Here is a 72,089-nt window from a genome sequence, read left to right as displayed (position 1 = left end):
TCAAACCTTATTTGGTAATAAGTAATGGGGAGAGGTTGAAAGTATAAAACATTGTGAAAAACGGCTCCCTCTGAAGTAACGTAGTTTTCGGGAAAGTAATTTTCCACAAAGTTTATATTGAGACCCCAATTAGCTTTTGAGGTCTCGAAATCAAGCTTCTTGGTGTGACAGGAGTCTTTTATCCTTGCATTACTTTCTCGCAACGCTGACGACCAATTGAGCTCAAATTTTCACAGGTTTGTTATTGTATGCATAATGTTGAGATACACGCTGTGAGAAGACTGGCCTTTGACAATACAGGGTCCAGTGTCGTTAAACACAGCCCCATTACATGTATACATGTACATGTACTTAACTCACTAAAAGTAACTTGTGCAAGAAAAAAAAACTTGATTTTTGTATCAAATTAACATGTACTCGCATGCAATGTCCATAAATATTGTTTTAGCAATTTTGGCAGTAAACAAAAAATGTTATTAATTATAATTTATACACACAGTTCTTCTACTTAAAGGGCTTGGGTACTTTCTGTAGGACACAAAACACAATTACCACAGATTTACACTAACTTACTAACACTGTTGAAGATATGTTGGTGGAAAACTTCCCTTAAAATTTAACTCGCTGAGGTGCTGTACGAGTAATTTTTGAGAAATGAGTCGAACAATGTAGGCCTTACGGTACTGGTTTTTAAATACTTGTAAGTACGTTGTCCATGTACATGTACATGCTAAAAAAAAAATTGCCATTTCTAAAAAAACTACAGCACCTACATTGTAGCCTAGCTTTCTACTGTTCTACCATTTTTATCTTCAAACTGTTTAGGTTTTATTTAAATCTGTGGAAATTGTGTTTTGTGACCTACGTACCCAAACCAAACCCTTTATTGTATACTGTTAATATTTGGCACTTTGCTTTTCCTTTTTTTTTCCAATCCTCTGCGATGTGTAATTTTATCTACATACCCTGCTTACGGATGTCAGTTGTAAGTCTACTCTAGTGAGGGCAATACTTCCTGAGTAAGATGGACCTTCAGATGATCAACCAACTTGTTTCTGTCTGTGCTTTGAAAACCACACTCCTGGCAGCAAAAGGTCACCCTGTTACCCTTCCCCTCTGACCCCTGACCGCATGTGGTCGAGGTGGTTTGCGATGACGTACCTTGTTGTGGGATATGCTCTTCCAGATTTAGGACAGTGCTGCACTCTAAAGTCTGTTGGTCCGCATCTTCGTCCTGGTCATCCTTGTAGCTGTAGTTTGGATCACTGGCGTGACGCCACATGTGAGACTTGAGAGACGGGAGATAGTTACAGGTGTAGAGGCAAAATTTACACTTGTACTGCTCAGGAAGCTCGGACGGAAGACAATCGGGGCGCCAGTCTGGCTGGTTATGCATCCTCATATGCGAACGCAGGCTCTGTGGATAGGCACCCATGAAGCTACACAAGTCGCACTTGTAGGGCCTCTCAGTGGCATGGAACTTCATGTGGTTCTTGATTCCATTCTTGGCGCTGGATTTGTAAGAACAGAGAGTGCATTTGTAGAATTTGGCCCTAGAGTGGGAGTCCCTCACGTGGTTTTGAAGACCTTGGGCTGTATCTGAAGAGAAGCTGCACTCTTTGCAGTATCGCCTCTTACGCATACCACAGCTCAGCGAATGCAGCAGTAATGTGTTTGTATTACCAAACTTCTCCTGGCAGTGTGTACAATTTACCAGTGTCCTCTCACTGTGGACTGCTTTTTGGTGCTCGATAAACTCAACCTGGCCTGAGAAGGTCGCGTCACACATGTCGCATTTATACTCCTTCACCACTCTGTGGGACTCCCTGTGCGATTGTAAGTCGCTCTTGCAAAAGAAGAAGGCAGGGCATTCTGGGCAGCTGTATGATTCATTGTAATGCTCCTGAATGTGGCACTTGAGGCTTTCCAAAGACTCAACGCAATCCTTGCAGAGGGGGCAGCGGAAGGAGCTGTGCACCAAGTGAGTCTGTAAATGCTGCTTCAAGGAGGGATAGTCTCCATACGTCTTGGTACACAACTTACACTGGAAAGGCTCAGGGCTGTCTTCAATGACACTCATGAAGAACTTCATAACACTGTCTTCCTCGGAGTCTGGATGACATGAAGCAACATTTTCTGATGAATCGTCTTGCACACTGGGACAGTTTTGCTGACTGTCAGAATCTGCGTGCTCTAACAAGCAGACCCTCTTTGTTCCTTTGGGACATTCATGTCCGAAACTCTGTTTCCTCTTAACGGTGCTATCAGAAACTTTAAGGGTTTGTTGATCTTGAATTGACTCACTCTGTTTTAGGATTGGATGTCCAGCCTCAGAGCATTTTGTTGCATTCTCTCCCTCAACCTTAACAACCTCTCCAGGTATGTCTACTTCTTTGTTGCATTCTTGCTGAGAATCTATCTTCTGCTGTAATTTATTTACAGTCAAACTTAAATTTGATCCCTGAGATAAAACTGACACCTTCTCCGAGACTCTTTTGTGGCCAGGACTATTAGTGTAAGACACTGTGTTTATGCTTCCTGCATAAAGTTCCGGACGAGTTAATGCCATCATGCTGCAAGCAGCATCAACATGTTCTCTAAGTGCTAGTGGACTTTTACTGCCGTCACTAAATGAAGAAGTTGTTCCAGACTCCTGTTGACTTCCTGATTTGTTTCCAAAACTTTTAGAGTTTTTGTCATTTACTTGATAAATTTCTGAAGCATAAGATGACTTGTGGAAAGAAAATGAAATAGGCATCTTCATAGAACTATGGGCAGGGATGAATGCATCTTCATAAATCTCTGATATTTGTTTTGGGCTATTTTCCGGATATTGTTCTGTGATTGCCTCAACATTGGCAGCTGGTTCAGGAATTGGAATGTCTGGATCAATGAAAAGCACCTGAGGATCATGCTGCGACACCTGGCGTTTTTCTTGACTATCTTCAGATACACAAGGGTCTGCGGTATCATCGGAAGTCGAACCTGAGCTGTCTAGTTGTTGTACTGTCTCAGCACAGTTACTGTGGCAAGACGTTAGTTGAGTTTCACCTACACATGCTGGGTTGGAACTTACTTCGATGCTGGCCAAATCTTTGGTGAATACGTCGCACTTGGATGATGTTTTCCCAGCTGAGTTCTCACATTTCTTATGGGAGAGGAAATCTGTTATCAGTGGTAGAGAAGATGGTGGGATGTTGATTCCAACACAGCGACAGCTTGATGTCTCCCTTTGTCCCGTCATCAAAGAAATGCCACACCCACAGGAAGGTCTTGATGTTTCCCTAGCGCAACTTTCCTCATTTCGTTGTGTATGGTCTTCACCGTGGACCATGGAACAGCTTTCAATCTCCTTAGGAAGACGTTTTGATTCTAAGGGGGTTTCAGTCAAGCATGGTTTGGTCAAACTCTGATGTAGAGAATCGTTCTCATCCACAATAGGGTAAGAGCATCCAGTCTCTCCTGCATGGCGCCAGGCATGGGCTTTGAGGGTGGCCAGCCTGTCACAAAGATACCCACAAAGCAGACACTTGAAGATATATGACTGTTCACTGACAGTTGTCTGTGACGGCAGAACTTTGGCAGGGTCTGGAGTCGCGGTACTGCAATGGTTGGATGCTGTTAGAGGTCCTGGCATGGGGACCACTTCTTTGGGGTTCTTGTTGGGTGTTCTGCTGCTAGTGTGAAGGTCAGCTGGGACGTGTTCCCACATGTGATTCCGAAGAGCGTCTTCACACCGACATGAGAAGCCGCACTCAGAGCACTTGAGAAGTAGCTCATTCACCCTATTGTGATTTTTCATATGTCTCTGGAGGATGGTGAGCTTGCCTGTTACGAAGGGGCAGCTGCTGCACTTGTAGACATGAGTGGCGTTGTGAACACTTGCATGTGAGACTATGCGTGATTGGACGGTGGTGAAGAAATCACAGAGTTTACATTTGAAGATCTTGGCATCCTTGTGTTCGGAGAGATGGTAGAGCAGATTGACGTAGCTGTCGGCGATATGGCTACACAGCTCACAGTTTATTTTTGCTGGTTGCTGGGAAGAGCATCCCACATCTGTCTCCGCCTCAACATCCCTTGGTAGAATCGTTCTTGCCTGTTTTGATTTCTCACAACAATTACAAAGTGGCTTCTCTTTGCTAATTTGCTGCTTCTCGTTCAGAGTGAAAAGACAGGGACAGTTCCGACACTTGTGAAGTGAATCGGCTCGCTCAGGGGACCCTGCACGTCTCACATTGCAGCAGCTATTTGATAAGGAACTCCTTCTGGACCTCTTCTTATTGCTGTCATTCACTAGCTCAGTCAGTTTCTGAATAACAACCGACAGGACGTCATCTTTACTGGGTGTGGCATCAGGGGCTTGACTTTGTTTCGGTAGAGATTCTTGCTTGCCGTGTCTGAAGTCATCTTTGCAGGTTGGGCTCTCTGAGTTAAACGTTACCTTCAAACAATGAGAATCCAGAGGTGTCGATGATTTGTCGCCTAAAGAAAAAAAGAAATATCCAATATAATTAATATATACAAAAACTTTGAAAAACTTGCTCTCATGCAAAATTCATGTTAGTTACAGCAGCAATTGCATCCAGACTGATTGCATCTTAGTAATATCAAGTTCACACAGAACTACGACCTTACAGAGATCATGCCAATCACCCCGATCTCAAAAAATTATCAAGTCAGGGTATGATTTCGGTCAAAATCCAGCAGTTTGGCAAATTGAAGACTCCGCCCAACTTTACTGCTTCTATGTTAAAAGTGTTTCTGACTCACTGCCACGAAGATTACTGATGATTGCACCAAGACCAATACAGACCAAGTATTTCTACTTTGAAATGGTTGCCAATGGTGCTGCATTTTTATTACGACCACAGAGGTCTCACCAAGATTCTACCGCACTGCTTGTACGATAATGCCGTTTCCAATACAACTTTTCCCTGCTTATTGTTGGCCACGACAAAATAAACGTGGGGAGAGCTTGCAGCTCCCCGACCTTCGTAGGAGATCTCACCCCGACCTAACCACACTAATGGAGATCCTCCCACGTTTGGCCCACGATTGGTCACACTCCTGGCCACTTCTCCATCGGAATAGAATAGCGTGTAAAGAACAAACAACATGAAATAATTTTTTGTCTCAATGATCATGAGATGAAAATTATTTTGGCATGTAAAAACGTAATTTATCATGACATTATTTTACCCATTTCTCAAAAAAATACAGCACTTCAGCAACTAATATTTCAAGGTACAGTATGCTTACTACTATCATAATCTTCAAACGGTGTAAGTTAAATGTAAAACATAGTTTTACTTGTTTCTTAAAAACTGCAGCACCCCAGTAAGTAAAATATGTAAGGCAAACTTTCAACTATCATTATCTTTAAACTGTGTAAGTTTAATGTTAATCTGTGCACATTGTGTTTTGTGTTAGAAAAAAGACCTTAATATAGACACTTTAACGACAGTGTTTGTTATGCCTCTTTAAAAAATTGTTTGATGTGATACAAAAAAGGTTGTTATACATTTATACCTCGGGTAACAAATTGTGAAGTTTGATTGGTTGAGAACCAATCACGTGCCATGCAACAAATACGCATGTACCACGGCTGCCGTCACGGCGGGTAACATGAGTGATGTGAACCGGTGTACATCAACTTGATCGTTCCCACCATTGGTCGATTTCCAGCGCTTAGTATGAAACTGTGCGGTTTCGAGGGAACAGCAAGAATGGTTTCTTATTTGAACAACAGTTTGTCTGCTTATTAAACTATGCATACATTGCCGTTATAATGCTTGAAGATGACAACATAACTCTGAGAAGAGGAATAATCATGTTACCAAGGTATAACAAAACAATTGTTGCACGCTGTGGGGGGTCCATGGGTTTTGTACACCCTCGGGGGGAAAATGGCACCCTCGGTGTTATTATCCCCCTCGGGTGTACAAAACACCATGGACCCCATCACAGTGTGCAACAATTGTATAATGTTCCATGGCTAAGGATGCGCTCTACACATAACGCAAAGCACAGAGGGCAACATGAGTTTTGTTTAATGGTGTTCATTTCCATGATTTATCCCACCGTTGGTAAATTTCCAGGGCTTTGTACAAAACGACCCTGGGTTCGAGGGAACAGTGAGGGATTGTTTCTAAAAGTATTTGAACAACTGTTCATCTGCTTTTAATACCACTGCATACTCCATTGTAAATGTTTGAAGATGACAACCGAACTTTCAGAAGAGGAACAATAATTGTGACCAAGGTATAACAACACAATTGTTGCAGGCTGCGGCGGGGGTCCATGGGTTTTGTACCCTCGGGGGCCAATGGCACCCCCTCAGGTGACTGTACAAAACACCGTGGACCCCGTCACAGCGTGGAACAATTACATTTAAAGTTGCCCTGAAGGCCCGGTCACACAGGCCCCGATAACAAGAACGAAAACGATAACGATAAAAATGCACGCCCTCGATTGGTTGATGAGCATGGGCGTATTCTGCGCAGAGCAATTCAACCAATCGCGAGTGTGCATTTTTATCGTTCTCGTTTTCGTTCTCGTTATCGGGGCCTGTGTGACCGGCCTTTAGACTTGAAAACACACATCAGAGATTTGACTTATAATATACATGCATACCTTTAGAAGACACTTTGTGAATGCCTTCAGCGCTGCCAGGGCTTTGGGTGCAGACTGTCTGTGTGGCTCCAACTCTCCCCACATCTTCATCTGTGAGCTCAGGCAGCACTCCCTCAACAATGACTGACAAGGAGGGGACTGAAGATGCTTCCATGATGCTAAAGGAAGACTGATGAATGGTTCCGAGGCTCCTTCATGGCTGTATGTATAGGTAGGCAAATAACATTCAAAAGACTTAAAGCCATTGGACCCTTTAGGTTCAGAAAAAAAAAAAAAAAGTTCACAGATTTACAAATTACTTACAGGGTTTACAGAAGGCAATGGTGAAAGACTTCTCTTGAAATATTATTCCATGAAATGCTTTACTTTTTGAGAAAACAGCAAAACAATATAAATTCTCGTTTACGAGAATTACGGATTTATTTTAACACATGTCATGAGACGGCGAAACGCGCGGAAACAACAAGGGTGGGTTTTTCCGTTGTTTTCTCCCGACACCGATGACCGATTGAGCCTAAATTTTCACAGGTTTGTTATTTTATAAGTTGGGATACACGAAGTGTGGGCCTTGGACAATACAGTTTACCGAAAGTGTCCAATGGCTTTAAAGGCAGTGGACACTATTGGTAATTACTCAAAATAATTATTAGCATAAAAACCAGGGTTCGACCTTAACGCAGGTCCGTTGGCCAAATGCCAGTAGAAATCGCGGCGGACCAGCTGAAACACCTTGCCAACTGGTCCGGCTGACCAGTCAAAAATATCGGCAGCGGTACTACAGAACTATGACAATTTTTAAACTATTTTCAGGCTCGAATAAAATGTAAAAACATTCACTCAAGGTTTGGATAAAATATAATAAAAATTACTCGAAGTGCCGCTGAACGCTGGCAAACTTCCGACGATCGCGCATACACAGCGCAAAATCCCATCATGCAACGCAAAGGCTTATAGTCTTCGTATTAGTTCACGTGTGGCAGAAAGTGTAAGAAATACTGAACGCTAGAGGGCGTTTCAGAATATTCGATAGCGTGGGAATAGACGCCCTCTATTGGTGAAAGTACGCAATAGCTTACAAAACTAGCTTCAATCGCCTTGACAGAAGACCACAAAGCAAAACACATTCTGTCAGCAGCATGGTCGGTCAACGGAGCAGATTTCCGTGTGGGAATAAGAGTCTAGCGTGTTTACGAAAAACGAGCGAGACGGTGAGGCTTCATTCAACAAAAATTACCAAGTTAGGATACTCTGGATGAGCAAAAAGGAGTATTTAATTGTGTTTAGTAAAGTTCTTCCGTCCTGATTTTGGGTAATTTTGTTGTTATTTGGGGCTTGTTTTTTTTTGCGGGCGATTGGTGGGCGATCTAGTTTATCCATGGTTTTATTGGTCACATATAATGCACGGTTGTTTGGGTTTTTTTGCGGGTTGATTTCAAGAAAGACTTGGGTTCTAGAATGCAATCATGTGTTAAACAAAGGCGCAGTTGTTTTTGCTGCTTTTAAAAACGTTTTTTAAATGAAAATTTTGTTCACAAAACAGACGCCGGCACCGACCATTCCATACACATAATTGAAAAAAATACCGTCAAACTCGTATGCTTCTTCATGGACTTTTTTGATGTCTACTTTTTGTTGGGGGTTTTTCTGGACGAAAGTGGGAAGATTTTGGGAACTTCGGTACGATGTATTATGTTTATGAATACTTATTAAAACTACAATAATAGGCAATGTTTATACATGATAAAATAACTTGAGCGATCGCACGTAACCCTCCCCCACAGTAGATTTGAAGGCAGTACATAAAAAGTTAATGATATTTTAACAGTCGGTTTTAAAGTGTTTTTTGGGGTGTTTTTATAGTAAAAACACTATTTTTTTTTCTTCATAAAAAAGTTCTTCTTACTTAGGAATACTTTTATGATGAGTGCTTACAATAAACCGTGGACTAAAAAAAAAATACCTAAATAAAGATCATTTTGCTCTGACAAATAATTTGACCTGTTTTTAAATTAATTTTAATAACGCTATTGTTATTACATTTTTAAAGAAAAAATACTCTCAAATTAATTATCCTTTACGAACACAATAACTTGGTACACATAAATAAAGTATGGCTTCCAGTGCAGTTAAGTTGACGTTGCAAATCATGTTGAATTTTGAAATAGCGACGATCGAAAATCGAGCAGTTGGTATACAACAGAATACTATTAGTTTTAAAAAAAATAGCATAAAAAATTGACGGACCAGTCAAAAACCTGGCGGACCAGTGAAAAATCAAGCCAACTGGTCCTGCTGGCCAGTTGAAAAAAAAGTTAAGGGCAACCCCTGAAAACCTTTCTTGGTGACGAGTAATGGGGAGAGGTTGATGGTATAAAACATTGTGAGAAAAACAACAGAAAACCATTGTCTGGATTTTGGGCCATCGGGAAACTTGTCCTGATTTTAGGCCAGCACTATAAAAGTTAAAAGGCTTTAAACTGCAGAGTAGACAAAACATTCACAGAAACATAGGCAACAATTCTTATATATGTAACAATGTGTTGTGTATCCTCATTTTCAAGATATTTTTGTAGCATTCCTTAGAGTAATTCCACAAGCACGATGCGCCCGCATCAACTGCCAAATTATTTACTTGTTGCACAAATACACACACACAATTTACATCTTGTCGGAAAACCATGTGTGACTATTCTTGTCTCAAGGTGTTGGCTTGTAATACAGCTTTTAGTAAAAGCACCCTCTATTGGTGCAAGGGAACAATGATATTGAAGTACATGTACTAATGGACACGCATTAAACAAAAACATTAACAACAACGACTCCAATGAAAGACCAACGCAGACAATTTAATTGGATCTAGCCCCCAACTCACATGTTAACCCAATTAAAAGGAACGTGATTGATCTACATCTATTCAGCTACTTGTCAACTAACTCGGGTATAAAAAATAATAATAAAAATAAAAGAAACAGGAAAAAAGCGTAGCTTGCAAGAAAAACGCGCAATTGGAAAATGAAATTGGGAAATCCACTTTCAAGAGGAGATTTCACAGGCCTGTAATTGTTGCGATAACCCTCCTCCCGACGGTCGCCAGGCCAGAAGGTTACGAGATTCTCTCAAGCAGCAAATGACAATCTGGTCCAACACGTATTATTTCGACAGCTTGTCACCAGATTTGCCCCATTTTTACCACTTTCAAAAAATCATGACACAAATTCTAAGGGCGCAAACTTAATCCTCAAAGTCTAATGAACACTCAAAACACCATTGAGAAAATACCTACCAGATCCCGGAGCGAATTCCCTGGTTTATATTTTGAACATGTCGCATCGCTCTGCAAACGTTTTATTTACTGGTTGGACTAAACCATTTTGTGAAAGGGTGTTACAATACAAGGCAGTGCTGCAGTGCATGTGCGCTATATTATGAGTGAAAGGCGGGCAGCGTACGAACACCTCGCACGCACTTCCTGGTGTAGTCCCAACCAACAAATAAAACGTTTGCAAAGTGATGCAACAGGTTCAAAATATTAACCTGGGAATTCGCTCCGGATCTGGTAAAATTTTGTCCTTCTTTTCAAAAATATTTTCTCAATGATGGTTAAGTGTTCATATAAGACATTGAGGATTTAGTTCGTGCCCTTCTTAGTCATTAGAATTTGTGTCACGATTTCTGAAAGTGGGAAAAATTGGGCAAATCTGGTGACTAGCTGTCGAAATTATAGTATCGTCATTGTAAATTGTACGTGTTGGGACTGTTGTGTTTTTGGACCAGATTCAAATTGTCATTTCCCACTCGAGAGAATCTCGTTACCCTCTGGGTCTGGCCTGGCGGCCGTCGGGAGGAGGGTTACGTCAACTAACACAGTAACAGGCCCGACTACATTAGAAACAAATGTACATTTGGAAAAGTTTCCGTATGGCGCCACCACTTTTTCATTCGAAATAAAATAATATAGTATCTAATTTACCTGATTGATATATCCCTTTTTGTAAAAATGAGTGAAAAGGTGGTGGCGCCATACGGAAAGTTATCCGTACATTTTACGCACGTACATGTACACACATCATCATCATGTACGCGTCAGCCATCACGTACGTGTACACACTTTCTCAGCAACTGGTTTGGTTGGTAACGTAAGAACGTATGCTTCTTCGAATGACGATTTTGTTATTAAAATAGCACGAATGAAAACTCTACTAACACCAATTTTCGACGCTACAATTGATCACTAGTTAACATGGAATGTAACAACACCACACTCACCTGAAATGAACAGATCATAAGCCGTTTTTTAACGGAAAATACATCTCAGATTATACACGGATTCCTCCTGTTGTTGCGTATATAGCGGGCATGGCGGTTAGTTTGTGCTAAATTTGGGTATCGTGGTATCACGTGACACACATTTTGATCAGGTGGTATAGTCCGTAGCGTCACGTGATAGCATTAATAATGAGCTGAATTGAACTAGTTTAATGTGTGTGTGTGCTGCATGCTATTTCAGGGGCAGGGGGCACGGACGGTCTGGTCACACGAATTACGCAAGAAAGCTTATGAAATAATGTTTGCATAATTTATTTTAAAGATAAAGAAAGGAGCAAACAAAAATTATATTACCGATAGCTCACGCGCACACATTATTCGAATGCTTTGAACAGGGACCTACGTCCGTCCAAACATGCAGCAATTAATTTTGATATCGTTTGTGTAGGACACGCATCCAAAAATGGCCGTGTAACTGGAATTTGGCAGTGTTGTACACTATCAGTAAAGCCTCAAGTTTTTGACAAAGTTACCCTCAATAAATCTGTCAATTGCAAACAAGTGAAGGTTGAAAAAAAGTGGGAAACCATCATACAAAGAAAGAGGGACCCAAATTCATAATCAGCAGAAAATAACTGCTTGAAAAAAAATTCTGGCTAATTAGAGTGGTCTTCAGCAGTAAACTTAATTGTGATAACATGCTTATAAAATTGGGCCCGAGCGTTTGGTCTTCAATAATATAGAATGTCCCTGTAACGGCCAGTACCCGTATCCGATATTCCTTAAGAACACCAGTGACAGGACCTGTATGGTGTACGACCGATACGTTTTATTAAGAACAGAGATTTACAGATGGTATATTGTAGGCCTAAGTAAATGAGCAGACAAGAATACAGCGGGAAATTACTAGAAAATATTTAGCCAATCAAATCATTGGTGCAATTCATTTTAGTAGACGTTTCAGGGTGTTTTTTTTATTAAACAGGGTGAACAATGAAAATTATAAAAGAAGTGACCTTTTTTTAGTAGAGGTTTTTATTTTATTTTTATAAACAGGGTGAACAATGAAAACTATAAAGTTCGCCACACAACATGGTCATCTCGACAACTGTTAATATCAGGCAAAAAAAAAAAACAGTTGCCCGGACTTTTAAAAAAAGAGAGGCGGATGAGGGCCTTATTATTTATTATTTACTATTTTTTTCAAGATGACCGCTTAGTATTTCAAATCAAACAGGCCACCAATTCTTCAGTTTGAACCCATCGCAAACTTATGTTATACCTTGCATGGATGAGGATAACAATAAACAAAGATTTGCAGGTAGGCATTCAGTATTGTTTTATGAAACAGACGCGTCTAGACGGTTACAAGTGTTTGAGATCATCACGTTAGATTCGGGAAAAGCTCCTAGGCCAGTCTTTTTGTAAAGATGGATTTGAAAAAAAGAAAAAGAAAAAAGAAATCGAAAAATAACAAAATAATAGTAGAAAAAAAAGATGCAGCCCCAAAAAGGATGCGGGCGGGACGATCAACTGGAACTTGTTTTTATTTGGCCTGACAGTTCAGTTATCTGTGTCGGTTTTAAGTACTTTTTATGTGTGCCTTAAATCCACAGGACACTATTGGTAATTGTCAAAGACCAGTCTTCTCACTTAGTGTATCTCAAAAAATGCATAAATTAACAAACCTGGAAAATTTGAGCTCAATTTGTCATCGAAATTGGGAGATAATAATAAAAGAAAAAACACCCTTGTCACACGAAGTTGTGTGTGTTTAGAGACAAAACAAAGTTGCGTTCAGTTTTCCCAAAAGGTATCTATATTGAACATTTCTCCTACTTATCATTAATTATGCAGCTGCTGCGATGCTGTGAGAGTGCATACAGCTATGTGAGCGCGAACAGCGTTTTGATATTGCAGATTTACTTATTGGAGAAAAGACCGAGCAACAAACAAATGAACTCTAGAATGTCACCAACCAATATGGCGGACGATCTTAGCGAACAACACTGACTCCGTTGGTTGGTAAAATAAAAACATGTCTAGTTCTTCAGTTTTACGTCGCATGTAAGCAGCTGAACCATGGCTTCCAAGTTAAAGAAGATAGCTTGCGATGTGAGCATCGATGACCCGATAAGCTCAACCTCCGGTAGTGATAATGATCTAGGTAGCGAAGATATTGATCTGCAATTCAGTGGAAGATTGTCGTTTCGGAGTTCCGCCCTTGTCCGAGCAGCTGACAGTGATTTGTCCGCCGATGATGAGGATAGTGACTCGGTAGCTGAGTACAGGCGCGGACCCGCTGGTGGTGATGCTGCCCGTAAAGGTATTGCATGTTGATGTTATGTTATGTTATTATTTATGTTAAATAATTGTAAGCATGGTAAGGTTAGATTTTATAGAATAAATATTGTTTTAATAAAAGAAGATGCCTTGAGAAGATGCATGCAGTTGCACAGTTGCGTGATGATCAATCACGATGTTGGTTCTGTCAAACTCAAACATTGCATTATTATTATTATAATAAATGAGGTGAGAGTCGTATTAATTTGATATATTATTATATTAGTACAATAATATTATGTTATGGATAATCTTTCGGTCGTCGCCACCAATTTATCCACCGTTAATTAACTCCAAAACCACTGAATTTTTTTCTTACCTGAGAAGAAGGGTTACCGCATATATACATCCAGAAAAAAAAGAGAGAAAAATAACGTAACAGTTTGTGCAAAAAAAAAAAAAAAAAAAAAAAAAAAACAGGCCGGAAGTTGGTGGCGAGGTCGTAAAATTTTTCCTATGTTATTTAGTGATCGTAGCGTATGCACCCATTGTTCTTTTGACTTTGTTTACCTTGCCAAAATCTTACGATGTGACTAAATAGTGTAGGTATTGATATTTAGTTCGGCTGTATATTTTCCTAAAATCTATTTTATGCAGAATCTTATGAAAAACTTACAACATTTCCACTTCTTTGTGTACATCATGTGTCCTACAGTTGCACTTTGCCTCATAATCATGTGTCAGCTTTAAAATAACTGAACGTTGATCTATTTAAGTTACAAATATCATGATTGGTATGAAAAACAATGTTTATGACCAAATGTAAATCCATTAGTATTATTTTGTGATAAGTTTTACAATGTTATATGGAGGTTGTAATGTATCTTCTAAGGTCTGTCTACCTTGTTTTGTAAGACGGGCATTCCATCACTCACATGACTTACATGTACAGTATGCGATTATCGCATCATCGTCCAGCATCAAGTCAGTATACGCGTTAGTCTTGAAATCAAGTCGGTAGACTTGTCATCAAGTCTTTACACACGTGTAAACATAAAACATGGACATACATGTACCCACAAGAACATATACGTTTGTCCAAGATTTGTGTACTTACATGTAGTTTCTTTAGATTATAGTGCCGAGTGCTCTGGTAAACATAATGAGATACAAGTATGTGAGAAATTCACACCATTGGAATGAAGGATGGACCCCCCTCCTCCAACATACATCATCACAGACATTTTTATGTGTCTTGTGGCAATGTTACAGAATATTTAAAGGGGCACATGCACATCCATTGTTGGTTCCAAGTTTTCTTATAATTTGTTTGTTCATGAAATTATATAATTTTTTTGTTTTTTCAGATAATTAAAACTCTTTCTTACTTAATATGTGAACTAATTATTAGATTTAAAGGAACATTACAGATACAGAATTTGTGTTGCTAGCAAAAAAGTTGCTAGCAGTAGTGTAAGCATTTTATGTTATATCCACCATAAACTGACAAACCTGTAAAAGTACGAGATCAATCGGCTGTCTGGGTCATGAGAGAATAGTGAAAAACCGATTACAAATTTTGCATTGCATCGATGCCAAAACAAAAATAAATAAAACGCTCAGACTCCAGATGCGAAATTAGATTACTTATTTCTCATCAAATATGAAATTCCTTTAAGCACTTTATTTTTAAAAGACGTATGAAAATCGCACAGATAAAAAAGTATTAGCTAGGTATTTGTATGTAGGCCTATCCTATGCCTTGACTCTGGCACTTCCTTCCCCCCCCCCCACGCCTGAAAATGTTCAGTATTGCAGCTGCGCACAATTTTTTTTTACACGGCATCATTAGAAAAAGGTCAAGCCCACTTTGTCCTGTAGGCTTACATGTACTTCAGTACATGTAGGTTGATGTGATGTGTTGAAGCAATCGCACAACATCGGTAAACAGTATGGTCCAAAGGCTCACACTTCGTGTACATTATCACAACTTACATGTTTGTACAGTGTACTACATGTAAATAACAAACCCGTGAATATTTAGGCTCAATCTGTCATCGACATTGGGAGAAAATAACGGGAAAACCCACTCTTTTTTCCCGCACATTTCGCCGTGTCATGACACGAGTTTAAAACAAAATCCGTTTTTCTAGATGTACATGTATCAAGAATTGATAAAACATTAAACAATTTTGTTTTATGTTTTCTCAAAAAGTAAAGCATTTCATGGAATAACATTTCAAGGCAAGTCTTTCACCATCACCTTCTTTAAAACCTGTAAGTTATTTGTAAATCTGTGAACTTTAAATTTTTGTTTTGTTCAGAATGTGTCCAATTGCTCTAAAGGCAGAGGACACTATTGGTACATGTACATGTGCATGTAATTACTCAAAAAAATTATTAGCACAAAACCTTACTTGGTCATGAGTAATGGGGAGACATTGATGGTATAAAACATTGTGGGAAACGGCTCCCTCTGAAGTGCCATAGTTTTTGAGAAAGAAGTAATTTTTCCACTAATTTGATTTTGAGACCTTAGATTTAGAATTTGAGGTCTCGAAATCAACCATCTAAACGCACACAACTTCGTGTGACAAGGGTGTTTTTTCTTTCATTATTATCTCCCAACTTCGACGACCGATTGAGCTCAAATGTTTACAGGTTTGTTATTTTATGCAACTGTTGAAATACACAAGGTGAGAAGACTGGTCCACTGTCTGGAAAGCTGATTTGTATCTTTTTATATAAAGTGTTTCAATGTCGGTATTTTCTTAATTTGACAGAGAGAACAGGCAGTGTTCACAGTCTTCAAGTTGGCTCCATGGCCAACAAGTTCGTCCCTGGCAGGACAGTTTTTGAAGTTGTCTCTGCCAAAACAATGAAAGATGGCAGCAAGAAATTTGTTGTAAGTACATTTTGCTTTCTTAGAACATGGAGTCAGTACATGTACATAATGTGTTTCTATAAAGGCCGGTTGACACAAAAGTAGGCAGTAAACATAAAACTTTGACACAATGCACTGTTTTTGAAGCAAAAAGTTATAATAGATGACATCTACATGTATTAGGCCTATCATTAAGCACTGTTTACTCAGAAATTTTGAGTAAGTTTCGTAAAAAAGATCCGCGGCCAAATCACTAGGGTGGTATTTGAACCCATGACATTTACATTGCTTGAGCAGATGTTTTACCAATAGACCATCGAGCTACATCATCCTACATGTACATGTACATGTTGGCAGATGGCTTGAAAGCAGTTTGAATCCTTACGGGCATGCATTTTTTCAGCTTTTGTCCTCCTTTTCTTTTCAAAACAGTGCCATAGAAAACTGAAAAGCACTGCACAAAAGTTAAGTGTGATCGTCCATTTTCCTCTTTTTTGCAATCAGAAAGTTGCATGTCTGTTCATAGCAGCGGGTACTGCAACAATTTAGTTTGTCGTCTTTTGCAATGAGGATAAAGGGTACAAACCAAATTTTATTATTACACTAATGGTTTTTTCTTTTACATGGTTGACAGCTTTACACAGTCGCTGTACTAAGAACGATTAAAAGTGACACATCACAGGCTACTGTAGAGAGGAGATACTCTGATTTCCACAAGCTGAATTGCGAACTCCGAAAGAGATTCCCACAGATCATGGACAGCATTGAATTTCCTCGCAAGACCCTCACAGGAAACTTCAAGCACGATTTTATCGCAGAGCGAAGCCGCGCCTTTGAGGTCTTCCTGGCGACCGTCTACAAGTACGAGGAGATCCGACTGTCTGAGGAGTTCCAGGATTTCTTTTATAATCACGATCTGAGGATTGCTTACCGGTACATGTCACAAGGAGACTACCAAGAGGCTATCCCGTATCTTCAGAACACTCTTCATCTTCAGGAGAAGATGCTCGGCCTGAAACACCCAGACACGGCACGGACTCAGTGTGCGCTTATTGTTGCGTATACCTCCCTCGAAGGAGGAGAGGCGCATGTCCATGGTTATGCCGAGTCCGCTTGGGAAAGCATCGGTAGGGACGAGACTAATCCTTTTATCATCCCACTCTTGCAGATCTTAATCGGCTGCCGGTGGCGCCTCCAACAAGACAAGAGAGATTTGGAGAATCGGCTATCGCGATATGTCAAACAGGGTATGACCGGGCCCATTGATATGCCAACTCTAGAGGACCTCGTCATGCAGTGTCTTTCACACCTGTAGATGATGGGTTCTTAAAGGATTATTGCAGAACTGGTTTTTTGCTAACAAAACAGTTGCTGGCAGCGTAAGCCTGTAGTAGTTTGAGATTCGATCAGCCATCTGAGTCACAAGATAATAATATTAAAAAAAACAATTACTATTAAAGAAAACCAAATAAAACGCTCACTGGGCCATAAACTCCAAACGGGAAAGTAGTTTTTTTTTTTTTCTCATCCAACATGACATTTGAAACAGAATTATTTCAAGGGTTGTTTTCTACTAGCATCATCATTAGACCATGTAAACCTGTGATCTTAGACTACATGTAAGTTTTTTTCTTACCAATTATGTAACCTTCCTTCAAGTTTTTAAGTACTGAAAGTAGACATGTTCCAATGACAAGGAATTTCTTCTCATCAAAAATGTGCTCAATGTTTTAAAAGTTGGAACTTTCTAGTGCACACTCCACAAAACACCACAAGTGGTAGAATGTTTAGCAGGCAATACACAAAAGTCATCACAAACTGTGCTTGTTTTTTTAATGTGATTGTGTGGTTGAATTAATTTTAACTGTAAAATATCTGAATGTAAAAGAGAGAAGCAAAACTAAAATCTGAATGAATTAGTTCCCTTTATTTTGTAAAACCTGATTTTATCAGGACCCAATTTCTTAGAGCTGCTTATAAGGACAATCCTATACACTTTTTTTATACTTATTGTAAACCCCTGGCCCCAATTTAATGAGCTGCCAATTTCAAAAATTAGCTTTAAGCATAACAACATTCCGCTTACCACAACTGGTGACTGATATCCTGATAACTTCTGCTTAGCAAACAAAGGTTAAAGGCAGTGGACACTATTGGTAATTACTCAAAATAATTATTGGCATAAAATCTTTCTTGGTGACGAGTAATGGGGAGAGGTTGATAGTATAAAACACTGTGAGAAACGGCTCCCTCTGAAGTGTCATAGTTTTCCAGAAAGAAGTAATTTTCCACGAATTTGCTTTCAGAACCTCAGATTTAGAACTTGAGGTCTCGGAATCAACCATCTACATGTAAACGCACACAACTTCGTGTGACAAGGGTTATTTTTCTTTCATTATAATCTCGCAACTTCGATGACGGATTGAGCTCAAAGTTTCACAGGTTTATTATTTTATGCATACATTATGTTGAGATACACTAACTGTTAAGGCTAGTCTTTGACAATTACCAATAGTGTCCACTGCCTTTAAGCTATAGTCTCTGCTTGAGCAACTCTATGAAATTAGGCCTTGGAGATAAATGAACTTGCCAGACTTCTGAGAAACCCACCATGAGACTAGAGCTCGGGTAGTATTCAACCGGAGTCCGATCAGTATTTTAAATTAAACACTTGTTGCTGCCACTAAGAGTGATTTCTAACAATGTATGCATTTGTAGATCATAATATGTACTGTCTGTAGACAATTTAGTGTAATTCTCAGTAAATTTTACTAACTAGCTAAAGTATTACTTGAACCTCTGGCAGTATAATATTATTTGAAATAACAAACCTTTCACGAAACAATTATCTTTATTCTAGAATTTAAAATAGTACTTTAAAAAAAAAATGTAATCCACCTTTTGTAAATTATCGTTTATGTACAGGTCGATTGGTCACCAAATAAGTTATTTTTATTCCCATTTTATATTGCAATATTTTTCTGAAATTCAGTACTGTTTCTTTTATAAACTAACCTTATCATTCGGCTGAATGCTTAGGAACTTGTTTTGGCAACTGTAACATACTATCAAATCTTGGCTACAGTTGCAAAAACCAATACCACATATTTAAGTTTTTCTGTTATTGAGTTATTGACTTAATTGTTTACTTGCCAACAACTTTATATTTTTATTTTTGTAATTACAGATTGCCTTATATTATGTTGCAAATTATCGTATTTACGTCATAATTATTATGAGTAATTTGTTTGCAGTTTTATTCAACCACAACAGTAAATAGTCCTCAATTATTTTTTAGAAGCAAAGTTGAACATGAACTACAAAACTCAACAAGTAATATTTAACTGGTTTATTTTAAAACAGTGTTTAAAGGCTTTTCTTTACTTACTATTTACACCTACGGAAAACAGATGAGTGGAAAAACTTATATATCAGAAAATTGCCAACTCATCAAATTTAGGAACTGTTGCTAATGCTAACATAATTATCATTATTCAAATTATGCTCTCAACGGAATACAACATGTTCCCCCCCCCCCCACTCCAACAAAGATAGGGACAAAAACAATGTCATCAATGAGTGTTAGTATTAGAAAGTGTTAATAGATGTCGGCAATCTCGGTAGGCTAGTTGGTAAGACACTGCTCTAGAATTTCAAGGGTCGGGGGTTCGAATCCCACCCGAGTAACATGCCTGTGATATTTTTTCACAGGACTCGGGAAAGTACTGAGTATACAGTGCTAACACACATCGGTGTATGGGTAAAAACCAAAACTAATATCAGAAAGTTCTTTTAAAAAAAAAATCGGTGGAGGGGCTTATTCAAAGTTAACAAATACTGGTATTTGATCTACGGAGGTCTTTATGCTCCGAGAGCGTAAAAGGATACAGCCAAATGTACCAATTTTTGTAAACAATATGTAATAACAAAATAAAATTAATAAAATAAATTAGCAAATAATTTAGAATTTTTAACCACATTCTTCACATTAAAAGTTGATCAAATTTGAGCTGCGTCATAGATCAATTAGGTTTTTCTCTATATTGAGCTTTGCACAAATCACAGAAGCCCAGGCTCATTATTTCATATGTATTTATTTTTGTAAAGATGCTTGTTACGGAAATACAGGTCTGGTCTACTCTGGCTCAAACATGTCTCATTTTTTCATGTTCTTTTTTTTACACCAAGATTAAGTGGGCTATGCATGGTCTCCAGCTTTTAAAAAAATCATGACAGTTGTGAACAATTTAAATTTTAAAATTAACAATTATGTAACAAGGAAATGAGATTGCGAATTCTTAATTTGAAATGTATTATTGGTGCATGATGTTCCTACACTTAATTACTAAAAGTTAAATACTCTTGCGTGATGACACTGATCTTCGTAGAGGGCGCTCTTTGCGTCTTTAACAACACGTGGGTGCTTTAATTGATTAATAATAGTAAATTATTATATATAAATTATAGGCAATATTTATTTCAGAGTATGACAAAATGTTCGTCTGTGTGGTCTGTTGACCTTGTGCTTTGTTTTGTGATGATAAATGAAGTGAATGTTGTAATTTACACATTGGTTGTCAAAGTCTACACAATAATTATTTCATGTCCTGAAATTGTTTGGGGACGCTGGTGGCATTAGCATCGCACAATGTAAAGCCGAGAGAATTGTGACTATGGAATCCAGATTGTAATATGGCGTGTCAAACGTTGCATTATTCGATAATGTACAATATATGTGCGATGTTTCTCATATATATGCGATAATTGTCACATATGTGCGATATTCATTTGATGTATGCAATAAATGTAATATATATGCAACAAATGTAATATATATGCAATAAATGTAATATATATGCAATAAATGTAATATATATGCGATAAATTGTAATATATGTGCGATAAATTGTAATATATGTGCGATAAATTGTAATATATGTGCGATAAATTGTAATATATGTGCGATAAATTGTAATATATGTGCGATAAATTGTAATAGTGTGCGATAAATTGTAATATATGTGCGATAAATTGTAATATATGTGCAATAATTTGCAATATATGTGCGATAATTTGCAATATATATGCGATAATTTTTAATATATGTTTGATAATTTTGTAGTATATTATATGCGATCATTTGTATGCGATGTTTTGTGACGGTATACATATGCGATAATTTAATATACATGTGCGATGTTCGTTCTTATATATGTGCGAAAACGGAATTGTGGGATATAGTATGGCTTCCTGTCCACTTGATCCCCGTATCCGTAATGTTTTAGATCGGGCCAGACTATACTCTGGACGGTATAGTATGGTTCCTATGGTTCAATGAGATTGGCGTAGGGTTTATAGTGATGGTCAGGGTACGAGACTCGAGCAGCGTATTTCCGAAATAGCCAGCCAGCCGCGTATTCGGATAATAGAACACATACAGTACAGGGAGGTGACAAAATGTTGCATTTTGCTCAAATCTGAAGGTGAAGATCTGTTTTACTCGAACGAATTCTGCAATATTAGCATAATTTAGAATTTTTTAATTGATAATATGTCAATTTCACAGCTTCACGTGATTAAAAAATAATTTATAAAAAGTGAAAAACATTTTGGAGCTGGGTAAATTTGGTTCACTATCTAGTGGTTAATTAACCACAGTTATTCTGACGCCATTGTCAATGTACATTCCGCCCAATTACATAGACGGTGGACTTAAACACAATTTGAAAAGAATTTGAACCCTTCGTTAAGACAAAAAGTTGCTTTCTTGTTCCAGAATCTTAAAGGAAGATAGACCGGACGTATCAAATTTTGAGCTGGCTAAATTGGTCAACTATTATTGATTCTGCAATAAAAAGAAAATGTTTAAAGAAAATGTTTAAAGAAAATGTTTGTCTTATCGAAGGGTGTCACCACCTTTTGCTCGCGGCTGACATAACTATAAATGTGGTGACTAATATTCCAAAAATTTGAAAAACAGTGATTTTGCAAACAAGACACAGTGGAATTTTTATAGCACAAGAACTTTTAAATTTTATTGACAACAATTAAAAATAATCAATCATGAGTGTTTCAGATATAGCTCGGTAATTTACTAACTTTAACTGTTCTACAATTTAAAGTCACCTGGAAATAGAAGTGTTTTTCTTTCAAACATAAGAGTATATGCTTACGAACAATAAAACAATTTATTTAGTAATTGATAAGACAAACATTTTCTTTTTATTGCAGAATCAATAACAGTTGACCAATTTAGCCAGCTCAAAATTTGATACGTTTAGTCTATCTTCCTTCAAGATTCTGGAACAAGAAAGCAACTTTTTGTCTTAACGAAGGGTTCAAATTCTTTTCAAATTGTGTTTAAATCCACCGTCTATGTAATTGGGCGGAATGTACATTGACAATGGCGTCAGAATAACTGTGGTTAATTAACCACTAGATAGTGAACCAAATTTACCCAGCTCCAAAATTTGATACGCCCACTATATTAGTCTTGAAAGTTCTGGATTACAAATCAAATGTTTTGTTTTAACGAAGGGTATAAATTCTTTTCAAGTTATGGTTTTGTATTTCACAGTGATGATTTTTTGACATATTAAAAAGTGCAAAAAATACAAAATGAAAATTTTTGCCTTTTTGTTTGAGGGTCATTTTTTGACGTTTTGTTAATGTTTTTCACTTTTTATAAATTATTTTTTTAATCATGTGAAGCTATGAAATTGACATATTATCAATTAACATATCTAAATTATGCTATTATTGCAGAATTCGTTCGAGTAAAACAGATCTTCACCTTCAGATTTGAGCAAAATGCAACATTTTGTCACCTCCCTGTACTGTATGTGTTCTATTATCCGAATACGCGGCTGGCTGGCTATTTCGGAAATACGCTGCTCGAGTCTTGTACCCTGACCATCACTATAAACCCTACGCCAATCTCATTGAACCATAGGAACCATACTATACCGTCCAGAGTATAGTCTGGCCCGATCTAAAACATAACGGATACGTGGATCAAGTGGACAGGAAGTCATACTATATCCCACAATTCCGTTTTCGCACATATATAAGAACGAACATCGCACATGTATATTAAATTATCGCATATGTATACCGTCACAAAACATCGCATACAAATGATCGCATATAATATACTACAAAATTATCAAACATATATTAAAAATTATCGCATATATATTGCAAATTATCGCACATATATTGCAAATTATTGCACATATATTACAATTTATCGCACATATATTACAATTTATCGCACATATATTACAATTTATCGCACATATATTACAATTTATCGCACATATATTACAATTTATCACACATATATTACAATTTATCGCACATATATTACAATTTATCGCACATATATTACAATTTATCGCACATATATTACAATTTATTGCATATATATTACATTTATTGCATATATATTACATTTATTGCATATATATTACATTTATTGCATATATATTACATTTATTGCATACATCAAATGAATATCGCACATATGTGACAATTATCGCATATATATGAGAAACATCGCACATATATTGTACATTATCGAATAATGCAACGTTTGACACGCCATATTGTAAAATTGTAAAAGAAAAACGCATGGGAGAATAGAGAGTGCCAGACTAGTCTGTCCTTTGAGTTGTGCTGCATTTAGACAGAAAATGGCGTCCAGGAACCACATTATCGAAGACAACTGGTCAATGTGTGTCGCAACTCTCAGTGCTAGCTCTGGGCTAACGAGTATACGCTTTTGTTTCCCGTACAACACTGTGACATGGGGGCCAAATAGAGGGTTTGAATAATCGTTAAGATAGCTATTACTCTCGATCTTTATCCCAATGAGCATCGGGTTTATAATGTTTTCTTCCCGGTAATTCAAGAAAATGTATCTTATGATTTGAATTTGATCTGCTCTTTTTCATAGCTATTATGTGTTCTTGGAATGTTCTTTATTAAATTGTGTATAGCTTGAGTTACACGTGTTGTCGTTTTTATTCAAAACTCTGCAGAATCGTACGACAAGTGAGCTGAAAATGACAATCTAGATATTACTATTACTACAGACCCAAACTTCATAGAGCTTCGGAAATATTGCTTAACATTGTCTACTAAGCAGAAATATGAAGCATGATATGCCTACAGGGCTCAATTTCATAGAGCTGCTAAGCACAAAATTTGCTTAGCATGAAATTTCTTCCTTGATGATAAAAACAGGATTTCCAACGAAATTTACATCTGTTGATTATTGCTTGGTACTTGTATTCAGCTGTTGTTTGATTATCCTTAAAATCACGTGGAAATTTCGTTGAGAAATCCTGTTTTTATCGAGGCAAAATTTCATGCTAAGTAAATTTGTATGCTTAGCAGCTCTATGAAATTGGGCCCTGGTCACAAATTGTACATGTGACCGTGGAGGAATATGTGAGACAGCTTTGTAGTTGAAATATTTTTCTGGTGAGCGTGTTGTGCTTTAGCAATTTTTTCTTTTGTTAGCAACTACTTGAAATTAGGCCGCCATTGGATTCCTTCGTGACATAGTGCTAGCCTCTTCCCTATTTTTTCACTTTGTTTGGTTCCGGTTCGAGTCCCGCGGCAGCTTATAAGATCGGATCATTGCAAGTAAATCATTGTAAATCATCAAGTAATGGTGGATAGGTTTTGTGTCCCGGTGTAGACCTTCAAGGTCTTGGTTTATGTGTATAAATGCCTCAACAACACAGCTCCTGGCTATTTATCCTCTTGCCTGTCTCTCCATCGGCCTGGGCGCTCAAGTCTACGCTCAGCATCCGACACTACTCGCCTCATGGAACCTAACTCAATCAAGCTTCTTAAGTCGGCATCAAGTCGCACATTCTCACATTTTGTTCCACACACCTGGAATGCACTCTCCCCCTCAATCAGGAAATCCGACTCTCTTCGAACATTTAAGAAGTGTATCAAACATTCTCTATATCCTATCTAATGCGCTGCGTTCTTGACGTAGTGGCGCTATAATAAATGCCCTATATGTATGTATGTATGTAGACCTCCACTTTTCATCAACAGTAAAACGGGCATTTCTCCAATTAAGGGTTTTCCCTTCACAGGGATCGGTAAATTCTTCTGATAGCACTCTCTTTTGAATCAACCTCCTTTTATCTGTTATTTTGCTCATTTTAATTTTATTAATTTTGTTTTTTACCCATACACCGATGTGTGTTAGCACTGTATACTCAGTACTTTCCCGAGTCATGTGAAAACATATCACAGGCATGTTACTCGGGTGGGATTCGAACCCACGACCCTTGCAATTCTGGAGCAGTGTCTTACCAACTAGACTATACCGAAGTTGACCGGTAGCTAGAGGCAGTTCGAATCCTATGTTTTGGCAGCGGGTACCGCAACGATATAAGCGATGTTAAATTTGCATCGGGGATAAAGAATATTAATTTTGTTTTTTACACGTTTTAATTTTGTCAATGGGGGACAAAATCTCAGACAGAATTTCCCAGGGGTACCGGTGTCTTTTTTTTTTTCTTCTTCTTTTTCAGGACAGATGAGACCACTTACCGGGCCCATGCTAAGTGGCCTCATCTGGCCTGGTGGGAAACAGACCCGAAAGTAGGTAAAAGCACGCCAATGTATTGTATTGTAAGTGGCCTCATTTTTTCTGGGAAAAGAAAATACGCACACTGGTGTGGCATCAGTAAACTTGGGCGAACTGTGTTGTTAGTTCTTCTGATAGCGCCCTCTTGTGAATGAACCTTCTTCAGCCCAATGTTAATTTCCCATAATGGGGGATAGAATCTCTGGAACACCGCAATCCTCTCGTAAAGCCATTGGACCCTTTCGGTACACAGTGTTGTCCAGGGCCCACACTTCGTGTATCACAACTTCTATATCAGATAACAAACCTGTGAAAATTTAGGTTCAATCGGTCATCGGAGTCGGGAGAAAATAACGGGAAAACCCACCCTTGTATCCGCGCGTTTCGCCGTGTCATGACATGTGTTTAAAATAAATCCGTAATTCTCGCTAACGAGAATTTATATTGTTTTACTGTTTTCTCAAAAAGTAAAGCATTTTATGGAATAATATTTCAAGAGAAGTCTTCCACCACTACCTTCTGTAAACCCTGTAAGTTATTTGTAAATCTGTGAACTTTTTTTTTTTCTGTACCGAAAGGGTCCAATGGCTTTTAAGGAACACGTTGCCTTGGATCGGACGAGTTGGTCTATAAAAAGCATTTGTAACCCTTTTTACAAAATGCATAATGGTTGGAAAGATGTTTTCAAAGTAGAACACAATGATCCACACAAGTTTGCCTCGAAATTGCGTGGTTTTCCTTTTACTGTGCGAACTAACACGGTCGGCCATTTATGGAATTTTGACTCCTATAAATGGCCGACCGTGTTAGTCGACGAGGTAAAAGGAAAACCGTGCAATTTCGAGGCATGTTTGTGTAGTTCATTGTATTCTACTTTTACAACATCTTTCTACCCATTTGCATTTCATAAAAAAAACGGTTACAAACGCTTTCTAAAGACTAACCCGACCGATCCAAGGCAACGTGTTCCTTTAAATTGTGGGTTCCCCTTTTGGTTAATTACTTGGTTTAAATCGCATTTTAGCAGAATAGTTACATATTATGTTTCAACTCTCCTTAATACAAGTTATCACATGATTTATTTGCATAGTAATCGATTGGCTAACGTTACTTCAATATCAAACTATTGACACTTTCCTTGAACGTGAATGTACATTAGTGTGTGTTTTGCTATTATAGTATTGAAACAACCGGTGCCCACAACCCCAAGCAAAGTCAAATACAGACAGGTGCATTCTAAAGTTCCCTTTTTTTCTCTCTTTTTTTTTCATTTTTTTTTTTTTTTCATTTGGTTGGTTTACATGGAGTTCTAAGTAAACAGCGGTCGGTTCCTCCCTTCGTGTCGCCTTCAATTGATTGTTTTTTCTTTCTTTCACTGTGTCTATAAGCCCTATAGTCGTTCGAATGCATTATGTGGATTGTAACAGTTGTCTTTTTAATAAGCAATGGGTAGGAGCGACTTGTGATTGCTCTTATCACATCTACCGCATTATGGTGGGCTGCTTTTGTCTATAATTCCTAAACGTGTTGTCCGGGAGCTATAATGTAATACTTAGCAAACTACGCTATGAAAACGCAATAGGTTTCACTACTTAGCCAATATTGCGAGTTCTGGTGGATACAAGTCTGAACTGTCTTTGTAAAAATAGGGTCAACTTATAATAGCCGGACAAAGTTTTACAACATCTTGATTTTGAAAACTATAAGTAGGCTTCCCGGGAATATTCATCGAGCAGATTTAAGATTGAAGCAACTTATCATTTGGAAAGTTACTAAACCATTCACTCTCAGAGAGAACAGTAAAACTTTGAGATCTCGCTGTCTTGGACTTCATCCAGAACTATTAAGAGAACTCGAGGAATATGTTTCTTCTTCTTCTTTGAACCAACCTCACTGTTGGTTAGGATGAAGTTCGTCGCCGCAGTGATATATTGGGCTTCTCTGGTGAGTATTCCTTTTCTCTATATTTTTTTCTTAACAGCGATGAGAAAATGCAAAAAGAAAATCGTTTTAATGTCTTAAAGACACTGGACACTAAAGGTACTTGTTAAAGACCAGTCTTCTCACTTGGTGTATCTCAAAATAACCATAAAATAACAAACATGTGAAGCTTGATTGGTCGTTGGAGTTGCGAGACAATAATGAAAGAAAAAACACCCTTTCCATACGAAGTTGTGTTTCAGATGCTTGATTTCGAGACCTCAAATTCTAAACTTGAGGTCTCGAAATCAAATTCGTTGAAAATTACTTCTTTCTCGAAAACTATTTCACTTCAGAGGGAGCCGTTTCTCACAATGTTTTATACTATCAACCTCTCCCCATGATTAATTGACAAGTGAGGTTTTATGCTAATAATTATTTTGAGAATTTACCAATAGTGTCCACTTCCTTTAAGAACAGCAGCTGTTGAGATAGCCTTCGAAATTTTATATTTCGTTATCAATATTTATTTACTCGACATGGCACTAGACACTATTGGTAATTACTAAAAATAAGTACTAGCATAAAACCTTACTTGGTAACGAGTAACGGAGAGCTGTTGGTAACATAAAATTTGTGAGAAACGGCTCTGTCTGAAGTGACGTCGTTCTCGAGAAAGTTATCTGAAAGCACACAAATTCGTCCAACAAGGGTGTTTTTTCTTTTATAATTTCCTCGCAACTTCGATGACCAATTGCGCCCAAATGTTTACAGGCTTGTTATTTTATGCATATGATGGGATACACTAAGTGAGAAGATTGGTCTTTGACAATTACCAAACGTGTACCTTCCCTTTAAAGAGAGCTTTACAACTTTCGAGGGAACGAAATAATAAAATGTATACGACATATAATTACCTTACGGGTTACGGTATACAACATCCAAACGAACAGTTTGAGTCATCAATGGAGTACATAACACCATCGTGGTATGTGACCCCATAATTATCATTTGTCGTGTTGTTTCCCTCCAGGTTGCGAACATTGAATTATCCAGCTCAATTGAAAACTGTAAGTTGACCGTATTTTACTTTTTAGTATTTTAAATGTTAAAGAATTTTTGTTAAGTAATCCAAATTAAAGCCATTATACACTTTCGGTAAACAGTATTCTCCAAGTCCCACACTTCGTGTATCACAACTTATATATAAAACAACAAACCTGTGAAAGTTTAGGCTCAATCGGTCATCGGAGTCGGGGGAAAATAACGGGAAAACCCACTCTTGTTTCGCCGTGTCATGACATGTGTTTAAAATAAATCCGTAATTCTCGCTAACGAGAATTTATATTGTTTCACTGTTTTCTCAAAAAGTAAAGCATTTTATGGACTAATATTTCAAGAGAAGTCTTTAACCATTACCTTCTGTAAACCCTGTAAATTATTTGTAAATCTGTGAACTTTTTTTTGTTTCTGTACCGAAAGGGTCCAATGGCTTTAACAGATTACCCAAATCACTTTCTCGTGTCATCGGGAATGGGTCCAATGTATAGGTGCCAAATTTGAGTCATGAATGTTGACGGGGTGAAGTATTCAGAAAAGATAATTGACTCTTTACAAATAAATAATTGTAGTAGTTCAACGCAAAACATGGGGGCGTTAATCACAATGACCCGCCCATAAAAGTAGCGGTTTCGATCTCGCAACTCCAGGGACCAATCGAGCTCAAATTTTCACAGGTTTGTTATTCACATGTTGAGATACAGCAAGTGAGAAGACTGGTCTTTGACATTACCAATAGTGTCCACTGTCTTTAAGATTAAAGGCAGTGGACACTATTGGTAATTGTCAAAGACTCACTAGCCTTCACAGTTGGTGTATCTCAACATATGCATAAAATAACAAACCTGTGAAAATTTGAGCTCAATCGGTCATCGAACTTGCGAGATAATAATGAAAGAAAAAAACACCCTTGTCACACGAAGTTGTGTGCGTTTAGATGGTTGATTTCGAGACCTCAAGTTCTAAACCTGAGGTCTCGAAATCAAATTCGTGGAAAATCACTTCTTTCTCGAAAGCTATGCCACTTCAGAGGGAGCCGTTTCTCACGATGTTTTATACCATCAACCTCTCCCCATTACTCGTCACCAAGAAAGGTTATATGCTAATAAATATTTTGAGTAATTACCAATAGTGTCCACTGCCTTTAAACAACAAAGCGGATCCAAAGGTGTGCGCTCCGTTTAAGTATAGATATATTATGGTTTTTATCTCAAATGTACAGGGTATTTTTCTTAAATCTCTTCTTTTTACTTCAGTAACACGAACAGCTGTCAAAATGTGGTTTACTTAAGTGAGACTCACGAAGTTCAAATATTTATAGAAATCTTCACGTATATTCAGATCGATTGACTTCTTACCCTAAAATTGATTTTAATTAATAAGTTGGTCAACATCGACATTCTCTGCGGTGCACAATGTTTATCCAGGTGCAATATCTACAGGGAATATAAAATGTGAAATTTATATTTTTTTCTTCAATCTTTTCTTTTTACTTCACTATGAATTATGAACAGCTGTCAACATGGGGTTTGCTTAACATTCTATTAAAATATGAAAAGTTAAAAGGTTGTCAAAAAGTGCCCATTAGTCTTGACCGCATTGTTGTTGGGTAAACTTTTGGATTAAACTCAAATTCTCCACACGGGTTCAAAAACATGTCTGGGTTCTGAATGTAAAATGCGAAGATATCATGTTTCCCTTCCACTCTTTTTCTTATTTTGACAAATTTAAACTCTGGTAACATCGAGAGAGCAAAATTGAGTTACGTTTAATTTGTGCTGGCCACGACTCCGATCGTGATGCCTGTTTTAACTTCTAAAACACAATCGGGAACGATGCCAGTCGCAGAGCAACACTATAGCACTGGGCCCATCTTCAAAAGGCATGTCAGCACAAAAATTTGCTTAGCATGAAATGTTTTCCTTGATAAAATCAAGGTTACCAACCAAATTTTAATTTGTTGCATATTGCTTGTTACTGGCATTCAGCTGTTGTTTGCTTATCCTGAAAATCACGTGGAAATTTTTGTTGGTAATCCTGTTTTTATTAAGGAAGACATTTCATGCTAAAAAAATGTTTGTGCTTACAGGCTTTATGAAATTGGGCCCTGCAGAGCTGCTTTTACGTACGAACAATTACAACGAAAACAAGTCTCTGTTTAATTTTAGTCTGGAAGCATACTTCATCTAGAATCGTTTTTGTTTTCCCCATGAAATATTTCCGTCTATAATGAGAAAAAACTCTTTCCGAAAGCCTAAAAACGCAACATGAACATGAGATTGACAGGTAGCTAAAGGCAGTTCGAATCCAATTTTATTTTAGCAGTGGGTGATGCAACGACTTATTAAATTGAACTTTTACTTTTCAAGTTTCGAAGAGCAGCTTAGTCAGAAAATAATTATTGCTTGAAAAAGAGCGCAGAATTGAGCAGGCTACCAGTCACGGATTGCACATGTTACATGGTAGTTTTGGTTGGTAACCTTATACTGGTAAGCATATTTTGCTGACCATGAACTGCAGGACCTAGCTGTAGGCAGTTCTTTGAAATTAAGCCCATACAATCCAAAAACAAAAACATTTCTTTTTAAATGGAAGGTACACGTTTGGTAATTACTTAAAACAAATATTAACTTAAAAACTGACTTGGTATTAACGAACATTGAGAGCTGTTGATAGTATAAAACATTGTGAAAAACGGCTCTTTCTGAAGTAACGTAGTTTTTTAGAAAGAAGCAATTTCTCACTAAAAAATATATTAAAATACCTCTAGCCAGAAGTCTTTTATTCCTATCTGAAAGCACACAAATTCGTTCAACAAGGGTGTTTTCATTTTCTCGCAACTTTGACGACCAATAGTTGAGCTCAAATTTTCACAGGATTGTTCTTGTATGCTTATGATGGGATACACCAAGTGAGGAGACTGGTCTGTGACAATTACCAAACGTGTACAGTGCTTTTGACAGTATCATTGAGACTTAGTATTTTATTCATTTATTGCGTTTTTTTGTGGTGTGATATTGTTGATTGACTCGTATTGGTGTATCTCATTGTTGCGTCGTTGTTTTATCTTTTTTTTATTCAGTCTTATTGTAAAATGTAATCTTGCTGTATTTTTAGCTTAATGTTTATACTATGTAAACAATTCTGTGTATAGCGTTTTGAGGGATTTATTTATGTCAGACGCTTTATAAAAAATAAGTTATTATTATGTTTTATTATGACAAAAGAGTGATTATTTTTTATTGTTTTTTTAACTAGACGATCCACTCGTACTTGATGAGGGTTCTCTTCTGATCAACACGACAGAGGCAACATGGAGGCACTCGTCGACCTCTAGCCCTACCGATCTTGAGGAGATTTTAACGGGTGCACTTGAGGACAGAGAATACATCGAGCAGAATGGTGATGTTTGGCCGTACCAAGTGGCGATATTTAGGTGAGTATTAAGTCTCATTCGCGATGAATGAACTACAGGGGAAAGTATAACAAATTTATGTTACAACCAAAATTTAACAGGTACCCGGTGCACAGTTTGCACTTTTAGGACTTTGGCTGGTAACCTTTTTTTCACACAAATTATTTCGAAATATGAGTACCAAATGTCACCTGTATAAGGTTATTACTTTATAACCAAGTTAGTTGAAAAGGCTGCATACATACAATTGATTTGCAACATGTCACAAACTTTGTATCCGGGTACAATCAATATCTTAAAGATCAGTTGTTGCTGGATTTTTCATTGCCAGACATAACGGGAGTATTATTTTGGGCGGGAGTCTGGCGGTCACTTTCACCGGTCAACCTGCTGTGTCAATCCAAAGCCTGAAAGGTGACGTCATCATTGGTACCCGTCTTCGGCTGGATGGACATATAGATGTATTCAATGAAAGGGGAACCATCGGTGGTTATGGAGGTATGTAAAAAACAATTAATGCTAGTTCATAAACGGGCGAATTTACTTTGCTTTGATTTATAATGATTTCACACTCACAGAACCACTATTTCCATAAGGCTTGGGCTTGAGTTCAGGTGTAGTTATGATCAGACACAGTGCTCACTTGAAGCGAATTTCAAAGATGCTTTTATATATACTGGACACGGGACACTGATGGTATTCTCAAAGACCAGTCTTCTCACTTGGCGTATCTCTACATAAATTATGCACAAAGTAACAAACCTGTGAAAATTTGAGCTCAATTAGTCGTCAACGTTGCGAGACACTAATAAAAGTAAAAACACCCATTTCACACGAAGTTGTGTGCTTTCAGATGCTTGATGGCCTACCAAGCGCATTTGGGCTCTGTCTCACGCTCACACGCACAGCAACCATTTTTTCACGCATTGGGGCCAGACCGGGAAAAAAAAATTGACGTCATGCATTGCCAAATCGCGCTCGTGTGTAAAAAAACGCAATCTACAATGTTTGCACAATCTTCAGATTGCACGCACTTTATCAGAATCATCATTTTTTTGCACAAACTTTGTACAAACAAAGCACAAATTTGCAGATTGCGCACGCTTTTGCTCTTCCAGCAGATTCAACTAAAATTCGGCAGAGCGCAAAACGCTTATTGCGCACAAGTTTTTCCCGATTCGTTTTAGCAAACTCGTGAAATGCGCTCCACTAGCGAAGACACAACAGGCAGAGGAAGTGAGCGGAGGATTTTGGACATCATTTTAGTCGATTTGTTTTTTTAGTTTGGAAGGAAATAATCTGAGACAATCGTGCCTCCACATAACCATCAACATATTCTGTGTACCTCATGTTAGTTTTAATTATTCTGACGAGGTTTTTGACACATTTTGGAACACCTTTTTGTCCAGAATAAAATTTCTGATTTTGTTTTATAAAAAAATAAAAAAAAAAATAAAAAGTTGGGCGGCGATTTCGAAAGGAAGCTTCTAAAACTGGCAAATTTTTTCGGGGGGGGGTTGAGCTCACGCATAGCTGGCCTCTGGACTTGGCATCTCTGGAATTGTGTATGGTTATGTATATTCCCATTGACTTGTGTATGGTTGTGTAGTTTCCCATTGACTTGTGTATGGTTGTGTCAATACCCATTTACATGTGCATGGTTGTGAAGTGTCCCATTGACTTGTGTATGGTTGTGTAGTTTCCCATTGACTTGTGTATGGTTGTGTGGTTCCCCATTGACTGGTGTATGGTTGTGTAGTTTCCCATTGACATGTGTATGGTTGTGTAGTTTCCCATTGACTTGTGTATGGTTGTGTAGTTTCCCATTGACTGATGTATGGTTGTGTAGTTTCCCATTGACTTGTGTATGGTTGTGTAGTTTCCCATTGACTTGTGTATGGTTGTGTAGTTTCCCATTGACTTGTGTATGGTTGTGTGGTTTCCCATTGACTTGTGTATGGTTGTGGAATTTCCCATTGACTTGTGTATGGTTCTGAGTTGCCTATTGACTGATGTATGGTTGTGTAGTTTCCCATTGACTTGTGTATGGTTGTGTAGTTTCCCATTGACTTGTGTATGGTTGTGTAGTTTCCCAATGACTTGTGTAATGGTTGTGTAGTTTCCCATTGACTTGTGTATGGTTGTGTAGTTTCCCATTGACATGTGTATGGTTGTGTAGTTTCCCATTGACTTGTGTATGGTTGTGTAGTTTCCCGTTGACTTGTGTATGGTTGTGTAGTTTCCTATTGACTTAATTGTGTATGGTTATGTATATTTCCATTGACTTGTGTATGGTTGTGTAGTTTCCCATTGACTTGTGTATGGTTGTGTCAATTCCCATTGACATATGCATGGTTGTGAAGTGTCCCATTGACTTGTGTATGGTTGTGAAGTTTCCCATTGACTTGTGTACGGTTGTGTAGTTTCCCATTGACTTGTGTATGGTTGTGTAGTTGCCTATTGACTGATGTATGGTTGTGTAGTTTCCCATTGACTTGTGTATGGTTGTGTAGTTTCCCATTGACTTGTGTATGGTTGTGTGGTTTCCCATTGACTGATGTATGGTTGTGTAGTTTCCCATTGACTTGTGTATGGTTGTGTAGTTTCCCATTGACTTGTGTATGGTTGTGTAGTTTCCCATTGACTTGTGTATGGTTGTGTGGTTTCCCATTGACTTGTGTATGGTTGTGGAATTTCCCATTGACTTGTGTATGGTTCTGAGTTGCCTATTGACTGATGTATGGTTGTGTAGTTTCCCATTGACTTGTGTATGGTTGTGTAGTTTCCCATTGACTTGTGTATGGTTGTGTAGTTTCCCATTGACTTGTGTATGGTTCTGAGTTGCCTATTGACTGATGTATGGTTGTGTAGTTTCCCATTGACTTGTGTATGGTTGTGTAGTTTCCCATTGACTTGTGTATGGTTGTGTAGTTTCCCATTGACTTGTGTATGGTTGTGTAGTTTCCCATTGACTTGTGTATGGTTGTGTAGTTTCCCATTGACTTGTGTATGGTTGTGTAGTTTCCCATTGACTCGTGTATGGTTGTGTAGTTTCCCATTGACTTGTGTATGGTTGTGTAGTTTCCCATTGACTTGTGTATGGTTGTGTAGTTTCCCATTGACTTGTGTATGGTTGTGTAGTTTCCCATTGGCTTGTGTATGGTTGTGTAGTTTCCCATTGACTTGTGTATGGTTGTGTAGTTTCCCATTGACTTGTGTATGGTTGTGGAATTTCCTATTGACTTGTGTATGGTTGTGTAGTTTCCCTTTGGCTTGTGTGTGGTTGTGTAGTTTCCCATTGACTTGTGTATGGTTGTGTCGGTTCCCATTGACTTGTGTATAGTTGTGTAGTTTCCCATTGACATGTGTTTGATGGTTGTGTAGTTACCCGTTAATTGTTTATGGTTGGGTAGTTTCCAATTTGTGTGTGTATGGTTGTGTAGTGTCTCATTTGAATTGCAGACCTACCAAGTCTCACGCATTAGGCGTGAGACCCACGCATTTGGGCTCTGTCTCACGCTCACACGCACAGCAACCATTTTCTCACGCATTGGGGCCAAACCGGGAAAAAAAATTGACGTCATGCATTGCCAAATCGCGCTCGTGTGTACAAAAAAACGCAATCTTCAATGTTTGCACAGTCTTCAGATTGCACGCAGTTTATCAGAATCATCATTTTTTTTGTACAAACTTTGTACAAACAGAGCACAAATTTGCAGATTGCGCACGCTTTTGCTCTTCCAGCAGGTTCAACTAAAATTCGGCAGAGCGCAAAACGTTTTTTGCGCACAAGTTTTTTCCGATTCGTTTTAGCAAACCCGTTAAATGCACTCCACTAGCGAAGACACAACAGGCAGAGGAAGTGAGCGGAGGATTTTGGACATCATTTTTAGTCAATTTTATTTTGGGGGGGGGGGGTTGGAAGGAAATAATCTGACACAATCGTACCTCCACATTAACCATCAACATATTCTGTGTACCTCATGTTAGTTTTAATTATTCTGAAGAGGTTTTTGATGCATTTTGTAACACTTCTTTGTCCACAATTAAATTTCTGGGCGTCGATTTCGAAAGGCCTTTTAAAAAAGATTTCGGGGGGGGATTGAGCTTTGAAAAGTCTCACACATAGCTGTCCTCTGGACTTGGCATCTCTGAGGTATGATGATTTTAAAAATATCTGTGGAAAAAGGGGGGGTTATAACATCAGATAGTTACAGTGACGAATTTATCAAATAAAAACTTTAAGGGCAGTGGACACCAATGGTAATTACTCAAAATACTTATTAGCATAAAACCTCGAGTGGTAACGAGTAGTGGGGAGAGGTTGATGGTATAAAACATTGTGAGAAACGGCTCCCTCTGAATTGACGTAGTTTCCGAGAAAGAAGTAATTTTCCACGAATTTGATTTCAAGACCTCAGATTTAGAACTTGAGGTGTCGAAATCAACCATATAAACGCGCACAACTCCGTGTGACAAGGGTTGTTTTTCTTTCATTATTATCTCATTTCAATACATTTATTTCAATGTTGCCATAAAGTTACATTTGTGTACATCATTAAAGTTAATATACATGGTAATGAATAAATAATGGCAAACCACAGATGAAGTAAAGACAATAACAATTTACACCGAAGTTGAGTAGATAATGACAAACAGGACAACATCTAGGCATAGGGTGAAGCAAAGCTTTTGTTCCCGTACCTACGGACAGACAAAAGACGAACAAAACAAACAAATACACCAACAGACTACCACAACACTGACTTACATACAAAACATGTACATGTATGGGTACAAAGACAAACATCATCCGGAAAATATATCATAACTTTAACTAAGAATTAAGGACTGCTTTTAATTTTTTTGCAAATTTTGACAAAGTAAGTGCAGATTTAAGTGAATCACTGAGACTATTCCAATATGTAGTACCACGTTGGACAAGACTATTTCTAAATAAAGATGTTCTGTTGAAATGGACATAAAGATTTTTCTTACGAGTACTTCGAGTATCATACGAATGAATATTTGAAGTTAAGGTAAAGAAAGAGTTAAAACAAGAAGGTAATGCATTATGGTTGTATTTATACATAAACTTACCTAAGTTAAGGCGATAAAGATCATTTAATTTTAGAAGTTTAAATTGTTCAAAAAGTGGAGCTGAATGATCACGATAACCAGCATTAGAAATGATTCGAACAGCCCGCTTTTGTAAAGTAAATAGTTTGTTACACTGAGTTGAAGAACACCGGTCATCGGTCATCTCGCAACTTCGATGACCGATTGAGCTCAAATTTTCACAGGTTTGTTATTTTATGCATATGTTGAGATACACAAAAGAGAAGACTGGTCTTTGACAATTACCAATGGTGTCTCCCCATGCCTTTAAACAAAATTCATTTATACTGTATGTACAGAATATTTACAACCTATAAGTTCTTAGGCAGAAGTGAAGTGAAGGGTAATGAGAAGTTATTTAACACCGTGTGTTTATGTTAAGTCCAAAGGTTTTTTATTATATCTATTATTATCGTTTCCAGGCCTGTCTGCTAGTGTCCAGGAATATCTTTTTGGCAAAGTTATTTGCTAAGCAGAAAGTGAATGGAGAACCAGTGTTGGCCTAGTAAACCTGTTTTTGCCTCGCAAAAAAAATTGCATGTTATGCTAAATAAGCTTTATTGAATTCACTACAGCCCCATTATCTGTGTATTTCTGTTCTAAGTTTGTGTTTTCACAAACCTTCCTTTTGTACTATTCCCCACTCAGTGAAGAATGGTCCAGGCGGAGGGGGTGTCTTGAACGAGACCACGCCCCCTGGTGGTGCAGGCCACGGATCTTACGGTGGGGGAGCCTTTGAGACGATTACATTCCCGCCATTCAAAGTCAGCAAGTTCGGGTATCCTTATCACATGGGAGACGGTTACCATCTCATAGGTGGAAGCTCGGGTAAGCTTAGACTTGATGACAAGTCGTTAGGCGCTGCCTATTTGTTACAAACACACATGCTGCCGTTCGTGCAACAGTCACATTGCGATTACTGTATACATTCATGCAACGGTCGTAGGTAGCGCGTGCCACTGACTCACACACGTACTGGGATCGAGGATGAGTGCACCGTCCCCGTAGCTACACCGCGCTTAACAATTACCGACTTGATTCCAAGACTAGGATAAGCTCGTTCGCCGATTGATTGATAGCCGTTTCGAAATCATGGCTGGATGGGCTCCGGCTTAGCTCCGGTCAACTTGAAGCTCCGTATACCGAAAGTGCACGTTTTCAACGTAACTGGCAAAGCCTAAGCCGGAGGGCATAAAAGCTGTAAAATCCCAGCATCGTTTTGTATGAGCGTTTTGTTCTCAGTCGTCAGGTAGTGATTTTGCAGCAGACAAGAAGACAGATGGAGTTCTGCATGTGCTCCTCGTGTAATGTTGATTTTTTTTGTCTACAGTTTAAACTTTCTTCCATCGTTCTTTTTTTCAGGAGGTAAAAAGGAGTTTGCCACCGGGCTTATTCTGACAAACCCAAAGGGTGAGGGCGCTGTTGAATTTGTTGCAAAACAGAAGATCTCCATTGGTAAGAAATTTAAAACTGTTTAATACTACTCAATATAACTCGTATTCCATGCTAAATGTTTCTCAAGGGAAATACAGACTATATATTGATTTAGCAAACATCAGGTTCCTCCTGAAGACGAGCAGAGTATACTGGTCGAAACGTCAAGAACAAACTGGCTCTTCTCAGAGTCAACAATCAAACTAAAGAGCCTTACACATGGTTGTACCCGCAAGTTTCTTCCGATCAAAATGTTCGTCCAGATTGTTGTTTAATGTGATATTGCCACCAGTAAATCACCAGGGCCCAATTTCATAGAGCTGCTAAGCACACAAATTTGCTTAGCATGACATTTCTCTTCCTTGATAAAAAACAGGATTAACAACCAAATTTCCATGTGTTGCATATTGCTTGTTACTGGTATTCTGCTGTTGTTTGCTTGTCCTGAAATTCACCTGTAAATTTGCTAAGCAAATTTGTGTGCTTAGCAGCTCTATGAAATTGAGCCCAGGGCTAATACGAGGTGTTCAGCTCAGTCTTCCTCCCCAAGCATCAGCGTGCCCCGCCAGTTTGCACAGATTATGTTACGATTTCTGTTCTGCCAGCCACTTCAAGATATAAGGGCTACACTTAAAGGGAAACATTGCCTTGGATCGGTCGAGTTGGTCTTTGAAAAGCGTTTGTAACCGTTTTTTATAAAATGCATATGGGTAGAAAGATGTTGTAAAAGTAGAATACAATGATCCTCACAAACATGCCTCGAAATTGCGTGGTTTTCCTTTTTACCTCGACGACTAACACGTCGGCCATTTATGGGGGTCAAAATTTTGACTCCCATAAATGGCTGACCGTGTTAGTTCGCACAGTAGAAGAAAAACCACGCAATTTCGAGGCAAACTTGTGTGGATCATTGTATTTTACTTTTAAAACATCTTTCCAACCATATGCATTATATAAAAAATGGTTACAAATGCTTTTGTTTGACCAACTCGTCCGTTCCAAGGCAACGTGTTCCTTTAACTGGTTTGGGCTATCAACCCAATTCAACTGTCACATGGGACAAGTTTCCACCTTCTCCGGGGTTGAAATGTGGGTATCATCATCCACTAGGAGCCTGGCTGGTAGAGCATAACTTCCTAATGTCGCTTTGACGTAAAGAATATTTGAGGATGAATATATTAAATTTAACAGGTTAATTTAAAATGTAAGTCAAAAGATAACTATACAATTTCTGCATTTCATATTTTGCTGTTTCCCCCACTTTCTTTTGGTCGATGCGGTTTTTTTTTTTTTCTTCTTCTTTTTTTTTTTTTTTTTTTTTTTTTTTGGGAGGGGGGGGGGTTGGGGGTTTACTTCAACTCTTCCAATATAGCATCTTCAAAGTTTTCGAATGTTATTGGTGACTGTTTGTCCTTTGTCCTTTCCTTATTTCCGCAAGAGGGTCATATATCAGCTAGTGGACAGTCTGGGTTTGTCTTCGACAATGAATTCCTCGATCGGCATCCAGACAGCGAGCCGTGTGCAGGGGGAGGAAGTGGTGGGCTCATCAGAATGAAAGCCAGAGAGGTAAAGCAATATTTGACAAAAGGATTCCTAAATATCTTGTTAACAACAAAAACAACTAGGGTCTAAGTTCTTAAAGGCACTGTACACGTTTGGTAATTGTCAAAGACCAGTGTTCTCACTTGGTGTATCCCATCATAAGCATAAAATAACAAACCTGTGAACATTTGGGCTCATTGGTCATCGAAAGGGCGAGAAAATGACGAATTTGTGTGCTTTCAGATAGGAATAAAAGACTTCTAGCTAGAAGTCTACGAGAAGTCTTTTAATATTTTAGTGAGAAATGACCTCTCTCTCAAAAACTACGTTACTTCAGAGGGAGTCGTACCCCACAATGTTTATATTATCAACAGCTCTCCAATGCTCGTTATCAATTTGTTTTTAAGTTAATATTTGTTTTGAGTAATTACCCAACGTGTACCTTCCCATTAAACAGCGCATTAATGCAATAACCGTCTCATTGTTCTTTACATAATATAAGGCCCTGGGCCAAATTTCATAAAACCTGTAAGCACCGCAGCCGTTTTATGTTTACGGAGCGACTCTTAGCAGGTTGTAATATTCAATAAAGCTGTTTACCGTGAAGTAAGTGCTGGCTAACCCGCGGTAAGTACACGAGTGACGTAACAATGCAAATCCACGGTAAACGTCCATGATGCACGCATAGAAATGTTCTTCTTATTTGAGAAATCATGGTGAAATACATTTATGCTTACGCACATTGTTCTGCTAAGTAAGCACAACAATTTATAAAAACAAAAATGCTCGGCACAACAATCATGGATTTCATATCGAGTTCAGACTAGTCTTAACTCGAGTTAGGACGAGTTAACTCGAGTTAGGACGAGTTACTTACTTAGGACTAGCCCTCCTAGGACTAGTCCTAAGTCAGGACTCGTCCTAACTCTTTGTGAAATCCACCCCCTGTTGTGTCTACGGCTGTGGCTGTCGCTAAGAGTGTTGCTACTATGCCTTCTATGCATTAACGCATCTTCACTTGACAAGTTGTAGCCATAACCACCAATCCATGCACGGTCTTTGACTTCTCTTATCTTCAGATTGAGATACGTGGAAATGGATTCCTGACAGCGACCGGTGGCGATGGCGCCCGCAACGACAACACTAGCATGTTCTGCGGTGGAGGAGGTTCAGGTGGTATCATCGAGTTCATGATTACCAAGAGAGCTCATGGGTATCTGCTTAGCGACCATCTGTTTCTTCAAGGTGGTGGAGGAACTAAACCTGGTGGTACAGGGACCTTTGAAATTACAAGTAAGACAACATTGATTCAATTAATTTGATTCATTGATTCAAATCATTTTGCGACTTGCGTAATTTATATATATATATATTTTTTTTTTATTTGGCGTTCCGATTTTAATAAAGGCACTGGACATCAATGGTTATCAAAGACAAGTATTCTTACTTGGTGTATCCCAAAATATATAAAACACCACAAAAAAACAATGACATTTGTTGACTCAGTTCAATACATCTTCGAAGTTGCACGATTGTTCGTTGACCAAATTTGTATGCTTTCAAAGTCTTTTAATATTTTGGGTGAGAATTACCCTCTTTCTTTAAAACTACGTTCTTCAGAGAGGGAGCCGTTTATCACAATGTATTATACTATGAAACAGCTCCCCATTTCTGTCTACCAAGTAAGTTTTTATGCTAACAGCTATTTTGAGTAATTACCAAAAGTGTCCCAGCCTTTGATTATGTCGCCTACCAAGGTATCATACGTGATGTAAATGAGCTGCCGAGGCCAGGAAAAATAACATCTAGTTGGACAGGTAGCTCAAATGCAAACAGTTGGTAAATAAAACGAAAAGGGGTTCCGATGGACCCTCGAAGTGTGACGTCAGAAAGTTGCTCATGCCCATCCTGCAAGCCACGCGTGCGTTTTCCATTGATGCAGCATCACTTTACCTCTACGAGGACGGCGTGATGACGTCTTTGGAAAACGAGTACTTCAAAACACTGAATTAGACTTTAAAACACCAAAGTAAAAACACGAACAATGTGATTTGGTGTATCAACTCAAAGTAATTATCAACTCTCAAACTAACATAGTACTGTATTAATTTTGACACAAAATCAAATAGATTTTGAAACAAACTAACAAAATAATGTCAATATTTAAAAGCCAACATGGAAGAGAAACAACATTGTACCAATGCTGTGCAGTATTTGTTCTTTGTCCTTGCTAACCTGTTCTGTTGACCAACTCTTCCGCGACTGATAGATTTCAAACTACGAAATGGTAAGTTTAGTTAATGTAACCTACAGTGGCCTTAAAGTGACATACCAAAAAATAATGTTCTGTCGACAGCGGTCATGACAATTCATAGACTTTGTCTCAAAGTCGGAAATGCTGAAGTTAGACTTCTTGACGTCACTTTGTGTATTTTGGAGGACATCCAATCCATCGCCGTTCAGTGAGGTGGCAGCAGGGGCTGGTACAATACGCGTCTCTGGCCAAAGCATTCCGAAATCTGAGAAACAGTTCATGTATAAATCGTTCTCTCAGATCAACATGTTTAAAGGCAGTTGGTAATTGTCAAAGACTAGCCTTCATAGTTGGTGTATCTCAACTTATGCATAAAATACCAAACCTGTGAAAATTTGAGCTCAATCGGTTATCAAAGTTGCGAAATAATAATGAAAGAAAAATAACCCTTGTCACACGAAGTTGTGTGCGATAAGATGGTTGATTTCGAGACCTCAAGTTCTAAATCTGAGGTCTCGAAATCAAGTTCGTGGAAAATTACTTCTTTCTCGCAAACTACGTCAATTCAGAGGGAGCCGTTTCTCACAATGTTTTATACTATCAACCTCTCACCATTACTCATCACCAAGAAATAATACCCTTGTCACACCACGTTGTGTGCTTTCAGATGCTTGATTTCGAGACCTCAATTTCTAAATCTGAAGTCTCGAAATCAATTTCATGGAAAATTTTACTTTTTTCTCTAAAACTTATCCACTTGAGAGGGAGCCGTTTCTCACAATGTTTTATACTATCAACCTCTCCCCATTACTCGTTACCACTCGAGGTTTTATGCTAATAAGTATTTTGAGTAATTACCAATAGTGTCAGCTGCCTTTAAGTGCGAACAATTATTACTTTCCTATAATGTCAACAGTTCCAGAGTTTCACACTACAATTATTACTTGGTTACGGTCATTTATTTTCGGACAACCGATACATACCAATATGACCCTATTAAACAGCCCGGCAAGAAAATTATCAGGACACTTATTTAATGAAAATGAAGTTCTGAAACACAACCTTAGTTCCATAAATCGCCAATACCTCTTTGCTTACAATGTGTTGCACCAACAAAGGCCATCAAACAAGGTATACACACCATTAAATTGCGATACCACTGTGTGAGATATCATGACATAATATAAAGTATTGGCAGAATTCATCAGCATTTTCGGGCTCTTTTGAGTTAGAAGCTTCCCCTACCCTAACAGCCTCATGAATTCGCTCCTCTCGTGTACATATATACTTCGTTTCTAGTTATTTATTTATTACAATATGAATTTTGTTTATGCGCTTTCTATTTGTTTACCTTTCTATACGTACTGATCAAAATTTAACTTTTTTTCTAAAAGGAATGTGGACTAATAATAATAATGCGCTGGAAGAGTGCTACGATTATAAGAATAGATGTGTTTTTAATTTACTCTTGAATGTCCGGAGTGTGTTGGTGTTCCGAATATGAATTGATGGGGCGTTCCAGCACCGGGGACCAGCGACTGAAAAGGACCGGTCCCCTGCCCTTTTGTGCCATATTGAACGTCATATTGAATTGAATCAAATTATTGAATAGAATCACAGAGTGATGAAGGCAACGATGACGAAAGTTGTAGCTGTGGAACGTCACCACCGAGCACTGAGCCAGCCTCAGAGCCACCGTCAACATGTCCTTCTGTAACAGCGGCATGTGACTGTAACAACACGGTGACATCGTGTCCAGAGGTCAACGTGACTGAATCGTGTGACTGTCACACAAGCGTGCCCGAAATAGGGGGATCGACCACTTCGCACCCGATGATGACCTCTCCAAACGAGGTGGATAACTCAGTTACCGATGTGATTGAAAGTACGTCCCAAGCGACTGGAGAAGAGTATACGACAACTAACGTAGGTAGACTTATATATCCCCTGCCTTTATCTTCAAAAGACATGTACTTGTTTTTCAGTGATTTCATTGGATACATTTATGTCGTTGGATAAAAATGCAGTGATGTAGCCTTACATTTAATATGTGTTTTGATTGGTCGGAGGTGATGTGTGTGCAGCTGACAAACATCACCTCGGACCAATCAAAACATAGATATGGAAAGCTTACTTTCGGTTGTCTGCAAGCAATGTCCACAGGTGTATTATGAACAGTAGATGTACTTGCATGTGATATTGGTACGTAGGATTCGACTGTGTGTGAAATAAATGTAGGTGGAAAGGTGATCATGAACGGGGATTGACTTACGCTACAGAGGCCCTCTGGCGTTATTCACGAGCCAAGTGTGACGTCGGATGTTCAGGCTAGGTACTCTTGATCGCCAACGCTAGCTTTTTGTAGAGGGCGCCACATCGACTGACTCGGAGGGAATGTGGGCATAGCCACATAGTTGGATCCTGGGCCCAAATCAATAGATCTGCTTAAGCACAAAATAGTACTCGGCACAACAAAATCATGCTAACCAGAATGAGGTTACCAGGCTGAGCAAAACTACCATGTCACATGTACCATTTGTGATTGGTATCATGCCCATTTCGGCTCAGCAAAGACTTTGTTTAGCAAAAAAATCCTGCTTAAGCAGCTGCTTGAAATTTAGCCCAGATGTTTGTTTGATATACAAATGTCTCTGCTCCAGTATCCGGTCAGCATTAACGCCGACAACGTTAACAAAACACTTAAGACTATAGTGGTTCCTGCATTATAGGCTTCCATTTTTTTTCTTCTCTTTTTGCTGATTTTGCTGACTGAACGTTGTAAACTATTGACAACGAATAGCAAAAACAAAACCTAGTCCAACATTTCAAGACTCCGACCATGTTGACCCTCGCATCGCCATACGGCAGTTACGGGTTGATGAACGGTTTGACTGTCACCGAACAATATATTGACAACTATCGGGAGAGGCAGCCGACATAAGGGCTAGATAGTTCAGTTGGTTGAGCGCCAGCACTAAAATGCGGACGTCGCAGGTTCCGAATCCGGCTCAAGCCCATTTTTCTCTGTTTAACCCCAAATCATTCAAAACACAAGTTTAAAAATAAACAATGGTGGTATTACCCTTTACTTCAACCATTCATATAACCACCTGTTTCTTTGAAACTTTTAAATCAGTGTCTATATTATCACAAAAGACAATTTTAACATCTTACACCCCCCCACCCCTCCCGCAATTCTTATGTTTACAACCCTTATATATCGAGGTAAAAATTGTCACAATTAGTTGGACAGTGCATCTTCTGCAAACGTATCTTTTAAACTGAAAGTTGATTTTTAGGAGCTGCTTTTTTCTATGACTGTCTTAAGCTTGAGATCTCTCCCCTTCTTATCCTGTTGTCTTTGATTTGTTTCGTCTCCGGATCTTCCGTCAATCTGACTCTCCTTGAATTTTTTTTCCTGTTTTCCTTAATGGATTTGGGTATTGTCTTCACATAGTACAACCTTTTAACCGGCAACACAAGCTTTTTTAACAGCTTGTGTTGCCGGTTAAAAGGTTGTACTTTACATAAAGGAAGGCGAGTTATAACTATTATAACAAGATTGTCCAATGCACTAATAACACTAAAACTGCGGTTTTTAACTCTCTTAAAAGTTCAATGGGTTTTTCTGTACACCATGTTATGTTCCACTAAGTGGGTAGAAAACCTATTTTGATCACCAGTATGTTGGACACTGAAAAATCTCCCGAGAACAAAATCCGATAAATCTACTCCGCGGTCATAATGCATAAATAAAAAAATATAGTAAGACTACAGAAAGTTCTGTAAAAGAACAAACTGTACCTGGCAAGTAGATTTTTGTTTTTTTGTTTTTTATAGTATATTTTTGTTTAGTAGATATTAACTTTTTCTTTTAATACCGCAAACTAAATACATACACTAATGTTAATGCTTACTGTTTCAGGCCTTCACGTCGCTTACACCCAGTAATGCTGCAAAATACTTGGAAGTAAGTTTTTGCATTAGTTTCACCATTGTTTTTCATCAAGCTCTGTTATTATTTCAATTAATTCATGTTTGGGTGGGGCGTGATAAAGACTCCAATTACGTCACCATGGCGTCAACAAACATCACATGATGTCGACTTAAATTAACACTTAGAAATTATTTTTAGAGTTATGTTTGTGTTGTGTTGCTGTAGTAGAATGTGGCGTACCTAGATATCTGAGAATTTGAGTTACACTGTAAAAATATCCGTAAAATTACGGCACTTTACCTGGCAGCTAGGGTGCCGTAAATAACTACCCCTTCAGTAGTAAAAACTACCCCTTCAAGGCACAATTTACAAAACTTCCACCGTGAAAATTACGGCACTTTACCTGGCTGCCAGGTGAAGTGCCGTAAATTTTACGGAGTTTTTTTTTACAGTGTTATAAAAGCCTCATAAACTAACAACTTTGGAAATTTGATTGCAGGAAACTCTGGTACAGATGGAAGGTAGCAGTGGAGCGGAATTTACAAAGGTAATTGTAGTAACTACATTTAGCGTAAAGGTAGTGGATGGACTATTGGTAATTACTCATAATAATTATTAGCATAAAACCTTACTTGGTAAACGAGTAATTGGGAGCTGTTGATAGAATACAACGTTGTGAAAAATTTCTCCCCCTGAGGTAACGTAGTTTTCGAGAAAGAAAACGTAGTTTTCCACGAACTTCGTATGTCAACTTCGTGTGACAAGGGTGTTTTTTCTTTCATTATTACCTCGCAACTCACGACGACCAATAGAGCTCAAATTTTCACAGGTTTGTTTTTTTATGCATATGTTGAGATACACCAAGTGAGAAGACTGATCTTTGACAATTACCAATAGTGTCCACTGTCTTTAAAGGTGTTATACCTGATTGGAAAACAACAGCATTGTTTAATTTGAAAGTTTACTGACATAAATGGATTAAGTTTATACTAGAAAACATTCTTTACCGTGAGATATTTCCATCTACAATGAAGTCATATTCGAGAACACTGTATCTGAAAACCTAAACACACAAAACATAAAAGAATTGAAAGATTATTTCAAACAAAAATGTGTCAGTGTCTTTGCTTGAAGTTAAACAAACTTGTGAAATTTGAGCTCAATCGATCCTCGAAGTTGCGAGATATTAAAGAAAGAAAAAACACCTTGTCACACGAAGTTGCTTTCAGATGCTTGATTTCGAGATTCTAAATCTGAGGTCTCGAAATCAAATTAGTTGACAATTACTTCTTTCTCGAAAACTACGTTACTTCAGAGGGAGCTGTTTCTCACAATGTGTTATACTATCAACAGCTCTCCATTACTTGTAACTAAGTTTTTTATGCTAAAAATTATTTTGAGTAATTACCAAAAGTGTCCACTGACTTGAAGTGCATAGTTTTACTATCTGATCCTGACTCCAAAACGGATTGGACCAGACATTTCCTCACGTCCAATTCATGAATAAGGTTGATAACACATAAGCATGAATACTGTCTGCAAGTATTTTGCCAGCTCCGACAATCCTGTTGGGTGATTCAATAACAGAATACAGAAACTAAAAGATAAAATATAATAAATTTATCTTATTCATGGGCCTACATAGATAGTCAAAAACAAGGACATCCAGTGGGTGATCGAGGTTGCTTCCATTTCGAGTTTATTCATGTAGATATTTGACTTACAAATTGAAATCTAGAAAAGACTCAATTTGCAAGTGAAGTCTGAAGAAAAAAACCAATTAGATTATCTAAACGGCACTTGGCAGTGAACAGTCGTTAGCAATCAAAATAATGAAGTTCTCTGAAACTATTGACTACCATTGCATTGAAAACATACAGTTTTTACTTTTCAGAACCACTCTAACTCAATTCGAGAATATCATCACATGATGTACCACAAACCTTATACGAAGTCGTAATCCTACTTTTCTACTACCATGTATAATGTTTTTGTTTTGGTTTTTCAACTATTCAATTTCTGTTATTAATTCCATCTTTGACTCAGGAAGAAGCCGTGCGTGTGTTGCAAGAGGCGGAAGCTTTAGGGTTGAGTCTGGGTAAACAGCTTGCGGTAACTAGGAAAGATGGCGAAACCGTTTCTACATCAGCTGCGTCAGAGACTATTGGTAAGCTGGGCCTAACAAACACAACTAATTATTAGTAACAGTAATCATTTACAATGCTTGTACAGCGCTATTCCAAATAACATGATCATAGCGCTTGACATTGAAACATTACGAAAACTTAAAGCCATTATACACTTTCGGTACAGAAACGAAATTAAAAGTTCGCAGATTTACAAATAATTTACAGGGTTTACAGAATATAATGGTGAAAGACTTCTCTTGAAATATTGTTTCATGAAACTCTTTACTTTTTCAGAAAACATTAAAACAATATCAATTCTCGATAGCGAGAATTACGGATTTTTTTGTTTAACACATGCATGGTCATGACACAGCGAAACGTGCGGAAACAAGGGTGGATTTTCCCGTTATTTTCTCCCGACTCCGATGATCGATTGAGCCTAAATTTTCACAGGTTTGTTATTTTATATACAAGTTGTGATACACGAAGTGTGGGCCTTGGACAATACTGTTTTCCGAAAGTGTCCAATGGCTTGAATAATATATACAAACAGATGTGAAATATATACAAAGCATGCAGAAGAAAACAATTAATTGTTAGCAAAGCAGCATTCACAGAACAGGTGTGTCTTTTTTATTGTGGAGGCGTCGTGGGCGAGCGGTTAAAAGTAACTTATTCAAGCTCTGAAAATCAGCAGAGTTTTGGCTCCAGTCCCATTTATAACACTTGTGTCCCGTTAATAAGCAAGACACTTATTAGTCATTGCGTCGTCATTCGGTTGGAACGTAAAGCCGTTGGTCCCGTGTGTTGTGTAACGCACGTGCGCTTATCGAAAAGAGAATGGGTTTGCCCAAGTGTTCCTGGTTTGATTGGCAGTATATTGTGCCACAGCATTGTGCATTGTAAACCATTACATGGTAAAATGTAAAGGAGTATAGATCTCATCATTCAAACGTACTCCCATCCTTGCAAGAACTAATGTCAAAGGATTTGGGTACTTTTTGTTACACAAAACACAATGTCAACAGATTTTCATTCAACTTAACACTGTTTGAAGATCATGATAGTAGAAAGCCTCCTTTAAATTTGAGTTGCTTAGGTGCTGTAGTTTTTGAGAAAATAGTAAAACAATGTAATGAAAGTACGTTGTTACATGCTAAAATAATTTTCGTCTCATGATCACTGAGACGAAAACTACGTTCATAACATTGTTTTACTCATCTCTTAAAAACTACAGCACCTCAGCAACTATGATTTTCAGGGAAGCTCTCTGCCATTTTTATCTTCACAATGTGTAAGTTTAGTGTAAATGTGTAGACATGTTTTTGTTGTCCTGCAAAAAGTACATAGACCCTTTAAAGCGTCTTGAGCGTTACTGAGTAACGGGTATGCGTCTATTATCTAGAAGCCTCTATTACTATTGTTATTTATTATACAAAGAGGTCTTTTTTAATTAATGAAGTAGGAGGAAATAACGACAGGATTAGCCTTGGCATCCGGGTAGTGGAGGTGTAGATCCAATCCTCATTATTATGGAATTAAAAAAAGCCACAAGTGCGAGGTGCTGGGGTGACCTGATGATAAGCCAATCGCCCACAGAGGCTTGGGCTTTGATCTTTTCATCAAGGAAGTGAATATAACACCCACCCTTGTTGCATAAATAAAAGATGTTTTCATCATTCTATTAGAAAAACGCAAAAAAACCTTATTCTGGTATAGGCACAATTTTGTTGCGCTGACTATTTTCTGTTGAAACAGGAACAAGCTGTATGAAAACGGCCGTACTATTATTGTACACTGATGCATTCTTGTAAACAATGCATTCAGCGAACAATTATCTCTTCTTGTAGGCCAACGTCGACCTCAGTTGAGAGCGCCAGTACGTTAAACCCGGAGGTCGTTTGTTTAAATCCCGCTCTAGTGATTCTTTCTTTGTTCAACCCCAAATCATTAACAAAGTTACTCAATCAGTCTGCCTTGTGGTTTAAATCTAATCTAATCTAATCTAATCTGATCCAATCCAATCCAATCCAATCCAATCCAATCCGATCCAATCCAATCCAATTCAATCCAATCCAACCAATCCAATCCAATCCAATCTCATCCAATCCAATCCAATCCAATCCAATCCAATCCAATCCAATCCAATCCAATCTTATCCAGTCCAATCCAATACAATAAAATCTAATCCAATCCAATTCAATCCAATCCAGTCCAATCCAATCCAATCCAATCCAATCCAATCCAATCCAATCCAATCCAATCCAATCCAATCCAATCCAATCCAATCCAATCCAATCCAATCCAATCCAATCCAATCCAATCCAATCCAATCCAGTCCAGTCCAGTCCAATCCAATCCAATCCAATCCAATCCAATCCAATCCAATCCAATCCAATCCAATCCAATCCAATCCAATCCAATCCAATCCAATCCAGTCCAGTCCAATCCAATCCAATCCAATCCAATCCAATCCAATCCAATCCAATACAATCCAATCCAATTCAATCCATCCAATCCATCCAATCCATTCAATCCATCCCATCTAAATCTTATCTAATCTAATCTAATCTAATCTAATCTAATCTAATGTTCCATTCAGGTATGTCCGTTGTCATAGAGGATGCTGCCGTGTTTGATGGCAGCACATTCCCAGATCTTAAAGATTCGGTTTTCAAAGCAGACACAAAGTGGACAATACCTTCTCTTTCTCAACACGTATCTGACTTCCTGCCCAAGGAAAACGCATCAGGTTAGTTCAGAGTTTCACGGTCAACAACAGTTAATTATGAATTGAAGACATTTTCGGCGGCTATGTTCTAAAGTAACACGAAGTTTTTGAAGATTAATTATAATTTAAATCTCTCTTTTGTATTGGGTATTGTGTGACATTGATATTACATAGTTTTTTTTTTAACCCTTTATTACAGGCTACATCATTGTGGTAAATATTCTCTTCTTGGAACTTGGAGAGGCTCTTGGAGGGAATCTCGACTGGTACGTCTTGGGTTGTGTTGCTTAAACTAGCTCGGAGAAACAGAGATTGTTTTAAAGGGTAGAAACAATGCGCATTTGCGCGTCACTTAATAGCTCAATGTTTTTGTAAATTTAAACTTGCATCGGGGTTAATTGCAAAGGTCGATTCCAGAGCAGTGACTAACCAGCAGTGTTCTCCCTTGATAAAAACAGGATTACCAACCAATTTTCCACATGATTTTTAGGATAAGCAAAGAACAGCTGAATACCAGTAACAAGCAACATGAAACAAATGGCAATTTTGTTGGTAATCCAGTTTTTATCAAGAATGAAATTTCATACTAAGCAAATTTTTGTGCTTAGTGGCCATACGAAGTTGGGCCCAGGACACATTAGATCTGACTGACAGTGGAGCTGGTTCCACATTGGGACAATCCGCTGAAATTAAAACGACTTTGGGACTCTGTTTTGCGACGAGGAACTGGTAAACTTGAAGGGATTAGAAAACAGTCTAGTGACAGGACGGCCCTGTGTGACATTTAAACTTACACATCTATCAGTGTATAGCGGTGAAACCAAAATGAATATTCTATGGTCTTGTTTCTCAATAAAACAATTATTTGACAGAGCTGCTGGAGACATCTATGAACTGTTGTTTTAATTTTTACATATCTTAATGTTTACTGGCAACTTCTCGTCAAAATTACAGGCCAACTGAAACAGTTAACAGCCGTGTAGTTGGTACTTCGGTTTACGTAAGTGCAAACGTCACAGCAAACTTCACTAACAGTGTACGCATGACAGCAGAGAAACTTCAGGTAGAGAAAACTTGCTCAAGATTCCATACAGTATTTAAATGTGTATTTTAAACGTCGAATTAAAGGCAGTGGACACTATTGGTAATTACTCAAAATAATATCGGCATGAAACCTCACTTGGTAACGAGTAATGGGGAGAGGTTGATGGTATAAAACACTGTGAGAAACGGCTCCCTCCGAAGTGACGCAGTTTGATAAAGAAGTAATTTTCCCCGAATTTGATTTCGAGACCTCAAGTTTAGAATTTGAGGTCTCGAAATCAACCATCTGAAAGCACACAACTTTGTGCGACAAGGTTATTTTTTTTTCTTTCATAGTTATCTCGCAACTCCGACGACCAATCAAGTTCAAATTTTCACAGGTTTGTTATTGTATGCATATGTTGAGATACACAAAGTGGGAAGACTGGATTTTGATATTTACCAATAGTGTCCATTGTCTTTAAAATATGAATTATTGCTTCTATTGCAGAAACACGTACTTGGCAACTCCAGCTGTCGGTTCTGGGACTTCGGTTCCACGTAAGTATAAATACCTCCTCTTTCTACCTTTTGGTACGTTGTTTGGGAGGATTGTAAGAAACACTTTTATGCAACTAAGTACGATATGACAATAAAATCATTTCCACTACTACCAGGCCATTTGCGTGCGTATGTTTGTGAAAAAGGGAGGCAGACTATTTTATAATAATATTATGCGAATTGTGCGCATTTCCCCCACTTTTTTTTCTACTTTGTTGATTTGTTGTAGGATGTTTCATGAAAAACACAATTCGAAAAACAAATATGTTACAGTTTTGTCTTGGTCAAGCCACTATTTTGCAGAGATTGGCTAGATTATTCTTCCGGGCATGCGTAAACACATTCGCGACATCTCAAAGACGCAATCACACATTTTGTAATGAAATATTCACAGGCTTTTAATGTTTATTGGTTACACTTCTCATTTAACCAATTTTAGAGGCACCGTAGAGGGCGCGTGGTCTGCGGAGGGATGCGCAGTAGAAACCGAGAACCATACCCACGTGACGTGTTTGTGCGATCATTTGACTAACTTTGCTGTTCTTCTCATGCCGAACAGTGTCGTGGTGAGAATTTAATTCATTTATTTTTTACTTTTATTTCCGTTGTAATGGCAATCAGAGGGCAGTTCGGAGGCGTAGGAGAACAGGATGAAAGCCAATTTACTTTTAAAGTTTTCGTCAACAATTTCTCTGATATTTAAGAAATGAGTACAAAACAAAACTTGGTCCTGGTTTTAATCTTGCGAGTTCAAAAATCCGATAGATAATGTTAGAATCAGCTACAACTACAAAATGTAATACTGTGATAAACAGTAATTATAACTGTTGCATTAAATTTTGCTTTAAAAAAATTATTGCCGATAAATTATTATTCTAGTTTGTTTGGTTTGTTTATTTGTTGGGTTGTTTTTTATTTGTATTTATTTTAGATTGGAGCCGTTGATAAGATAGCACTTGGTATCATCTCCTACATTGGTTTGGGTCTTTCGCTCTTCTCGCTGTTACTTGCTTTTATATCTATCAGTGTATCACTCAAGTTAGTATTGTGCTAGATATTTTAAATTAAATGATTCGGGTACTTTTTCAAAATGGCCACAGATTTACATTAAACTTGAAGAGTTTGAAGAGAATGATAGTGGAAAGCTTCCCTTCAAATATTACTAACTGAAGTTGTGTAGTTTTTGAGAAATGAGTGATTGTTACTGTATGCATATGTTAAGATACACCAAGTGAGAAGACTGATTTTGACAGTTTACCAATAGTGTCCAGTGCCAGGATTCAGGTCTTTTTTCAAAATGACCACAGATTTACATTAAACTTAGAGAGTTTGAAGAGAATGATAGTGGAAAGCTTCCCTTCAAATATTACTAACTGAGGTTGTGTAGTTTTTGAGAAATGAGTAAAACAAGTTTCTAAATAATTGTCAACTCAGAAAGATGACAACTACTTTAGCAATTAAAATCCCAGTAACCAGATATGATATTATACCAAAACCATAGCATAACTGGTTAATACATTTTTACATGGTAAACTGGGACGACAATTATTTGTTTTACTCATTTCTCAAAAACTACAGCACTTCAGTAAGTAAAATTTCAAGGGAAGCTTTCTACTATCATAATCTTTAAACTGCTTAAAGGCAGTGGACACTATAGGAAACTGCTCAAAATAATCATTACCATAAAACCTTTCTTGGTGACGAGTAATGGGGAGAGGTTGATGGTATAAAACATTGATGATAAATAAAACGGCTCCCTCTGAAGTGCCATAGTTTTCGAGAAAGAAGTAAATTTCGAGACCTCAGATTTAGAACTTTAGGTCTCGAAATCAACCATCTAAACGCACACAACTTCGTGTGACAAGGGTGTTTTTTCTTTCATTATTATTTCGCAAGTTCGATGACCAATTGAGCTCAAATTTTCACAGGTTTGTTATTTTATGCATATGTTGAGATACATAAGCTGTGAGGGATATTCTTTGACAATAACCAATAGTGTCCACTGCCTTTAAGCCCACTATGATGCTCTAACGTAGATGGTTCAAAACAGGATGGTGGCTATGAAGAGACATCGCACATAATTAACAACAACGGAAATATTTCCGTATTACAAACTTTGGTGCAAAACCTTTAGAAATGTATATATGGAAATTATATTGATCATTGAATTCTTGTGGAATTGATAAACTTGTTTGTGCGATGTTCTTCCTGAACTTCCATTATAAAATTTGGCTTTTGGTATAGCTTTCAATCAAGCTTACCGAAACCAAATGTTCATGTTGTAGCTTCTCAACAGAAAATATTGACTAACACCACTCTGCTTAGCACGAATAGGCAGGATGCTAGTCGCAGTTGGTACGTGCATGTGTGGCATGACATTTTGACTGGTAACGTGGTTCTGGTATGCTCTGCTTTTGTGTGCATAAGCCGTTTCCATGAACTATATTTTCCCTCTGCGTGTGCGTTCGTTTAGCTTCCCCGGGTCAACAAAATTCCCTCGGGTGAGCCCATGACAAGAGCTAATCGAACGATCACACTCGCCTTCTCGCGGTGACGTCAGGCATCTCGGGTCACCCCAAAGTGCCCCACTCCACAAGCAGGGCACTAGGGGCTGACCCGGGTGAGCCCTTGGAATGACGTCAAAGCTATATTCGAGTGTACCGGGGCAGACCGGGGTCGACCCGTAGGGAAGCTAATCGAACGAACCCTCAGTTTTGTTATGCAACTTTGATGATAACGAATCGATCCCAAATTTTCACCGTTTTGTATGCATAATGTTGGGAAAGTGTGGGTATTAGTCTTTGACAATTACTAGTGGTATATCCTACCTTTAAAGAAATATAATTAAAGACTTAATTTTCTCAAACAACAGGAGTCTGAAACACTTCCAGTCTGCCGTGATCCACTTGAATCTAATCACTGCTCTCGGGTTGGCTGATTTCATGTTCCTGATTGGAGCAGACGACACTGAAAACGAGGTGATAAGTGACGTAAAGTAGTCATGGTAACACAGTACAAAGGATGACTTGTTTGTCTGTCTGTCATAGTGTGTCTATCTCTCTTGGGACCTTTAGGTTCAATAAATCACAGAAATTACACAAGCCAGAAGTATTCTTAATAATGTACAATACTTCTGATGAACCCACATGCATACTATCAATATTTATAAGGTATTAACTCAAGTTATACAGTAATGAGTAAAAGCTTTAAAGGATTATTCTCTAACTTTTTTTTTTTTTTTTTTTTGACTTCGAGAAGAGTTTAATGAATCGACTGTTGCACTGGCGTTTCATAAGTGCTTTGGGAGATCAATGGTCGGTTTCACAGAGGTAGTCCCAACTTAGGTCTAGTCATAGGACTCTTTAACTCCAGATAAGACTAGTTTTAAAGGCAGTGGACACTATTGGTAATTACTTTAAATAATTATTAGCATTAAACCTTTCTTGGCGACGAGTAATGGGGAGAGGTTGATTGTATAAAACATTGTGAGAAACGGCTCCCTCTAAAGTGCCATAGTTTTCGAGAAAGAAGTAATTTTCCACGAATTTGATTTCGAGACCTCAGATTTAGAACTTGAGGTCTCGAAATCACCATCTACATACACACAACTTCGTGTGACAAGGGTATTTTTTTTTTTTTATTATTATTATTATTATTATCTCGCCAGTTCGATGACCGATTGAGCTCAAATTTTCTCAGGTTTGTTATTTTATGCATATGTTGAGATACACCAACTGTGAAGGCTAGTCTTTGTTAATTACCAATAGTGTCCAGTGTCTTTAACCATTTTGTGAAATCCACCCCCAGTTGAAAACAAGTATTTGCATCAAGAGAAGTTACAATGATGTCCAGTGTCAACTTATTTGCCGCCATTCTCTTCAAGTCCCACCCCTTCCTACATGTACTCATCACCAGAATTGTGTACCGACTAAACAGTACAGACCTTTATCACGCTGTCGCCATCTTGGTCACGTTCCTTGTATCCAATAACAGTAATGAATGCTAACATGGCACCAGACTATTATTTTGTCCAGCCTCCGTTTGGTTACAATGAGTTGAAATGGAGTAAAATCAAGATGACCACATCGTGATAAAGGTCTATTGCTAAATGTTTTAGGGAAGTTCCCGTTGGGCTGTGTAAACAAAATTACCCGGGTTTCTTTTGTTATACCAGGATAACGTCTTAGGTCGTTTTTGCACAACTCTGTTTTTGTTTTTGTTTTGTTTTAACAACGAAATATTGTAAAGTCAAAGCCACTGGACACTATATGTAATTGTCAAAGGCCAGACTTCTCACTTGGTGTATCTCACCATATGCACAAAATAAAAAAATATGTGCAAATTTGAACTCAATTGGTAGTCGTAGTTGCGAGATAATAATGGAAGAAACACAAACCTTGGCACACGAAGTTATGTGCTTTCAGATGCTTGATTTCGGGACCTCAAAATCTAATTCTGAGGTCTCGAAATTGATTTCAAATATATTAGGGGAAAATTACTTCTTTCTCGAAAACTACGTTACTTCAGAGGGAGCCGTTTCTCACAATGTTTTATTCTATCAACAGCTCTTTATTGTTTGTTACCAACTAAAATTCTTATGCTAACATAAATTGGTAACTACCAATAGTGTCCAGTGCCTTTAAAACTTCTTAAAATCAAGCACAGATTGATAGTCATCGGAGGTGTTTCCCCAAAGGTTGTCAGCCTTTTGGTGCAGCCTCTTCGAAAATAATGTAATGCTTAGCCTTCAACTTAAACCAAGAATGATGTACCCTATACTGTTATTTTAAACAATCAAATCAATTCATAATCATAAAGAAAAATTATAATCAAATCACCTAATCAATTTATCCCTACAGGTGTGGTGCACCGCTGTTGCTGTTATTTTGCATTACTTTTTCTTGTCGACCTTTATGTGGATGTTGTGTGAAGGTTTTTACATTTACATCCGGGTCACCAGCGTGTTTACTGATGTCAAAGGTCATCTGAAGTTTTACTTCCTCGTTGGTTGGGGTAAGTGTAGTTCATTATCTCATCCTTGTAATCAATGGTGAATTAAATACTTCAAAAGCACATCAACGACTTCGGTTCTTAATTGGTCTCAACGTTTCGACTAGCTTGCTCAAGTCATCGTCAAGTCACCAATATAGGCTTATTTATATACCTCATGTAAAGAGTCCTGTAATCTGATTGGTTTAAAATGGAGTCATGGAGATAGCTATGCCCACTTTTTCTATCAAGATGACGTCTATTGACTATATCCGGGGCATAGTGTTTTTAAATTGGTTTATTTGTACAAATAAGCCAATCGGGCTTGTACCATACATTTAATGCAGTATTTACAAAATTCTATTTACAAAGATAATAGATAACAAAGATCAGCATTCTCCAGAAGACGATCAGAGCATACTGATCGAAACGTCGAGTGAATCCAACGGTTCTTTTCAGAACCACCCCAACTCATTTAGAGATTGTTGTTACATGGTGTTACCGCAAACTCTTCTATATATAATAAAACAAAAACAAAACTGTTGCCGTACTGAGGAAAGTCACAACCTATATGTCTATCGTTGATGATGTTACATCAGGAGGTGGGCTGTTTTAGAAACGTCGTTGGTCGGTTTTGCAACGTGTTACCTCACTCTATGCTAAGAGAAACCACAAGGGAGAAAACATAGCAAGGGGCCTAGTCACTTTAGTATGCCCGCCCTGAAAATAACACAACTATGATTATGAATAATGTATAATGTACGACTAGCGTTCCGTGTCACGTACTAGTCACGGCGCGACCTTTTTTTCGCAGACGACCTTTTACCGTAGTCAGTGTTGTTGATTAGAAAAATCTTTATTCGGTATATAAAAGAAATACTGACTGCTTAATAGTCGGGGAACAATTAAAATTATGGGCCCTCGGTGATGTCAAAACCATAGCTATGCCCTCAGCTTCGCTACGTGCCTATAATTTTAGCTGTGGCCCTCAAAGCAGTCAATATTTTCATATTATACCTCACCATGCAATACCCAGTCCCAGATTATCATTCCTAAATATTATTTATTTTTTGCCAATTGAAATAAAATTTGGTATGTGGTTAACCGTTTTCGGTTGTTGTCTAACGTTTATTGCTAACCAGCTCCTGTATCAAAGGCCCTTTTAAATCATGAGTACTAATAACAAGTATTCAGACTTAAACAACTTTGCTCAAAAGCCTGCACCGGGCTAAAAATGGTTGTCGATTTTAACGGTTGTCCAAATCTTGAAGATTTGAACAGCATTAGGTTTCATGAATTTGGAATGAGAGTCAGACTTATAGTCGTTACGCAAAACTTATTCCAAACGATTTACAAATGTAGACAAATCCACAACGTATCCCTAGGGTTTACATTAAATCGGTGGAGTATCATTCAGTTTATTCAGTACAAATAAATAAATAATTCTAAAAACTGAACCATTCAACTCTTAAAATATATATACAAAATACTGGCGTTGAATTCTAACCCTAACACTAAAGAACTAGTTGATAACAACACCAAATTGTAACCAAAATGTTTTTAAAATGTGCGAACGTCCAAGCAAAGCCTGTGGTTTATTAAAGAGTTGGGTTAAATATTCATTGAATATGTTTTGAGCAAAATTTCTGGGTCGTTATTTTGTTATAAATGCACTGAAATAATCCAGCAGAGGGAGAATCAAGAATGAGCAGAAATCAAGTCTTTGTGATGGGGTTGATGGATCGAGAAGGGATTTGGGCGGGTGGTGTAGAAGGTTGATTTCAACAAGAAATTATGTTCCCTGGGGTTCCGGTTTATACCTTTGAGGGTCCCGGTGGATTATGGTAGAAAGAAAGGATGGAATAAATATCTCAATATACAGTTGTCTTTTCATACCTTTTGTGTGAGTAATTTCATTGTATTTATTTACCCTTGTTGTATCAAGTTAAAACCAACATTGCACAAAGTATTTAGTTCTAAGACGATTATTTAAAATTGATGGTTTATTAAAGTCAGTGGACACTATTGGTAATTATTCAACAACTTTTGCACAAAACCTTACTTGGTAACGATTAAATGGAGCTGTTGAAATCATATAAAACGGCTCCCTTTGAAGTAACGTAGTTTTCGAGGAACAAGTAACTTTCTACGGATTTAATTTGAGACCTCAGAACTAGATTTCGAGGTATCGAAATCAAGCATCTGAAAGCACACATGTTAGTGTTACAAGGGTGTTTTACTTACTAATGAGAGTTCAAATTTCCACAGTATTTTTTGCATGTATAATGTTGAGCTACACCTAGTGAGAAGATTGGTCTTTGGCAATTACCAATAGTGTCCAGTTTCTTTAAACATGCAACAAATAAGTGTTATTTAAACTTACCAGAATTGGCAAATTGGGAAGTATTGTTAATTCACTAAGTACAAGGAAAACCACACAATTGAGATGGATAGTTTTGTGAATCAAAACAAAACACGTTAGTCTCGACAATTCGATTGTATAACAAACGATAGAGCTCCTTATGGAGGAAAATAGTTCCTCCATGCTTCAAGTAACTTGGTATGACTGTTATTTTTTGTAAAGGTGTTCCAGCCATAATCGTTGGGGTAACAGCCGGGGTGAATCTCGATGGATACGGCACTGATGCGGCATGTTGGTTGGCTACATCCGATAACACACTCTGGACCTTCGCAGCACCTGTCGCTATTGTTATCACGGTAATTGTCATAAGTTATGAAACACAAGCGTTGTTATTATTATCTGAAAAAAATATTTATGAAGTTTTATTTGTTTTTTAAGAGCACCGGCAGCGGCATAAATCCCAGGTATAAGCATTAATTGACCTTCTTTGAAGTAGTTTAGGTTTAGGTATAAAGATAGTTATCATTAAAAACATTGTGGAACTGGAAAAAGGGGCTGAGACATTTTAAAGTCACACAAGCGACAAGGGTGTTGTTTCGTTCGTTATTTTCGTACAACTACGCCGACCAAATTGAGTCAACAACGTTTTCGCATTGCAAACTGTCCCAATAGGGGTGTTTTTTCCCCCTTTGACTTAAAATTCTCTCAATGAGGCAATCCACCAATGTCCCAAACAACTACCCCAAAACGGTTTGTTCCTTTTTAAATCGATCGGGATGTTCTCTTATACCCAAATGCTGAGGGTACATAATGGTCCCCGATCAGGACCTCATGTGACACAATGCAGACGGTACAACTGATGTAGCCTGAACATCTGACGTCACACTTCAAGGCTCGTGAATAGCGCCAGAGACGTGCCTCGAGACCGGCGTGTAGATTCACCTTTGACCTACCCTCATTTCACATAGAGATACGCAGTCAAATACTATTGCGGACGTGACAGGGGTGTACTGTTCGGTCATCTATAGCTCATGTTATTGTGCACGTTATGCAATACCATTGTATCAAATGGAATCACTGGATCTAGCGACAGGGACCTGTCTTTATCATCGACAGGGGCCCAGTCTTCGGGTGCGTCCGTTTAGCTTCATTGGGTCGACCCCGGTGTGTGGCGGCTTTTTTTTTCCAGGACAAATGTGGGTAATTACGTGCACACAATCGTCCTGGGAAAAAAACACCACACACCGAGGTCGACCCAGGGAAGCTAAACGAACGCACCCTATAACTGATGTTGCCTTCCTCAAACTGATTTGACAGTTTCTCGATCAAAAAACAACCGCGCAAACATTCAGTCCCACGTGACCCCTCATTCAACATCGATGTAAAAGTATTCAGGTCGTCAGACAATACCAGATGCTGATCTTATGTGAGATGTTGAAATAACTGGCTGGATGTTTTGTAATCTTCTTCTTTGTTATTCGAAGGGAGAGAAAGACTTCTCTGAGAACGAGACACAATATCCTCTGGGAATGTTCGTGCAGTCACTTATAAAAGCTTTTGCATAATTCAGGTCAATTTATAGGTTCGTTTCTTGTTTTGTTGGTCTCGTATTTGAAGGTTTTTTCTTCTTCTTTTTTATGGCTACGCGAAGGGAAAACCACAGGAGTTTGTTTTTCCTCTTGAACTTTGGAACAAAAAACGCAAAGCATGTTTTGCAAGTTGTAATTAGACGACGGCCAACAGGTGGATTCATCATCTTTTATGCAAACTTCAGTTGTGTGTGATTAAACCATGCAAGTAAAGCGAGAAATAATATTGAACGCATTTCGCATAACGAAAATACAAGAGTATATTATTATCCCACGACAATGCACTCACACATGCAAATTGTACACATGCAAATTGTGCACCTGCTTTCCCATAAAGGTTATTTCTTCTGAAGCAACATTATACAATTTGTTTCAATAAAAATAAATCTGACATTATAATAGGCCTACATTATTTTATTCAAAGAATTTTGCTTCTCAAAAGTAACAAATGTTTTGATACACCATTTCAACCAATACTCTAAGAACTGTCTGATGCCCAGAATCATTAAACTTTAACACATCACTCAGTCTTAGCACTTGAACAGTCATCGGTCCATTTTTAATGTCAGTATCTTTGTGAAAGCAAAGGGGGCATTACTATACACATATTGACTGGCAATGAGGTAAATAGTGCACGTCTATACCCACAAGGTGACCAGAAGACGGACCTATTCCCCGAGTACGGGTTAAATAGAATCAACGATTGTGAGGCACCTCAAATGTTCACTCAAGACCTATAGAGATGCCCGTCTTGTGCCTGAAAACGAACTGCATTTTCGATGACACTTTTGAAGGGGCCAATCAACGACGTTGCTCTATCAAATGCCGTGTCCAAGGGTAGCAATCCATTATTTTAGAAAGGGCAAACGGGTAAGGAGGTTGTCGGGAAATGTTACAACATCTCTCTCATCTCTCTCACTCTTTCGCTCCCCCTTTCTTGTGGCAGGTCAATGTATTTTTCCTGGTGATGATAATGTTGAGGTTTCTAAAGGTGAAAAGCATAGCCAAGAAGTCCAAGTATGTACAGCTCAGGTAAGTCCAGTTCGGGTTCAAATTCAAGTCGTTTTTCCGCCGTGTGCTCCGACAGCCATTCTGAAGGACTCTGTTTGGTTATACACCTCTTAACCCTGGAACAAGTCACCACAGTGACAGCTGTCACCGATTGGAGACTTTTTGGACGCTTGGTGACAGCAGTCTTATCAGGTAAATTCCGTTGTTCACGTTAGTGTACGCATGCTCAGAACTACGTAAACAATGGAAATACCTGGTAAGTCTGCCGCCGTCGATTTCACAAAGAGTTAGGACTCGTCTTATCTCAGGATTAATCTTAAAGTCTGCATGCTACAGTGCTGGGTTGGGACTCGTCCTAAGTCCTAAGATTAGTCTTAAAGGAACACGTTGCCTTGGATCGGACGAGTTGGTCAATACAAAAGCCCTGTAACCGTTTTTTATATAATGCATATGGTTGGAAAGATGTTTTAAAAGTAGCATACAATGATCCACACAAGTTTGCCTCGAAATTGCGTGGTTTTCCTTCTACTGTGCGAACTATCACCGTCGGCCATTTATGGGAGTCAAAATTTTGACCCCCATAAATGGCCGACGTGTTAGTCGACGAGGTAAAAGGAAAACCACGCAATTTCGAGGCATGTTTGTGTGGATCATTGTATTCTACTTTTACAACATCTTTCAACCCATATGCATTTTATAAAAAACGGTTACAAACGTTTGTCAAAGACCAACTCGACCGATCCAAGGCAACGTGTTCCTTTAAGTTAGGAAGAGTTTTGTGAAATCGATGGCTGCCACATAAGTCTCCCATTGGTTTTTTATCTGCCACCCCTGGGGAAAAACCCACGGGACCTGCTATTTCAGTTTATCCTGTACTCTGGGGCCATGGGGCACTGTCAACACCTCAAAGTTGAATCGCATACTTAGGTGCCCAATTTAGCTTGGGGGTTAGGGAAAAACAGCTAGTTAGTCCATCAGTGCCCGTCTCGGAGATTGCTGTCCCTATACAGTATTTATTGGTTAAAAATGTTTTAAAAATTTTCTTCCAAAATTAAATAAATACTATCGACATCTCCTCAGGATTCTTAAAGCATCAGAAAGTTGAAAAAAACATAAAGAAAGTAGTTTTCCACATTTTAAACTCAATTATGGTATGCAAAAACCTCTAAAAGGCTGCAATCACCAAGCACGGAGTCCATGTGCGCAAAATGTAGGGGGGCCTTAACCCTAAACCTACCCAACCCTAAACCATAACCCTACCCCAACCCTAAACCATAACCCTACCTTAACCCTAAACCTACCCAACCCTAAACCATAACCCTACCCCAACCCTAAACCTACCCAACCCTAAACCATAACCCTACCTTAACCCTAAACCTACCCAACCCTAAACCATAACCCTACCCCAACCCTAAACCTACCCAACCCTAAACCATAACCCTACCCCAACCCTAAACCATAACCCTACCTTAACCCTAAACCTACCCAACCCTAAACCATAACCCTACCTTAACCATAACCCTACCCCAACCCTAAACCATAACCCTACCTTAACCATAACCCTACCCCAACCCTAAACCATAACCCTACCTTAACCCTGAACCTACCCAACCCTAAACCATAACCCTACCTTAACCCTAAACCTACCCAACCCTAAACCATAACCCTACCTTAACCCTAAACCTACCCAACCCTTAACCATAACCCTACCTTAACCCTAAACCTACCCAACCCTAAACCATAACCCGACCCCAACCATAAACCCGAACCCTACCCCAACCCTGAACCATAACCCTACCCCAACCCTAAACCATAACCTTACCCCAACCCTAAACCTATTTGAATTACAATATACAACCATTTATCTGACCGGTTAATGCAACTGTTTTGATTCTTAAATGACATCCGCTATATGCAGTTTTCCCACTCTGGACAATAAATGCTTTATTTGCTAGCGAGAAAACCCATGAATAGTAATCGGTGATTTACCTGTCTCGCTGAACAGTCAGAGTGCTAATCCCCCACCAGAGATAATGAATACTAATATATGGATATACTTCGCCATTATTTAATATCAAGAGTTTTTGTAATACATGCATAATTAAAAGGCAAGTATTAATTATCTGTATGACTATTAATACACACGTGCGCCCCTTTTATACGCGCACTGCCATTGTACTACGTTGTAAGGCGTTGTTGTATTTTTTCCGACCGGCTTGAAAAATAAAACTTGTTTTCTCTTATTTTTCGGTTGTTGCTTTGGTTTATTGTTTAGGGTGTTTGTTTGGTTGTTGTGATAATTATTTTTGTAGAAAAACAAATGGCACAGCGAACTCTAACTTTCATCAATGACTTATTTTAAGTTTTTAAAGCAGAACAAGACTGCAAACCTACCTTAAGTACAACACTAAGCATAGGGTGCGTTCGTTTAGCTTCACTGGGTCGACCCCGGTGTGTGGCGTTTTCTTTTTCCAGGACGAACGTGTGCAGATAATTACACACGTTCGTCCTGGGGGGAAAAAAGCCATACACCGGGGTCGACCCAGGGAAGCTAAACGAACGCACCCATTAATTTAATTCCCTTTATGACGTAGGAAAGCGACCCGGGCCGCCATTATCCTGCTTCCACTACTCGGCACAACTTGGATTTTCGGTCTCGTCGCTTTTGGATCTGGCAGTGTGGTTTTGTTTTACATCTTTGTCATTCTCAACTCGTTACAGGTATACGATTCATACCGTGTATCTCAAAAAAAAAAACTACACACCTTTGAAATGGCTGCCTTAATATGCGATTATGTGGGTTAAGAGTTAGATGTATGCTTATTTGACTCAACTGTCATTATGACACAACAAAGTCCGAAAATAGTTCCTGCTTGGATGAGCAAAAAGAAAAAGTAGCCGACATCTTGGAGTGAATTTTGGAAGCTCCAAAGGACTTACCCCCCACAATTTGGAAGGCTAAGTACTGCGCATTATAATTGTTTATACCATTCACAAAAGTAGGCAGTGCTTGCCCAATCATTAATTATTTTAGGACTTTTTGGCGTCATATGAAAGTTGAGTCGATAAGCTATCCATAAATCTAATTATGTTCCCCCAGAATCATATATTTTTTAATCGGCAGCTACTTCCAAAGCATATAGTTTATTTTGAAGACACCATGTGCTGAGTATATATGTACCTTTTCTGAAGGCGATCAGATAACACTGATCGAAACGTCAAGTAGTAAAACCACCCCTTTTCAGAGCCACCACCATCATACAGCTACTTACATGGTGCTTTATAAATGTATGTTTGGGAGGGAGAGGGGGTAGGGGTTGGGGGACTGAGTGGGTTTTTAGGGGTTGTATTAGTTGTTTAACCAAGTTACGTTTCAATATCTTGTTTTATAGGTAACTATGCGATACTTTTCACCACTTAGATTTTAAACTCTGAATGGTGATACACCTATGTACTAAGAGCTTTAGTTGTTGCGAAACAAAGCTATTGGTAGACAATTCATCCTTTTGATAGTTTCCTCTGGAGACACTCAGAGAATACTGATCGAAACGTCGTGGCGTTACACTTATGAGAGAGCCAGATTTGCACGGTCATACTGCTTTACCTGAGTTCCTGTTACCAAGTTCCTCATGCATCATTTTATAATGATGCTGATAATAATATTATTATTTTTCAATGACTGCTCGCAGAGTGTGTTCATTTGCATATTCCACTGTCTGACCAATTCCACTGTCTGACCAATGACGACTGCTTATATTAATAATATTATTATTACTATTCTATAACTACACACAGGGTGTGTTCAATTGCATATTCCACTGTCTGACCAATGACGGCTGCTTATTATTAATAATATTATTATTACTATTCTATAACTACACACAGGGTGTGTTCATTTGCATATTCCACTGTCTGACCAATGGCGACTGCTTATTATTAATAATATTATTATTACTATTCTATAACTACACACAGGGTGTGTTCATTTGCATATTCCACTGTCTGACCAATGACGACGTAGCATCAACTCTCCGCGTAAAACTCCGACGATCTCGAACTCAGATTGATGTTTTCCTGTCATCCACTGTAAGTTTCAACAATTCGAAAAAGACGAATGTTTTTTCTGCTCCACCTATTTACTCATCTGTCTAGAGAGGAATTAGAGTGAAAAAGTCGCGAAACGAATCTTATGAGTCATCTATCAAAAATATTCAACTGTTTTATAGGCCTTTGTAAAGTTTCCCTCCCAGGGGCCCGTATTATACAAGTTTCGGATGTACGTTTCTGAGAACATTTTTTGAAATAATTTATTTTTTTCCTCAAGAATATCACATCCTCCAAAGGTAGATTGTTATCCTTGCCCTTACTATTCATTGTTTGAAGAGTGCAGCGAGTTAAATTAACATCAGGAGCCGATTTCACAAAGAGCTAATATTGATCTTAAGATGCGTATCAATCTTAATTGCTAAGCATACATTGTGATGTCTCCGATTACAAATCACTATTGTAATGCTAACAACTCATCTTAAAGACACTGGACACTATTGATAATTGCCAAAGACAAGTATTCTCACTTGGTGTCTCCAACGTAATAACAAACCTGTGAAAATATGGGCTCAACTGGTCACCGAAGTCGCAAGAGAATAATGAACGAAGTACACCCTTGTGCTTTTTGTGCACGAAATTGGGTCTGCTTTTAGGTGCTTATTAAAGGCTTCAGCTGAAGTATTTTATTATTTGAGTTTGAGAGAGAAATTACCTCCTTCTCAAAAGCTTTGCTACTTTCGAGGGAGCCGTTCCTTACAATGTTTTATACAATCAACAACTCTCCGTTGCTCGTTAACAAGTAAGTTGTTATGCAAATAACTATTCATAAATACCTAAGACAGTTTATCTATTCTGATTGGTCGAGAGGGCATCACGAGGTGTTGTTTGAACGGATGATATAACACCAGTAAAAAGTGTTATAACATGAGCGTGACACGCGAGCTTGCACCTGTGCGTATAAGCCAGTTTCTTCATTCCCATTGGTCGAGAGCAACGGCTGAAACAGTTGTGCATTATCACGCGATACGCGCGACGCGCACAGCATCTCCTTATAAGGAGTTGTTTACCCGAGGGCCTAACCATTTCATAGCTGGAGGGGTGTTGTGTTGGAAGAAATCATTGAATAATTATAATTTTTACATTTATTTTACCTTGTGACCAAAGGTGTTGATGTTCTTTGACCGTAAAGGTATTTATGAATGGGAATCAAAGTGTGTTGAATCGGTTTTCAACAAGTGGTTTAAACCCGCCGAGGCCTGGTTCTTGGTAAAATTATCAAGTCCCGGCCTCGGCGTGGGTTTAAACCACTAGTTGAAAACCTCTTCACCACACAGTGATTCCCTTAGTAGTGTCCAGTGCCTTTAAAGATGACTCTGACTTGTGAAATTTAGCCCTGTTAATACCCGCTATTCCACTGGGGCCTTTTTTTATGAAGCAACTCAATCAATTATAAAGGGAAAGTGCCTTGTATTGATTTTCTAAAATTTATCTTCGGTCAGCGTGGATCCGATCCCTGACTTCATTAATACTCGAATAATAAACACGAGTTGTGTCAACAGTAGTCATTTCGCACTGTATTCCAATTTGACATCCAGAGATGAAAAATAGTTATGTCCAAGTTGATCTCTGTTCATTCCATTTTAAAGGCAGTGGACACTATTGGTAGTTACTCAAAACAATTTTTGGCATAAAACCTTTCTTGGTGATGAGTAATGGGGAGAGGTTGATGGTATAAAACATTGTGAGAAAAGGCTCCCTCTGAAGTGCCATAGTTTTCGAGACAGAAGTAATTTTCCACATTTGATTTCGAGACCTCAGGTTTAGAACTTGAGGTCTCGAAATCAACCATCTAAACGCACACAACTTCGTGTGACAAGGATTATTTTTCTTTCATTACTATCTCGCAACTTCGATGACCGATTGAGCTCAAACTTTCACAGGTTTGTTATTTTATGCATATGTTGAGATACACCAACTGTGAAGGCTAGTCTTTCACATTTACCAATAGTGTCCACTGCCTTTAACATCTAATAATTATATTTAGAAGAGGCGTAAGCTGGACTGAGTTTAGGCCCATAAAGAACAGGACACCTTTTTGGTAATATTGTCAAAGACCAGTATTCTCACTTGGTGTTAAAGACAATGGACACTGTTGGTGACTCGTCCTAACTTGATGGGTTCGATGCATCCTAACGTCTATGGATACGGAACTTAACTCGCTCTAAGTCATATTAGTATTCATCATAAGCTAGGAAGAGTTTTGTGAAATCGACGGTTGGACCCGCTTGCACACTCCCGTAGGTTGGTAGAAATCCAACATACGGACGTAACTTTAAAGGCAGTGGACACTATTGGTAATTACTCAAAATAATTATTAGTATAAAACCTTACTTGGTATTGAGTAATGGGGAGCTGTTGATAGTAAAATACATTGTGAGAAACGGCTACCTCTGAAGTTACGTACATTTCGAGGAAGAAGCAATTTTGCATCTGAAAGCACACAACTTCTAGTGACAAGGGTGTTTTTACTTCCATTTGTGTTTTGCAACTTCGACGACCAATCTTTCACAGGTTTATTATTTTATGCATATGTTGAGATACACAAGACTGGTGTTTGACACTTACCAAGTGTCCCGTATCTTTAAACAAAGTGCACAAGGAAAAACACATGCTATACCGCGATTTTATTTTCTCTCCGACTTCCCTTGTTTGTTTGAGTAAAATAACCACGAGATGTCCTGTTATCTTATTATGTTTTTAGGATCATCGAAGACTTCCGAAATCCAAATCGGCGAAAACAATGGAGCTAAAAACCAGTTCAGGTATGAGTTTTTTTTTCTTTCAGGAACTGGTTTGTTTGTTTGTTTGTTAATGTGGTTTTTGTTTGTTTGAGTTACACCACTGTGGTTAAAATAAAATAACTAACACTGGGTTTTTGTGTGTAATGTAAGATCACTAAATTACTATTTAGGATTAAAGGCAGTGGACACTATTGGTAATTACTCAAAATAATCATCAGCATAAAACCTCACTTGGTAACGAGTAATGGGGTGAGGTTGATAGTATAAAACATTGTGAGAAACGGCTCCCTCTGAAGTAACGTAGTTTTCGAGAAAGGAGTAATTTTCCGCGAATTTTATTTCGAGACATCAGAATTAGATTTTGAGGTCTCGAAATTAAGCATCTGAAAGCACACAACTTCGTGTGACAAGGTTGTTTTTTCTTTCATTTTAATCTCGCAACTTGAACGACCAATATTAAGCAAAAATTTTCACAGGTTTGTTATTTTACATCAAGTGGGAAAGACTGGTCTTTGACAATTACTAAAAGTGTCCAGCGTCTTTAAACTGCTTGAAGAAAGGTTCTGATGGCTTTAATATTTTAAGGTCTCGTTATAATACTATTTGAAGACTTTATTGCTTTGCCCGTACATCAGGTGGATGTCGAGATAAATCCGGAGCCTTCGATTCAGCTGGGGGTGGATCTTCCGAACAATGGGCAACCCTCCAATCCCAACCTACGCTCAACTAAAGTGCACGTTAGAAAGCTATTTCACAACAACAATAACTAGATATATAATAGATATCGCAGCCAAAACATAGGATTCGAACTGCCTCTAGCTACCGGGCAATCTCGGTAGTCTAGTTGGTAAGACACTGCTCTAGAATATTGCAAGGGTCATGGGTTCGAATCCCACTCGAGTAATTTGCCTGTGATATTATCGGTGTATGGGTAAAAACCAAAATTAATAACAATAACTATGGGGTAGGGAGTGTGTCTACCTGCTGGACGGAGCTCCTAACAACAAAAACATTATTGAAAAGGTTACACAAAATATTAAACTTGTTTCGTTCCCCCGAAATAAATTATTTCATTCCCTTGAAAACGTATTTCGAGGGAGCAAATAATGTTTTGAGTGAACAAAATAACATTTCGGGAACGAAATATGATTTGTGTTACCTGTTCAATATCTTGTTTTCCCTGTCCCGTATACCTGCGTGATTGCAGACAAGCTTTGTAACGGTATAGTGGTGCTCTGTTTAAACACTAATGTTAAAAGTTATTAACAGGATCGATAAGTTGTTTGAATCTGAACTTTTATTGATTATGATTTCCATACAACATCAATTCTAGTCTGTGAAATATTTCCCTCTGAAATAAGGTCATATATTATTCGAGAAAACTGTATCTTAAAAAAAAATGTTTAAAAACGATACGGGAGGATCTAGGACAGTGTTTTTATGTGAGCTGAACTTTGTTCATGATTTTGTAGCTGTTCATAATTTCATCAACGGGTTAGGTCCAAGTTTTTACAGGTTTGTCTTTTCATGCATGTGGTTGATGGCAGCTCTCTGTATCCTGTATATGAATACATTATTGTAGTAATTGTAAAAATTCGAATGCCTGTTTTAAGCTAAAACTTCTAAATGGTAATGTAAATGTGTTCGATATAAGTTGACTTTGAACTTATAACAAGTTATATTAATGCAAACATAGAAGTAAGAAATATTACGTAAGATCTTGACATTTTTAAAAAATCATTTTGAAAATGGTGCCTTGATATATGCATAAAGTATTGTAGTGAATAATGTTGGCCAGTATCAACTTCATCAAACTAATAAATCTTTCAGGTTATTAAATGTTTAGCAATAATAGTGTGTGTGTTCCGTTTGGTTGCGGTATTCAACGATACTCCATGAGCGGTATCAACATTGTTGAAGTTTGACAAATATTCCGGGCAGAGCTATGTGCCTTAATGTATACCTAAAGTATTGTAGTAAATAATGTTGGCCAGTATTAACTTCATCAAACTAATTAATATTTTAGGTTGTTAAATTAATTTTTAGCAATAACATTGTGTGTGTGTGTGTTTCGTTTGGTTGCGGTACTCCATGAGAGGTATCAACAATTATGTTGAAGTTTGACAAATATTCCGGGCAGATTTATGTGCCTTGATGTATACCTTAAGTATTGTAGTAAATAATGTTGGCCAGTATCAACTTCATCAAACTAATTAATATTTTAGGTTGTTAAATTAATTTTTAGCAATATCACTGTGTGTGTGTGTTCCGTTTGGTTGCGGTACCATGAGAGGTATCAACAATTATGTTGAAGTTTGACAAATATTCCGGGCAGATTTATGTGTCTTGATGTATACCTCAAGTATTGTAGTAAATAATGTTGGCCAGTATCAACTTTATCAAACTAAGCAATCTGTTAGGTTATTGCATATTAAGCAACAATTATTTTATGTGTCTGTTTTTGAGGTATTGCCTACTC

The 72,089-nt window shown here is 38.1% G+C and overlaps 3 protein-coding genes across 4 annotated transcripts in view; 2 read left to right on the top strand and 1 right to left on the bottom strand.

Moving 5' to 3' along the window:
- Window positions 1-10,994, bottom strand: part of LOC139935456 (uncharacterized) — a 12,498-nt gene extending 1,504 nt beyond the window's left edge. Inside the window, exons 1-3 of one of the 2 annotated variants that reach the window (XM_071930075.1) lie at window positions 10,903-10,994; window positions 6,637-6,835; window positions 1-4,485 (exon numbers count right to left, since the gene is read on the bottom strand). The exon at window positions 1-4,485 is cut by the window's left edge and continues 1,504 nt beyond it. In XM_071930075.1, coding sequence (XP_071786176.1) covers window positions 992-4,485; window positions 6,637-6,790 — 3,648 coding nt within the window. In that variant the 5' untranslated portion in view covers window positions 6,791-6,835; window positions 10,903-10,994 and the 3' untranslated portion in view covers window positions 1-991. Of the gene's footprint in view, window positions 4,486-6,636; window positions 6,836-7,505; window positions 7,538-10,902 lie in introns of those variants that run through there. The other variant, XM_071930076.1, reaches the window with a different exon arrangement.
- A 1,892-nt stretch (window positions 10,995-12,886) lies between these two features.
- LOC139935267 (sorting nexin-21-like) lies at window positions 12,887-20,760 on the top strand. Its single transcript, XM_071929778.1, has 3 exons — window positions 12,887-13,228; window positions 15,969-16,090; window positions 16,704-20,760. Exons 1-3 carry the CDS (start codon window positions 12,985-12,987, stop codon window positions 17,382-17,384), a joined length of 1,047 nt encoding a protein of 348 aa, XP_071785879.1. The 5' UTR covers window positions 12,887-12,984; the 3' UTR covers window positions 17,385-20,760.
- A 6,684-nt stretch (window positions 20,761-27,444) lies between these two features.
- LOC139934795 (uncharacterized) lies at window positions 27,445-71,796 on the top strand. The gene is made up of 27 exons (XM_071929199.1): window positions 27,445-27,632; window positions 28,642-28,678; window positions 31,926-32,103; window positions 32,414-32,580; window positions 37,849-38,028; window positions 38,563-38,655; window positions 40,073-40,200; window positions 41,256-41,469; window positions 42,446-42,463; window positions 44,043-44,356; window positions 46,356-46,400; window positions 46,867-46,914; window positions 48,414-48,534; window positions 51,099-51,248; window positions 51,427-51,493; window positions 52,182-52,290; window positions 52,762-52,811; window positions 53,251-53,377; window positions 53,743-53,849; window positions 55,684-55,789; window positions 57,671-57,824; window positions 60,385-60,518; window positions 62,698-62,783; window positions 65,357-65,483; window positions 66,738-66,848; window positions 69,571-69,631; window positions 70,246-71,796. The coding sequence occupies exons 1-27, from the start codon at window positions 27,594-27,596 to the stop codon at window positions 70,338-70,340; spliced, it is 3,066 nt and encodes a 1,021-aa protein (XP_071785300.1). The 5' UTR covers window positions 27,445-27,593; the 3' UTR covers window positions 70,341-71,796.
- The last annotated feature ends 293 nt before the right edge of the window (window positions 71,797-72,089 follow it).

Source organism: Asterias amurensis, chromosome 3, assembly GCF_032118995.1.
Source record: "Asterias amurensis chromosome 3, ASM3211899v1".
Classification (NCBI taxonomy): domain Eukaryota; kingdom Metazoa; phylum Echinodermata; class Asteroidea; order Forcipulatida; family Asteriidae; genus Asterias; species Asterias amurensis.
The sequence above is the reverse complement of the archived record's forward strand: the minus strand, read 5'-3'. Positions and strand labels throughout refer to the sequence as shown.

What these genes read in the sequence shown, in the direction of transcription:
- LOC139935267 (XM_071929778.1), top strand. Translation starts at nt 12,985, where the DNA reads ATGGCTTCCAAGTTAAAGAAGATAGCTTGCGATGTGAGCATCGATGAC. An exon ending in TGGTGATGCTGCCCGTAAAG is followed by an intron (nt 13,229 to 15,968) that starts GTATTGCATGTT and finishes TTAATTTGACAG; the next exon opens with AGAGAACAGGCAGTGTTCAC. An exon ending in ATGGCAGCAAGAAATTTGTT is followed by an intron (nt 16,091 to 16,703) that starts GTAAGTACATTT and finishes CATGGTTGACAG; the next exon opens with CTTTACACAGTCGCTGTACT.
- LOC139934795 (XM_071929199.1), top strand. Translation starts at nt 27,594, where the DNA reads ATGAAGTTCGTCGCCGCAGTGATATATTGGGCTTCTCTG. An exon ending in GTGGAGCGGAATTTACAAAG is followed by an intron (nt 46,915 to 48,413) that starts GTAATTGTAGTA and finishes TCTTTGACTCAG; the next exon opens with GAAGAAGCCGTGCGTGTGTT. An exon ending in GCCCAAGGAAAACGCATCAG is followed by an intron (nt 51,249 to 51,426) that starts GTTAGTTCAGAG and finishes CCTTTATTACAG; the next exon opens with GCTACATCATTGTGGTAAAT.